Source organism: Ipomoea nil, unplaced genomic scaffold, assembly GCF_001879475.1.
Source record: "Ipomoea nil cultivar Tokyo-kokei standard unplaced genomic scaffold, Asagao_1.1 scaffold2818, whole genome shotgun sequence".
NCBI lineage: Eukaryota > Viridiplantae > Streptophyta > Magnoliopsida > Solanales > Convolvulaceae > Ipomoea > Ipomoea nil.
The window spans coordinates 1,247,008-1,319,096 of NW_017619246.1; the positions used below are offsets into that span (position 1 = coordinate 1,247,008).

Sequence of the window (72,089 nt, forward strand, 5' to 3'; positions counted from 1 at the left end):
TTGTTAATTTCGTGTATTTGGAAGCATGATGAATTTACGGTGAACATTCTATATTAATTGCTTAATTTTACCAATTGAATTAAGTTCTATCTTTTGATTTATAAAACTAATTGTGTTGAAATCTGGCCAACTTTATTTATGTTCTTAAGCTTTTTTCGTTCTGATTATTATTTGTTATTTTGATTCTTATTGAATTACTCAATTAGCTTTCTAAATTTCAATTATTTTGCAATTGATTCTTAATTAGCTTTGAACCTTAAAATTATTTAATTAGTTATTTTAATTTATTCAATCTCTGGCTAATTCATTTTGAGGTTATTCAATTATTGTTCTTGTCGTTATTTTCTACTGGTGATTTAATTTAGTTAATCCATTCTGATTATCAATTATGTTTCCTTGACTTCAGATTATTATTAAGTGTTCTCAATTCAATTTAATTTCACTGCAATTCAAACTTTATTTTCTTTCTTTCCACTCTTTTAAGTAATTAAATTGCATTGTAACAATTCTCTGTGGGATCGACCCTTGCTTTTGCACCTTATTACTACACTGACTCGTGCACTTGCGAGGACATTATATTTAAAATTGTCCATCAGTAGGGGTGGGGATAACAGATATTTCTTTAACTCCTCGAACTATGCTTGACATTCAGGGGTCCATTCGAACCCCTCTCTTCTTTTGATCACTTCGAAGAATGGTAGAGAGCGCTCTGCCGATTTGGAGAGGAAACGGCTAAGGGCTGCCAGTCGTCCCGTCAGTTTTTGGATTTCCAGTAGGTTGGTGGGCGGTTGCATATCCAGTATGGCTTTTATTTTCTCGGGGTTTGGTTCTATCCCTCTCTGTGTGACCATGTATCCTAGGAATTTTCCCCCACGGACAGCGAATGCACATTTCTTTGGATTCAATCTCAGCTTGTATCTTTCCATGAGTTGGAAGCATGCTCTAAGGTCTCGAGAGTGCTCGGGGGCTTCTTTGCTTTTTACCAACAGGTCTTCGACATAAGCCTCCATGCTTTTCCCAAGCAAGCTGTGAAATATTTTGGAGACCATCCTTGTAAATGTTGCTCCCACATTTTTCAGGCCGAACGGCATCACCTTATAGCAATAGACTCCATCAGGTGTCAGGAATGCAGTTTTTTCTTCGTCATGCTCTTCCATAAATATTTGGTGATAGCCCCGAAAGGCGTCCATGAAGCTAAGTAGTGCGCAACCGGCAGTTTGGTCTACCAGTTGGTCTATTCGTGGTAAGGGGAAGGGATCCTTAGGACACGCCTTGTTGAGGTCAGTATAATCGACACACATTCTCCATGCTGGGGGCTTGGGTACTAGCACAACGTTAGCCACCCAAGCGGGATAGGTGACTTCTCTGAGGTGTCCGATCTCTAGTAGGGTGGAAACTTCTTTTTTTACGAATTCTCTTCGGTCTGCTGCTAGGTGCCTCTTCCGTTGCATGACTGGTCGAGTGGCCGGATTGACAGATAAGCGGTGGGTGATGACCGACCGGTCAATTCCGGGCATGTCTTCGGGTCCCCAAGCGAATAGGATTTTGTACTCTTTCAGTGTCTGTAAGATACTCAGTCGGACCTCTTCTGTTAATCCTTTGCCTATCTTGATCGTTCTATCTGGTCTGGAGTCATCCAAAGCTACTTCTTCTAAATCGGCTGCGGGTTCCGGCCTTTCCTTAATCTCCTCTCCTTTGGTTTTCTCGGTGATAGTTTGGACCTGCAGGTCGTGTTTCCCAATTTGTCGGCAAGAGAGGAGGTAGCATGATCGGGCCACATGGCGATCGCATTTAGCGATCCCCACTCCTTCTGGTGTTCGGAATTTTAAGCACAGATGCTCGAGCGACACCACATCCCCCAGGTCCTCTAAACCTGGACGCCCTAGAATTACGTTGTGCGCGGAATTGATGTTAACAACCACGAACTCCATGTCTAGGGAACGGACCCTTGGGTATTCTCCTATTTCCACGGACAAGGTGAGGCACCCCTCAGCCTCTACGCTATCTCCGGTGAACCCAGCAAGTGGCGTCCGCACTAGGTGTAGTTGTTCTCGGGACAGTCCCAGCTTGTTAAATGTCTCGAGGTACATGACATTGACACTGCTGCCAGTGTCTACAAATACTCTCCGGACGATGGTCCCATTGATGTCCACGGTGATGACAAGGGCATCGCGGTGTGGCGTTGGGCCGTCCGGGAGGTCTTCATCAGAGAAGGTGATGACGTCCCTCCGGCCTTTCTTGATGGGGGGTCTATGTTGCACTGCGCCTACATATAATTGTCTAGCCCAACGTTTCCTCTCGCGAGAGCTGTCTCCAACCGCAGGCCCGCCACAAATCATGTGGATCACACGCTTGTGTTTCCAGTTTCGATCGTCTTGCTCTTCTGGATTCCCCTCTTGTTGGTTGGGTGTTTTCTGTTGGGGCCTATCCCTAAGTTCGCCGGGAGGGTTCCAGGCTGGTGCCCATGGAAGTTTTCGCCATTGGTTGGGGCGAGTAGTCGATTGTCTTTTCTGGATAAGCTCCTCGATTTCTTTTTGCAGGGTAGTACATTCTTCGGTAGAATGTCCCGTGGACCTGTGATATCGGCAGTATCTGGCTCTTCCCGCGGCCGGCCGTTCCTCCGCCTTTGTGGTTGGTGGCGGTAGGTTCTCTGTAGGTCGGGGTGGTTGGACCTCGTGCACGTGCCTTGCCCCGAGGGTGGGGACTGCTCTGTGTCGAGGGGGAGGTGGCCCCCGGATGACGTTAGATCTTTCTTCCCGTTTAGACGGTCGGTCCGAGAGACGCGTTCTCGTCTCGTCACGGGGTCGTTTCGCTTCTCGCCTTATTTTTTGTTGCAAAGCTTCTTCTGTTTCCGCGTATTTGTTGGCCCTATGGACGGCCTGTGCATACGTGTCGGGGGTCTCCCTTCGTAGACTAGTGAACAGATCCCCTGACCGGAGGGCTTCCATGAATAAAGTGAGGGCCGTTCGGTCGTCCAGATCTTCTACAGCCTGTACTTCCTTCTGCCATCTTTTTAGGAACTCTTTTAGTGTCTCAGTTTCTCCTTGTTGTATGGCAGTCAGGGTCATGAAGTGCTTCTTTGTTTTCATGCTTCCTGCGAAGTAGGTTAGGAATTGTTCGGCTAGGGTTTCGAAGCGATCGATGGACCCTGGTGTTAGAGATAGGAACCAACGCTGCGCTGCCCCGCCCAGCGTTGAGAAAAAGGCGCGATAGTACATGGGGTCCTCCGCCCCTATTACCATCATCTTTGCCTGGAAACCGACTAAGTGATCGCTGGGGTCCCCTGTTCCATCGTAAGTAGGCATTGTCGGACACTTGAAGTCTCTTGGCGCGCGATATTCTTGGATTTTCATAGAGAATGGACTGGCAGACAAGAGAGATCGAGCGGTTGGTCGATCTCCCCTACCCTCAACCTTCCTTTGGAGGTCTCTCACCTCCCTGGCGAGTTCTGCCATCTCTCGATCTCGATTCCCCTGACCAAGTTCTGGAGTCTCTCCGCTACCCTCCATCATGTCTTGCAGAATTCTTCTTCGATCGGGATCCCCTTCCCTTGCCCCTCCCGTGTGAGGACCGGTTGCCTGGGTGACCTCCGCCCCTCGCTGGGGGTTGAGCCTGACTCTTTGTTGCGGGCTTTCTACCGGGGGGTTTCCGAGTTCAGGCTGTGGAGCGGTTTCCCGTTGGTTCAGGGGCCCTAAGCGGTCTAGGACGGAGATTGCACGACGGGGTCCCTGGGGTGGAGCCAATCTCTGTGTTCTTTCAGGGGGCAAGTTCGTGTTGGGCAGTCGGCCGCCGGCGATCTGGGTGGTATAGTTTATCCGGGAGGGTTCTGGGGATCCTGCCCTTGCAGCCTGGCCATGATGTAGGGCCGCTAAGTAGTGTGCGGCGGCCTCTACTATCTCGGGGGTGAGTTCCACTGGCTGGATCCGTGGGACACCAACGGCCGATGGGCGTGCGTTCGAACGAACCTCTTCCTCTTCTCGGTGACCTCCCCGGTCGGCCTCCCTCTCCAGGGAAATATGCTGATCGTTCGGTACCTGCGAGGGGGGGGGGGGGCTGAGGGTTTCTCTCAAATCTCTGACTGGTCTAGTGACTGCCTGGTTAGTTCGAGTATTTCGTCGTGTAGTTACCATGCTTTCAGGGTTTTGAGGAACGAACGATAACTTTTCGTATCGATCCCCACGGACGGCGCCAATGTTGGTTTTATGACTTTTGGGCAGTCAACGGCAGGCCAACACTACCGTTAGAGTAACGAGGATATAGGAAAATATAGGAGAAATATATGGCGGAAATATAGGAATGTTGTATTGATGAGTATTGCTCGTGAATTGCTGAGAGAGTTGTCCCCCTCTCCTCTGTGCGAGAGGTCTATTTATACATATTTTGGGCCTTGAGCCCTACAAGGAATAAGAATTCTAGACTACCTCATATTGGGAGTCTTAATTACATAATAAAACCTAGTTCTATTATACTAGAAATAATGAGTCCAATTATAATTATATTGAGAATAATAAGCCCAATCCTTAACAAATTCTTGGGTTGCTTTGTGTCGTGTCTTTCTTGGGCTTCCTTGATCTAGTTGATTTCTTGGGCCGGTCCGTGTGGGTCCAGGCCTAGTATGCTATCCATCAAGTGGGTATATCATTTATGCTCAAGAATAACTTTAAGAGTATGAGTAATGGTTTGATTAGTGGGAGTGATCATTTAAAAGATCAATAAGATGCCCCATTTGATTAGTGGGAATGATCATTTGGAAAGATCATTAAAGATGTCCCACTTCAAGATTGCTCCACTTCAAGGATAAGACACATTGCCTTGTTATTATAAAATCAATAATTCAATTTGTTTAACTACAAGTTGTGCAACATATTTCTGAAAAGGTTGTATTAATAGTTTTTTATTATAACAATGGCATTAAGTTTATGGTGAACTATCACGAGTTAGATTCTTTAGCATTTATTGGAGTCTTTCGTCTCATCAAATTGATCCTGGGCCATTAAGATTTAAAAGGTTCAAGATTCAATGTTGAGAGACACAAAGCATGCGAAGACTCATGATGTTGGTTCATATAGATGAATCTTGAGGACTTTTTTGATACAATATTTTGTTATTTCACAAAATTACATTAAAAAGTCCTCGTTATTGCTCTATGGCATGATTGCATGAAAGTTGGGCTTCCCTTTTGTTTTGGAGATTATTTATAAGGTGTATGTTTAAAGTTCTGTTTGTGTGCTTAGACTCAAGAATTTGTTATCTAAGTCGTTGGAATATAGACTACTCAATTACTGTCGTTTGCTAAGATTAATGAGAGTAGGAGTGATAGACGTGTCGACTCTGAAAACTTAGCTTTCAACGATAGTATTAAAGATAATGAGTTAGTCATGAAACATATTAGCATTATGCTAATAGTTGTGGATCCTACTTAAGGCATGCTTATAAAAATTTTTGGGATCATACGGGGTACATGGAACTTATTATGTGACTATATTGTACGTACATTTATTTTGTCACTTCTATGTAATAATTTGGATGGTTTCTCATATGGTTATGCGCATATTTATTTGAGAAACATCCCTAAGGTTGGACCAAGAATAAACGTAGGGTTTATTCATAAAGGACCTGAGTTGGGAATCAAAATGCATGTGATGCATAGATGGTATTACTCACACTTTAATTTAGAGGACATACCACTATGATTCATGTTTTTTTTATCTTCAACAAAGGTTGTGCCAATACTTGCATCAAGTGGAAAATTGTAACATTTTCCATTAATATTTGTACAAATGAAGTTGTGCAAGTTTATTATGCCAAATTTAGCCATTGCGGCAATAATTAGTTTTTGATAACTAATTATAATCAAGAATTAACATAAAGTTTATTCATTAAGTTTTATACCACATAAGGTACTTAGAGAATAAGTTACATTGTAATCATAAGTGGATACTACTCTAAATTAAGAGGAACTATCTCTATGGTTCATGTTTTTTGCTTCTTTGAGTTAATACTTGCACCAAGTGGGAGAATGTAACATTTTCCATTATGTCACCATTAAGTGGTGCAAGTTTATAGGCCATTTATGGCCATAATGTTGGAAGTAACGGTTTCCGTTACTTAACCTATAATGATGGCACGTAGGTTATATATATGTATGGTCCTCCCACTGCTCCTGTGACTTTGAGACTACACCATCTAGTTGAACAGGAGACCAAGTGGTAGACAAAACACCAGGGTTCCTTACGATTCTTGAAGCAATGCTACAGAGATGATAACTATGGCTGGAGGTGCTTGATACTATGCTTCTGCTATTGAGGTTATTACATGAAACATGTCTATTTCATTTGTATATTTCTAACAGTATGTACATTTTTTATTACAAAAGAAGGGGGATACCCACATATACTATATGTGCCTAGACCAAGGCTCAAACCTTAGACCTCCCACATAAGGGAGCAACTAGGGGTGTGCAAACTTCGGAGAATTTTCGGTTAACCGACAAAGTTCGGTTAACCATTTTTTAACCGAACTTTTTCGGTTCGGTTAATGGTTAAAGGAATTTCAAAACTTTGGTTAACGGTTAATTTGGTTCGAAAGGTCGGTTAACCAAATTAACCGAACGGTTAACCGAAATTTTTAATATATATATAAATAAATAAATATAAATAGTAAGTGCGTAATACTAATATCAAAATATAATGGACTATGGATATTTAGACTTTGAATTTTTGATTGAAGATTTGAAGTTAGGGATGCATTTACTATGATATGTATTGTATTTTAATTTGATTTATTATTTTAGGTGATTTTTAGAATTTTAAATTTTAGCTTTAAAAAGTTTGGTTAATCGGTTAATCGACTGATTAACCGAAAAAAAAATTCGGTTCGGTTAATTCGATAACACAAACTTCGGTTCGGTTAACGGTTAAAGGTTTAAAAAGTTCGGTTAATTCGGTTTGGTTAAAACGGTTCGGTTAACCGTTAATCAGTTACCGGAAAAAAAAAATCGATTCGGTTAATTCGGTAACACAAACTTCGGTTCGGTTAACGGTTAAAGGTTTAAAAAGTTCGGTTAATTCGGTTCGGTTAACCAAACGGTTAACCGATTAAACACCCCTAGGAGCAACCAGATACCAATGGACCACAAACCACTTGGTATGGTGTATGTGCATTAGACCTTAAAAAATGGGATTGTTATTTTATTCATTTCTCTTATAAATTCCGTGGAGAAAGTAAAATACTTTTAAAGTGAAATTTGATAAATGTATTATGATTTATGAGAAAAATTAAAATTCTTGTTACATGTTTTAATTTTATTCGAAGAAGAAGAAGAAAAAAAAAGTGATATATAATTATAGTAAAAAAAAAAGTATATATAATTGTTATAATTATTATACTTATGGTCATTAAAATGTAAAGACTCTTCATTAGCTTTTCATTGATTACATTATTTATGTTATGTAGTTGAATGGTTGTATGAACCATTATATAAATGGGTGAAAGCTAAATGATACAAAACACACTTACATGGTTGTAGTGCTCCATTGTGTTCTTCTCTTTCTCCCTTTTTATTGCTTTATTCTACACACATATACACATACATACAAACATCGGGCTATTACCGTGCAGACACCGCGAGACAACTAACGAGTTGATAGACCAAAATGTAACACGATATCAGCACGAATCGCCAACATATCCCTTGGTGAACGGTATGCTCAGACCTGTTACAGTACATGTTTTTATACTAGACAAGCATGTTCATAGAATTCATATAATACATGATTGATATGATACACATTGATTATGAAATTTGAAATATGAATTACACATTGGTTCGTATATACATAAGTTTGTGTAAATTCCTGAATATGTATTTCCAATTCTATATTCTACGAATTGAAAGAAATGTATGAACACGGTATATGCCCGATTGTCTTCCTAATATATCATATTATATTGTCTAGATAAGAATGATATTGCATATGTACGTATAGTTTGTATATGTATTTGCAAATTTTAGAATATGATTTTTCCAATTTTTTTTGCTTATGCTAATGAAATGTATGGCAAAATTGGGTGTTATATTTTGTTTTACTGCAAAATTGACATCTTATTTGGATAATAGCCATAGTTCCTGGAAAGAAGAACATTTTGCTTATTAGTTTAATTTGATTGGTTGTGGTATGACATACACTCTAATGATTAAAAGAAAAGAACCCACTGTTTTTGTATTATATATATATATATATATATATATATATATATATATATATATATATATATGCATGTGAATTCACTGGTTATTTTTCTCTTGCATATATGTGATAATATATTAAGAATATATATATTATCAAATTTTTGTGTCTGATTAGGCAATGAATGAATGACTAATTTTTTATTAAGTTTGTTAAAGTTTTTTTGGAAGCTTAAGAGTCATTAAGACTTTAAAGCTTATTTTGATGACTTGGGAGCATCGATGGTGCATTGGAGAGTGAAGCACCACTCGTTGCCTGTAGCACGAGTTGATGCCATAAACACGAGTCGATGCTTGCCGTATTGATTCGGTGTTTGCCGCGTCGGTTCCTGTTGCATCACTTTCGGTCTTTGTGTGTATTCGGAAGATGAGTTTATTTTTCAGATTTTATCTTTCAATTTCATCTCTTGAAGTTTGCTTTGCATCTAGAGATTCTTTTTTTTAATCCCTTATTTTGCTATGAACATGTGAAGTTATGAATATATATAAGAACATATGATATATGTTTTGTAGATCATGTCTTCTATCGCCAAAAGAGAATTTAATGAGCTCGGCGGCGACTTTTTGACTTGGGCTCTAGACATAGAGTTTCATCTCGTGTCTAAAGAACTAAGCCAAATCATTGTTTCCGAGTCACAGTGTAATAACGCCCAGAAAGCGCAGGCTCTAATTTTCTTACGTCACCACTTGAACCACGACCTGAAAAATGAATACTTGACTGAAAAGGACCCTTTTGCATTATGAAAGTCCCTGAGGGACTGTTTTGACCAGCAGTCATCGATTGTCCTCCCTCAAGCCCAATTTGACTGGCTTCACCTGAGGTTTTAGGACTATAAGTCAGTTATTGACTACAACTTGACCCTTCATAAGATAGTCTCGCAACCAAAGCTCTGCAAACAAGAATATTCAGAGACAGACTTAATTGAAAAGACTCTGTCTACCTTTCATGCGAGTAACCTTGTACTCCAGCAGCAATACAGGGCAAAGAATTATGAAAAGCATTCTGATCTGATATCCGCACTTCTTGTGGCTGAGAAGCACAACCAGTTGTTGATGAAAAACCATAATGCACGACCTGTTGGTTCTGCCCCCGCGCCTGAAGCACATCATATTGCCCAGGGAAGCAATTCTAGAAGGGGTCGAGGAAGGGTCGTGGTAGAGCTCACGGTCGAAACAATCGAAGTGGTAAAGGCAAAGGCAATAATGATTATCGGGCCCAAGATAAGAAACAGAGTGATCAAGGTTCATCAAGGTCACAAACCTGTTATCGGTGTGGATGTACGGGACACTAGTCTTGTACGTGTCGCACACTAAAGCATCTGGTTGAAGCTTACAAAATGATGCAAAAGAAAAATGATAAGCAACCGTCAGGAAAGGAATCTCATCACACCAACACTGATTTTCCTGAAGCAAATAGAGTGATGAATGATGATGATGACGTTATAAAATATGAGCTTGAAGACTTTGGTGATCAAGAATGATCTGTTTTATGTTCTTGGTTTATGAACCTATTTTTTCTTCGTATCGTTTCTTTTGGATTATGAACCTATATTTTTCATATCATTTTTATGACTTGTTATCTATGTCACTCTATTTTATCATGGTTAATGGTTCACCTACTCTTTTTTTAACCTTCACATGCTGTTTTTGTGCCAAGGCATTGGTTAATTAGTAACGAACATCCACTGTTTGAGAAGTAACCCCGAAGATCTTATAACATTGCAAAGTTGTTGTTCGCACAATGGAGCATGAACCAACATTGTGCTTGGTGGATAGTGCAACCACGCATACTATCCTAACGGATATGAGGTTTTTTCGTACCTTAAACAAATCAAGTAGTAATATTACTACCATTTCTAATGATCAGGTGCAAATAGTGGGCTCCAGAAGAGCATCTATCATCCTCCCTAAGGGCACAAAGCTACTGATTGAAAATGCTTTGTTATACCCTCAATTAAAGGAACCTTGCTGAGTTTCAAAGATATTCATTTGAATGGTTTCCATATTGAAACTAAGACTTAGAACAATGAGGAGTTCTTAATCATGACTCAGTTGATCACTAGTCAAAAACGAGAGGTCGAAGAACTTGCCTCCTTATCTTCGGGTTATATTATACCTATATACAACCCAATGATTCATTTGTTGCACTAATCATGAAACTAAAAAATCCACATTCTTTTCAAATGTGGCATGACCGTCTGGTCATCCTGGGCAGAATATGATGGGTCGGATCATATCTAATTCTGCTGGACATAACCTGTCCAGATCTCAGGTACTTTCGCCAAATATGTTTACATGTGTGGCTTGTGCGAAAGGGAAATATATTGTACGCCCGTCGCATACTAAGGTTGACATGAATCGCCTATATTTTTGCAGAGATTGCAGGGCGACATTTGTGGACCTATTAGTCCACCTACTAGACCATTTAAATATTTTATGGTCCTTATTGATGCTTCCACTCGTTGGACTCATGTTAGTCTGTTGTCCACGAGAACAAAGTTTTCGCTAAATTTGTTGCGAAAATTATTGAGTTGAATGCCCAATTCCCAGATTATCCCATTAAATCAATAAGAAGGGATAATGCTGGAGAATTCACGTCGACGGCTTTCAATGATTATTGTATGGCCTTGGGCATCAAAGTGGAGCATCTTGTACCTTATGTCCATACTCATAATGGCTTGGCTGAGTCTCTGATTAAGCGTATTAAATTAATCGCTAAACCATTACTACAGAAGTCCAGTTTACCAGTCTCATGTTGGGGACATGCAGTATTACATGTTGCAGCTTTAATACAAATCCGACCCAGTGCATATCATGATTATTCCCCCTTGCAACTACTACGTGGTGTAGAACCTAACATTTCCCATCTGCGTGTATTTGAGTGTGCAATTTATACCCCCATATCACCTACAAACCGTATGTGACAACCCAAAATTTAATTTTATAAATTCGGTTTTAAGAAATTCTAAAATAGCCATTTTTCACTCTACCAAAATTTTTGTGACCCGAAAACAGTGTTGGAATTAATTATTTTGAGTTATATTTTAAATGAATTCAACACCGAGACTTATTTTAATTCTAAATCCTAAATTTTTTGGTACATTGCGTACCAAGTTTTTGACCCAAAAGTCAATCTGAGTGAAACCAGGAGAAATCTGAGAAACCTAAATCAAGTGTTTATTTAGAAATTGTTTTTTTGGAAAATCTATTTTGGCCCCCAAACTATTTAAAAACTATCTTCCTAGACTTGGTCCATGTAGCATGGTGGACCACAAACCTCCACTTCTTTGTCTGATACATTTTAAAAGCCAACCAAACTATCATTTTGCCCTTCACAAATCATTGTTGATTCTCCTAGGGTTTGGACACCACTATAAAATGAATAGTTATCAGACCTTTGCCTCTTGATTCCATCCTTGTCTTCTCACCAATAGCTCTGCAAGAACACAAAGGAAAGCACAGTAAGTTTCTAAGCCTAATCTCATCCATTCATCCTCTTCCCTTCTAGCTTCCATTTCTTAGCTTTCATCTCTGAGATTCTAGTTCTTAAGGTTGGTTTTGTGGCTTGTTTGAGGTGTTTAGGTGGTGAAGGGGGTAGTGGATGACTTGGGAAGAAGGAGGAATCTCAACAAGAAGAAGAAACAACAAAGGTATAACCCATGAACTCCCACATCTTATTTATGACTCTGTGAAGTCAAGATGCTAGTGAAAATTCTTAGAAATGCTAGACTATTGATGTTGTTGAGCTATTAAGTGATCTATTGTTGATCTATGATTGTGTTGTTGAGAATTTGGGAGTGTTGGATTGCTCAAGAATTGTTGTAGGTGAAGAAGAATCCTCTCTGGTGCACATTGTCTGTGCACCAGACAAGCTCACAGAGCTAGCCAACGGCCCTAGGTAGGGACCGTTGGCTAGTCCCGTGAAGGGCCGGCTCTTGGGCACGGTTCTTGGCTAAATCCGTGCTTGGCGGGGCTCCTCAAGCCCCGCTAGGCCAAATCAGTGCAGTGGTCGGGCCCTCTGTGGCTTAGCTACGTGTCTTTTTCGGTCCGGAAGTCACGGGCCCTTGAGGCTAGGACACTCGGGTCGTTACGTCGCACTAGTAGAATTTGACTTCGTTGAATTTGGAGTTGAAATGAGTAATTTATAGTAGAAATTGTATAGAGAATTTCTTTGAAGTATACTGTAATTTTTTTACAGTGAAGAAGGATTTTGAATTGTTTGAGCTTAGCCATTTGATTGAAAAGCATGATCATTATTTGTTAAGTTTTTCTTGAATAGCATGTCTAAATATTCATTGTGAGTTATTGAGAATTTGTCAAGAATATGAATATTTGGTTTGTACAGTACATGAGCTTATTTAATTATAGTGAAGTGAATTACTAAAGCATAAAATATAAGTTGAGTTTATGAAGTGTATTTCAAGTTTAAAGAGCATAATCATTATTTGTTAAATGTTTGCTAAGAAGATTACCGAGAATTGAATTATGAGCATGAGTTTGTACATTGCCTGTTTGACTTATAGTCAAAGAGAATTGAGATATTCTTTATAGTAAAAGAGCTTGTTTAGTATATCATGAATTAAAGTGCATTAGCGGCTCTAAGTAAGTCTAAGTATTCTTTTAAAAACCTATATCTATTTTGGGAAAATCATTATCTAGTTGCACTGAGAAGTTGCATGATACTTGATTTTCAATTTGTGAGAAAAGAGAAGTTGTTGAGGAGCTATGTGCATAAGTTTGCATAAGTAAGTTATTGCATGAGAATGAAATGCATGAGTTATATCTATATGTATCTAGTGTGAGTAATCCGAGGTTTTGGATGCCCGTTAGGACTATCTCCTTTTGGAAGAAAAGAGAAAGTAAAGAAAGAAACAGACATTGAGATCCGATGTGAAGTAACGAGGTCGATATTCCCGAGTTACTGGGTAGGATACTACTCGTCGGGCTTGGAATCCCGGTCAGGGGGTGTGCACACTGACAAGTACGATACCTGATTCCATAGAGTTTGAGAAAAGAGCAAAAAGAATGGTTCTGTGGTTGAGAAGAGTATTAGGCCAGCTAGATTATAGTGTATATGTATATCTATCTATACTTATACTAAAGCATCATGTTCATTTTATTGCATGATTATAAGAGTTGCATGATTTACATGAAAGTATGAGAAGAAGCATGTCTTTATACTGTCGTTTATTCATTATATGATAGCATGAGACTGTTTATTAAGATAAATGATAGCATGAGATTGCTTATTGAGACACATGATAATATGAGATTGCTTGTTGAGTATTTAGTATCTCTTTACCCATCAGTTGAGCATGATTAGTGTATTTCACCATGATAAGTTATATATGTGAAAGCATGAGATTGTTGATGAGTTAAATAATTGAGAAGTATGCCTATTTGATAATTAGGTTGCAAGCATATAGAACTACTGTTGAGTATGTTTGAATGTTGTTTAAAGTGATTGAGAATACTTGATCTAAGTGTGAAACAAATGTATTCAAAAAGTATATGCTATAGTACTTTACAGGGTTGAGTAGCGTTATACTTAGCTTCGTGCTCACGGGTTATTTTCTACTTGCTTGTTTGTTAACCCCTTTCAGGTGAGCCCAGTTCTTGAGAGCGATCGAGTTAGACTAGATTAGCTTAGAGTGCTTGTTGTAGTCTAAACTCTTTTTCAGTTATGTTTATTGAGATTTGGTTGTAGAACTGTTTAGATGTTTTGATGGTGTTGGACACTGGGGTTTGTTCCCTAAGATTGTTTAAAGTTAGTTAAGATTGACTTTGTTTAGATCTTTTCCTTTCCTGTGCAATCACTGTGTGTGGTGATTGTGGCGGTGAAACCTCTTAAAGTTTGATTAGTAAGTTTATTATGCTTGTTTAGTATCCATTTCTAAGTTAAGTATTGTTAATAAGGTTTAAGAAAAGTGGGGTGTTACACTATACCTCCATGGGCCCGCAGCGAAAACTAGGTATATATGTTGGTTATGAATCTCCTTCCCTCATTAAATACCTAGAGCCCATGACAAGAGATCAGTTTACCGCAAGGTACGCTGACTGCATTTTTTATGAAGATCATTTCCCGGCATTAGGGGAAGATAAAAGACCTTATTTATTGAAATGTTGGGGTAATCTCATGGGATGAAAAGGATCTTCAGTATTTAGACCCACGTACTAGTCAAACTGAACTAGAAGTTCAGAAAATTATTAATTTGCAAAATTTAGCAAATAACCTGTAAGATGCTTTTACAGATAACAGAGGAGTGACTAGATCCCATATCCCTGCTGTGAATGCTCCTTCGAGAGTTGAAGTCCCCGAGGGACCAAGTATGCACACTGACACTCCCCATCGCCATAAGTGCGGGTGACCACTTGGTGCAAAAGATTTAAATCCACGGAAGACGAGAATTGGTAAAATATCTCAGTCACTCTAGAGAAATGTTAACCGTCCTGAAAACGACCGTCCCGAAGACGGAGAACCCAATAAAACTGCATGTGCTCTAAATAATATGAACACTGGGGATGCGGAACATCCAGATAAGAATATTTTGGGAAATGACAATGATCTGGTTGATGTCAATATAGAAACTGCCATAAATTTTGTTGATACAGGAGAAGCATATAACAGAGATTTAATAGTCGCCAACGACACTTTTGCCTATGCAGTTGCCTGTAATATTCTACAAAATAATCTGGATCCAGAACCAAAGTCAATAACTGAGTGCGGGAAGCGCTCTGACTGGTTGAAGTGGAAACATGCAATTGAGGCAGAGCTCAACTCGCTTAATCAAAGAAATGTTTTTGGTCCCACCGTACTTACCCCAAAAGATGTGATCCCAGTAGGATCTAAGTGGTTATTTGTACGGAAGAGGAATGAAAACAATGAGGTGGTTAGATATAAAGCGAGATTGGTAGCTCAGGGGTTCACGCAGAGACCTGGAATTGATTTTGATCAAACATACTCTCCTGTTATTGATGGCTTTTCATTCCGCGATTTAATATCACTGGCAGTAAACATGAAATTAGATATGCAGTTGATGGATGTAGTGACAGCTTACCTTTATGGGTCACTAGATGCTGATATATACATGAAAACACCCGAGGGTATTCAAAATTTCAATATGAGGGAGAAAGATCGAAACATGTATCACATCAAACTTCAAAGGTCATTATATGGCTTGAAGCAATATGGGAGAATGTGGTATAACCATTTGAGTGAATTCCTCCTGAAGAAGGGATATGTTAAAAATGATATTTTCTCTTGTATATTCATTAAGAAGTCATCTAATGGTTTCTGTATTATATCTGTCTATGTCGATGACATGAACATTATTGAGACAAAGGAAAACCTTATAGAAGCATGTTCATGCTTAAAGACAGAATTTGAAATGAAAGATTTGGGAAAAACCAAGTTTTGTCTCGGCCTGCAGATCGAGCATCTCCCCAATGGAATTTTCATTCACCAAGCTAACTATTTTAATAAATTATTTGAGAAATTCTATATGGATAAATCTCATCCCCTTAGCACTCCAATGGTAGTCTGGTCCCTTGAAGCGGAAAGGGTCCCATTTAGACCTAAGGAGGATAATGAGGACGTACTAGGACCTGAAGTTCCTTATAAGTGGTATTGGAGCCTTGCTTTATCTGGCTAATTGCACTAGACCGGATATTGCTTTCTCAGTGAATTTACTTGCTAGATTTAGTGCATCTCCAACCAGAGGGCATTGGAGTGGAATAAAGCATATCTTTAGATATCTCCAAGGGACAAAAGACCTTGGTCTTTATTTTGAAAACAACCAGGACATTACTTTGACAGGGTATTCAGACGCTGGTTATATGTCTGACCCTCATACTGCTAAATTGCAAACTGGTTATATTTTCCTTTGTGGAGGTACAACTACATCTTGGAGGTCCATTAAACAGACCTTAGTTTCTACCTCATCTAATCACTCAGAGATAATTGCTTTATATGAAACCGCATGCGAATGCGTATGGTTGAGATCACTGATACAGCATATCCATCGCTCATGCGGAACAATGAGCAATGTTGATTCCCCGACTGTCCTATATGAGGACAATGCAGCATGTGTTGCACAGATGAGTAATAGGTACATTAAAGGATACCTTACTAAACATATCGCTCCTAAATTCTTTTACCCACATGAACTCCAGAAGAGTGGTGAGATACTACTCATTGAAAATGTTCGCTCTAGTGAAAATCTGGCAGATTTGTTCACTAAGTGCCTGCCTACATCCATCTTTGAAAAGTACGTTTATAAAATTGGGATGCGAAAGCTAGGAAGACTGTTGTCTTCAGGGGTAGCGATAAACTCTAAAGTTTAAATCTGGAAGATGATGCCCGGAAGGCTTACGGTTGTACTCTTTTTTCCTTAGCTAAGTTTTTCTCCCACTGGGTTTTCTTAGGTTAAGGTTTTTAACGAGGCAACCGATGCAACGCATACTTTACACTACATGTACTCTTTTCCTCGACTAGATTTTTTCCACAGAGTTTTTCTAGCGAGGTTTTTAACGAGGCATGAGTATAGTCATTTAATATAATGGCTAAGGGAGAGTGTTATAATTATTATACTTATGGCCATTAAAATGTAAAGACTCTTCATTAGCTTTCCATTGATTACATTATTTATGTTATGTAGTTGAAGGGTTGTATGAATCATTATATAAATTGGTGAAAGCTAAATGATACAAAACACACTTACATGGTTGTGGTGCTCAATTGTGTTCTTCTCCTTCTCCCTTCTTGTTGCTTTATTCTACACACGTATACACATACATACAAACCCCAGGCTATTAGCGTGCAGACACCTCAAGACAACTAACGAGTTGATAGGCCAAAACGCAACGATAATAACATTATTTTTTATTCTCTACTAGCATTGTCTATGTACATTAGCCCTAACAACTAAGATCATATTTTCTTTCTCTCCTATAAAATGTGACCAAATTAATACTTTAAAAAAAAAACAATTAATAGCTTAAGATCCATCTCAGTTCCTTCTATATATATATTCTTGGCTTATTTTGTTTACTTCCCCATATACATTATGTAGATTGTGACTTCGTTTAAAATTTTTGATTTAACTTTGAACAAAGGGAAAAAAAAAAAAAAAAAAAAAAAAAAAAAAAAAAAAAAAAGACTTATGGGAAATTAAAGTTCTATTTGGTAAAATAGTTAACCTATCGGTAAATTTTTGCTTGTTTGACCATTATTAGTTGTTTGGTTTGGTTAAACAACCAATATAAGTGTTTGATTAATTTGCTTTTTGTAATAGTTTATTGCTTCAAAAGACAAATTCAAAAAGATGTTCAAAGCATCTTTTCTTATTAGCCTTTTGAGAAAGTCAATTTGCATATAATCAGCTATCAACTAATAACTAATTACCAAACATCTTTCTACAATCAGCCAATACTATCGACTAATCAAACACACTAACTCAATCAGCTAACAGCTATTTACCAAACACCCCCTAAGTGCTTTTCTTCTTCCTTTTAAATTTAACTAATGTAATCACCAAGCAATACTCATATAATATTTATATTATTATTGCTGTTAAACTTTTATGAGACAGTAGGTTAGTTGAAGATCCATTCATTATTGTGTAGACTATACCATCAAATAATGTATATTCAGTACACAAATAATATATTTTTAGTACATTAAAAATGTACATTGTATTCAGGAAAAATACATTATTTAAGTACTGAAAGTACATTATTTTGTGTAATGTACATTCAGTACCTGAATAATGTAATTTTAATATATTAAAAATGTACTTTTTTTATGGTCCACAAAATAATTTACCTTGAAGATATGGGTACAATACTACAATTGGGCTGAATTGCATCGAACAATCTATGCTAGCTGGTACCAACATAAAGGAGTACAATCATTATACCGTAGATCATACTATCATAGATCTAAAGTTCATTTTTAATATATTAAATGTTTATTTTTATGATATTAAAAATTTATTATTTGGTATACTAGGTAAAAATGAATATTTATTAGTGGTCCGTATCATAATTTGCTGAAGGAGTAGGGGATCGAGGTGCATGATTGAGCGAGGTGGCTGAGTGGCGATTATTATGGCAATAATTTTGCATCATGTGTTAATTAATATGATTCTTTCCAAAGGTTAATTAATATGATTGATTATTCCTGTGGGGAGTTGCAATAAATAAATAAATTTACTACACACCTTCTTACAAACACCTACCCAAAAACTCTTCACAACTACTCACTCTCACATACAATTAACCACTCACCAACAAATTGCTACCTGCTACACTACTTCCAATAAATTGCTATAAAAAGAAAAAATCTAGAAAATAAGTTATATTTACGTGAGAATCTACCTTATTGTGTGAACTTTGAACATAAAAATTCGTACATACTCTTTATGTTGTATCACTTAACGGTCCAAAATATGGTGTACAAAAAAAGTTAACTCAAAACGCAATGCATAACACGTGTGCATTGTGTTTGTAGTGCACTACGTGTACATTGTGTTATAGATGACATGCATCGTCCACTAATCAAGATAAATGGCACAAATTAATTCTCAGATTCACATGTTAATATAAGTTTTCTTATGAACCACTACAAGAAAAATGCACATAGACAACGGTTAATAACCGTTGTCGTAGGGGTATAATTTCTGTTGTTGAAGCCGGTGTTGTTGTAAGTCCCGCGCATAGACAACGGTTTTTTAACCATTGTCTTTTCTAGAAACAACAACGGTTTTTTAACCGTTGTCTATTAAGTGTTGTTGAAGCCGATGTTGTTGTAAGTCACGCACATAGACAACGGTTAATAACCGTTGTCTTTTCTAGAAACAACAACGATTTTTTAACCGTTGTCTATTAAGTGTTGTTGAAGCTGGTGTTGTTATATGTCACGCACATAGACAACGGTTAATAACCGTTGTCTTTTCTAGAAACGACAATGACTTTTTAACTGTTGTCTATTAGATGTTGTTGAAACAGGTGTTGTTAAAAGTCACGCACATAGACAACAGTTTATAACCGTTGTCTTTTTTAGAAACGACAACGGTTTTTTAACCGTTGTCTATTAAGTGTTGTTGAAACCGGTGTTGTTAAAAGTCACGCACATAGACAACGGTTTATAGCCGTTGTCTTTTCTAGAAACGACAACGATTTTTTAACCGTTGTCTATTAAGTGTTGTTGAAATCGGTGTTGTTAAAAGTCACGCACATAGACAACGGTTTTTAACCGTTGTCTTTTCTATAAACGACAACGGTGTTTTAACCGTTGTCTATTAAGTGTTGTTGAAAGTTGTTAAAAGTCACGAACATAGATAACGGTTTTAAACCGTTGTCGTTTCTTCCAAAGACAACGGTTTTTGACCCGTTGTCAATTCAATGTTGTTGAAACCGATGTTATTAAAAGTGATGCACATAGACAACGATTTTTAACTGTTGTCTTTTCTTTAAAAGACAACAGTTATAAACTATTGTCTATTGTGGGTTGTTGAAATCGCTGTTGTTAAAAGTCACACACATAAACTGTTGTCTTTTCTCTGTTGTCTTTTGTAGAAAAGACTACAGTTTCAAACTGTTGTCTATTGTAAAATAGACAACTTTTAACCGTTGTCTCAACTCGTTTTTAACCTGCTTAAATTTTAATCATATAAAAAAAAACAATTTATCCATTCACCATGGCCAAGTGTAGTTACATTGCACAAGCTAAGCAAGGTTCAAAATAACAAGTCTAAATACTGAGCATGACCAATTCTAATCAAATCATCATCCAAGTCATAATACTACAAAAAACAATTCCGATCCACGAACCAAGTCTAAATGATCACAACGTCAAATCATACATACTCTATATAACTTGATAGAATATCGGCCCATTCTGAACACACCAATATTGAGTTCATCTAGCAGAACCCTGTTAGAGTATACACACAATTCGAACACATGTGATAACCTAACCTCATAGCGGAAGCATAATGATCTAGCAAAACTCCAGCCATAGTTGATACTTTGTTGCATTGCATTGTTGCTTCAAGAACTCCAATAGATTAAAGTTTTGTTGTCTACCATTAATATCCTGTATGAACTAGATGGTGTAGTTGTAAAGCTGCAACAGGAGCAATGGGAGGACCATGCTTAAATAGCCTACATGCCATCATTATAGGCTAAGTAACGGAAACTGTTACTTCATTTTCAAACCACAACATAATTGGCCTATTAAACTTGCACCACTTAATAGTGTAATTATAATGAAAATGTTACATTCTCCCACTTGGTGCAAGTATTAATTCAAAGAAACAAAAAACATGAACCATAGAGATGGTTCCTCTTAATCAGAGTAGTATCTACTTATGATTACAATGTAATTTATTCTCTAAGTACCTTATGTGGTATAAAACTTAATGAATAAACCTTATGTTCATTCTTGATTATAATTAGTTATCAAAAACTAATTATTGCCGCAATTGCTAAATTTGGCCTAATAAACTTGCACAACTTTATTTGTACAATATTAATGGAAAATGTTACAATTTTCCACTTGGTGCAAGTATTGGCACAACCCTTGTTGAAGATCAAAAAAACATGAATCATAGTGGTATGTCCTCTAAATTAAAGGGTGAGTAATACCATCTATGCATCACATGCATTTTGATTCCCAACTCAGGTCCTTTATGAATAAACCCTACGTTTATTCTTGGTCCAACGTTAGGGATGTTTCTCAAATAAATATGCGCATAACCATAGGATAAACAATCCAAATTATTACATAGAAGTGACAACATAAATGTACGTACAATATAGTCACATAATAAGTTCCATGTACCATGTACGATCCCTAAAATTCTTATAAGCATGCCTTAAGTAGGGATCCGAAACTATTAGCAAAATGCTAATATATTACATGACTAACTCATTATCTTTAATATTATCGCTGACAGCTAAGTTTTCAGAGTCGACACGTCTGTCACTCCTACTCTCAATATTCTTAGCCAAAGATAATAATTGAGTAGTCCATATTCCAACGACTTAGATAATAAATTCATGAGTCTAAGTCCACAAACGGAACTTTAAACATACACCTTATAAATGATCTCCAAAAAGGAAGGAAGCCCAACTTTCATGTCTAGAGCAATAACGAGGACTTATTAATAATGTAACTTTATGAAACAACAAAATATTGTATCAACATAATCAAAAGTCTTCTAGATTCATCTATATGAACTAACATCATGAGTCTTTGCATGCTTTATGTCTCTCAACACTGAATTTTGAGCCTTTTCAATCTTAATGACCCATGATCAATTTGATGATACGAAAGACTCCAATAAATGCTAAAGAATCTAACTCGTGATAATTCACCATAAACTTAATGCCATTGTTATAATAAAACTATTTATGTTGTTACAACATTTTCATAAATATGTTGCACAACTTGTAGTTCAACAAATTGAACTATTGATTTTATAATAACAAGGCAAGGTGTCTTATCCTTGAAGTAGAGCAATCTTGAAGTGAGATATCTGTAATGATCTTTCCAAATGATCACTCCCACTGATCAAATGGGGCATCTTATTGATCTTTTAAATGATCACTCCCACTGATCAAACCATTACTTCCACTAATAAAGTTATTCTTGAGCATAAATGATATGCACACTAATGATCCTCAAGTTCAACTAATTTAACAAGGATTATAATTCCCCACCATAGTTGGACATGTTAAATATGTACATGTAACAGACACAATTTTCAACTACTTAAACAAATTAAATTGCTTTAGTTGAAATTTGGCTAGATATGTACAATTCCAATATAAGGATCCAAAAGGTATATCACGTCTAAATTCAAAATCTCTACTGTGGTTGGGATGAAAAACCAAGTAAGCCACATACAGTAACAATTTCAAGTTACTAAAGTTTTGGAGGTTAACAAAATACATGTGTTGCCAATGCAACCCATGTCACACAATATAGAATTATAACTGGCCTTAAAGTTATAAATTCTAAAATTGGTATGATAAAATTTTATATTGATCATCAATTTAAACAGGAGAATCCAGTGACATAAAACTTGCCTGTAGGCTAAAGATTTATTCAATTAGACTCAACTGAGACTTTATGATAATCAAATAGAAGAATCTAGTGACACAAAACTTGCCTGTGGGCTAAAGTTTTGTTCAATTAGAATCAACTAAAACTTTATGATAAAATTATTATCAAAGGGGATAGAAGAATCGAGTGACATAAAACTTGCCTGTGGGCTAAAGTTTTATTCAATTAGATCCATCTACAACTTTATGATAAAACTATCAAACCATGTTCCTTTTCTTAATCCCTGTGGGTAAATTAAGAAATATGATTTGATATTTTATTCTGACTATTTACATTAATATAATAAAATTCCTGTGGGTAGATTTTATTATATTTTTTGTAATTAGTCACAAAGTGATCAAAAACTTAATAATTTCAGTTATGAAATTGTATTGATCACTTGATATATGTACACAAAAGAATATTAATGTACCAAGCTATTAATCCAAATTTCATTCATGCATAATAAATACACATAAAAGAAACTAGACTAATACCACAAATGTACACATAAAAGTATTTTTGAATATGTACATATATCATAACTTTATGATAGAAAACGTCAATTTATTTATATTATAACTATATGTTAAATAAATTGACCTTCCTATCTGTAATGATAAAACTCACCGAAACTATATTCCGATGCATAATTGCATGTGGGCTAAATTATGATCATAGTTTGATGTCTTTACCCCAATTAATTATATAAACATAACAAAATTGCCTGTGGGCTAAATTTTATTATATCATATAATTAATCACAATCAATACGTCTATGACTGTATATGATCTCACAAAATTTCAATTAATCGAAGATACTGTGGCTACTACTTAATTAATCAAAATTATAAGATCACTAGATGATTTTCTTAATATCTTAGGCATCAACTTTAAAGCCTAAAAACAATTATGCCACAATATGATAAACAATTCCAAGTGTACTCCCAGGAAAGTTGGTTGGGACTAAGCCTCATTAAAAATAACCAACTCCTTAGTCAGAGTAATGTTTCAAGGGAACTAGTAGCACATTGGCCCCTTCCCGAGAAACTTTTCACCGGTTCATGTTTTCTCACACTAAAGGCATAATTGACAAGTACTCTTTTCCAAATCTTTAATAGTTCACATATGAAAAGATTTGATCTTAGGTGACCATTTTAGACGGTCTAAAGGTGCTTAAACATAATGCACTACCGTATATAATTCCACACACAAAGTTCACCCTAACAAGGAATTATTATAATTCCTAACTTATGCAATTCCAAAGGCATAATTAAATTCACATAACTAGAAAATATAATGTTATGCTAGTGAACAATTATATGTGAAATTCAATATGCTCATATCCAAATAAATTGTACATAATAGCAATTTAAAAAGAGCTATAAAATTATTATTCAAATAACAACATGAATCCAAAACTTGAAGGATTTATAAAATTTGAATAATAATTTAAAATAACCATATACTTTTCAATTATTGAAAAGTTTTAACTTGTAGGCCCAAAAATGATTCAATGCATTAACTTTATGAGAACTAGCTTTAAAATTGTAAATTCTAACCATATCAAAATCATATGATATGTTGACATTCACAAATTAAATTCTCATAAAACTAAATTGCATAATTTAAACCATAATATTATGCATTTAATTTAATTATATGCATAAAACAAACTCAAAATATGAATATAAAATCAAATATTCATACTCAATCAAAGTGGGCTTCACAATCCAAAAATCCAAAAATAATAATAATGATAACAATGTTACGACATATCGATTCCTCAGTTCAAAACTGATAATCGTTATTACTATAATTATTACATAACGGTAATAACAGAATAATCAATTTTCTTAATCGTAACCGAACAACATTTAGTATTAATAATAATAATTATTATTAAATGTCACATTATATCATCATTATTACCATAAATGTTTTGGATAAGCAAATTCATTAAGAATCTCAAAATATAATTCTTAACATCATTATTGAAATTATCATGACAAAACTGAAAAGGAAAACAATATCCAATTGCCATAAACATATGCATTTTTCAAAATTGTGATTCAAAATCACACTCCATAATTAAAAATATTACTATTGAATTATGGCAAAGTTGCAAAATTCTAGAATTGCAATGAATAACCATAATAATCATATAATATTATAACAATTAGGAGATTTAATATGGAAAAACAATTGCTAATCACCACAAACCTTTAAAATATTTTTCGGGAAAACTTTAAAACTTAATAAAATTAAAATCCGAAAACATTAATGTTGAAAAAATAATATCCAACATTTTCAACTTTAATAAACTGATATAACGGCATAAAAAGTGGTTCTTGACTAAAACTTTATGACCTTACTAATTACCATAATAATGACTGTAAATGCAAACGATTGCAACAAACGCCAAACATCTCAATATATCATCTAATCATGGCAATTAGTCACAAAGTATAGCAATTCATCTTTATTACAAATAATATATCAATACATGATTACAACATATTAGCATTATGCTAATAGTTGTGGATCCCTACTTTATTGACCCAAGATAGGTCCCAAATCTTGTTCAAAATAGGTTTAAAAGTCCCAAAGTGAATATAGGACTAAAATATGCTCAAAATTGAATGAGAAACCAAACAAGGTGTCTTAATAGGCTATAATATCCAAAATTAGCCTGAGGATCCAAAAAAGAATAAAATCGAATATAAAAATTATGAATTAATAATATGCTATATCCAATCTTAATATGCTTTTCTAAATGTACAATTATAACAAAATAATTTATGAATATACAAAGCATGCTTGGATTTTGCAATATTAACTCATAAATCATAAATAAATTGCAAACACTTCAGCAATTTAATATGATTCTCAATATTAAATTAAAATTCAAATAGCAAATTTAAAACTTAATATTTGTCCATAATTAAATAATAATTTAATTATGAATTTTAATGCCAAAATTAAGAGGAAATTAAAGGCCATTAAAATTCCAAAAATTAGCAATTACTATATATTTACCATTTGCCAAAATAATATACATGCAATATTAAATTAAATATGGTAATATTAATCCTGATATAATTACCATACTAAAATTAATATGCAATTATTAAATAAGCAAATAAATATATGGTAAATAAAAGGTAAATTGCACTGTAAAATAGGAGAGGTACCAGTCAAACCATCCGTCTTCTTCAATTCCTTAAGCAGCCAATGGAACAAACTCAGCGCCGCCCGGAGCTTGTGGAGCAGCGTTCAGAGCCATCCATCCAGCCGTCCGTCTTCTGCCAACGCATCGCCGGAAAACCAGCGCCACTGCCGACGGAGAAGCAGGCCGCCGTCGTCTTCATCGCGATGCCACCGTCGCCTGATCTCGACAGTAGCCGACCGCTACCCCATGGTGGTGTCCTCCCAGTGACAAGGCTCAAGGCGGAGAACCAAGGCCACAGCCCCACCGTCAGCAGCACCCCTCGTCGGATTCGTCACCACCGTGCCTCGCTCCAACGCCAAAAACGCCTGCCGCCGGCGACCCCAAGACGCGACGCCAACAACAACGCCCGCCGTTGCCCACGTAAAGCTCGCCGTCGTTCTTTAGAGAAAACGACGCAAATCAACCAGAGGGAATCCTTCGTCCCTCAGTCGAGACACGCCTCAACGTTCACCGTCCGCGACTCAATTCTCGGAAAAGGAAACGCAAAAACCGGTCAAAAACCGTAATGGTAAGTTGCAAATATTACAACAGATTATTTCAACAGATCAGGTTTATTATTTATGCAATTTGATTGTATATTTAATGTTTTTTAAAAGGTTCCTGCATAATTTTCATGTACAAATATCCACATATATATAAAGTTGAATCATGGAGACATGTATGCCCAGAACAATCATATTCAAATTGCATACACATTCAAACTAATCCAATATGTACGGCAGTCGTGATCCAACGATGTCCTCTAACGGTGCCACTTGGACGGCAGTTGTGATCCAACGATAACATATAATGACAGTACATAAAACAATGAAGCAAAATTCCCACAAAGGTAATAGCATTTTATATATTTTCCAAAATAATATATACATCAAATATTACCTTCTCAAACAAAATGTCATGTTATCAACCTAACTTGCATACAATTACAGGAATATATACATATGTACTTCTGCATCATAAATATATCATTCCAACTGATATTCATACTGCAAACATATTCTCGGGGGAAAAAAAGAAACAGCAGTAAAACATATATATTGCATAATATATAATTCAAATATATATCATATGCAAATTTATCAACTAGGCAGAGATTAAACAGGCTCTGATACCAAATGTTAGAGTATACACACAATTCGAACACATGTGATAACCTAACCTCATAGCGGAAGCATAATGATCTAGCAAAACTGCAGCCATAGTTGATACTTTGTTGCATTGCATTGTTGCTTCAAGAACTCCAATAGATTAAAGTTTTGTTGTCTACCATTAATCTCCTGTATGAACTAGATGGTGTAGTTGTAAAGCTGCAATGGGAGGACCATGCTTAAATAGCCTACATGCCATCATTATAGGCTAAGTAACGGAAACCGTTACTTCATTTTCAAACCACAACATAATGGCCATAATTGGCCTATTAAACTTGCACCACTTAATAGTGTAATTATAATGAAAATGTTACAAACCAATGATCCATTCTTAAGTGCCTGAAATAAACGGCAATTTATATCCTACACCACGGCGCGCGTTGCACTATGCGCCCAGATGCAAAACGACGTCGTTTTAATTATTATTTTTTTTTGAAATTTCTCTCCCCAGTGAATGACAGTAGTTTTTTCTTAAAAAAAAACTCGTTGTTCAAGAATGTACATAATGTTATACTAGAATACACATAATGTTATACATGAATGTACATAATTATATAACAAAATATACATACTCTTTTTAAAAGATAATACACATAATCTAACATAATACATAATAAACATAAACTTTTAACATAATACACATCAACTATTAACATAATACACACAAATTTTCTGATTCGAATGTACATAATTGTATAAAAAGAATGTACATAATTGTATAAAAAATACACATAACTGTATGAACCAATACACATAACGTTGTGAACAAATACACATAACGTTGTGAACAAATACACATAATCTCAGCAACTTCCTACTGCGCCTCCCAACACTACCCCAAAACGACGTCGTTTTGGGAGGCGTGCGGCGCACAGTGCTATGTGCGCCATGGTGTAGGATATAACGATTGGAAATAAACACAGTACCATTAAATTTGAATCTGGACCACAAAAGACACTAGTACAAAAAATATCAATAAAATTTAATAATTCGCGTCCAAAGTTTGAACTTTGAACGCCGAATGTGTAGCGCAGTGGCAATTTTGTAATTAAATTGCCACTCTATTCTTTTTTTTTTTTTTTTTAAATTAGTCGCGTCCAAAATTGCACACTTTGGACGCGAATAATTAAATGCTGGCAAAATTCGCGTCCAAAGTTTCGAACTTTGGACGCGAATAATAAAACGCCTCTTTAATTCGCGTCCAAAGTTGAGAAGTTTGGACGCGAAAAATCATTATAATTCCCTCCCTCCCCCAAAATCGATCAGTTCTTCATACTCCAACCCTAACCCGCAGCTCAGCCGCCCAATCCGTTCTCCATCTCCATCTCCCACTCCGTTCAATAAAACCACTCTTTGTCTCTCTCTCTCTCTCTCTCTCTCTCGATGTATACAGGGCCGCCTGCATGAATTGTATGTGTTTTGTTTGATTGATAGATTTGTAGTGGATTACGCCGCCGTATGTGTTTACGCAAGAATGGCGAAGCCTCGAAAGGGAAAGAGCGAAGAGCAAAAGGGAGAGAACACCGAAGCTGTAATTCACCATCAGAAGCTCTGCCTTTCAATCGACATGGAGAAGCGTCGAATTTACGGGTCTGTATGTTTTGTTTTTGTTTTTATCCTTTTTTTTCTTTCGATTAATTTCTCTAGAAAGGTCGGGGAGGTTTAGTTTACTTTTGTTCCCATTTCGGCTAATTCGACTTCAGAAGGGTTTAAATCTCTGCTTAAATCACTTTGGAATGTATAATTCGGCAGGTTCTGTTTCTTTGTTTGATTGAATTAGAGAAGAATAACTGTAGTCTAGACTCACAGCAATATAATTTGATGGTGGTTTATATTTTTCTGTATCCCAATTGAAGTATTACCGAACTTGTATAGTTGTATATCACACTGCAGGGATAGAATTGAAAGATGAACAAACTATTTTAGTTGCTCTGTGAACATTACAGTGCTTCCAGATGTAGAACATTTCTACATATCTCAAAATTAAAAAGCTAATTTCAGGATACATTCTTTTAGTTTTAGATAAATCTTGCCAAATATAATGTTGGCATCAGTAGTCAGTACATGCTACCTGTGGCTGTGAATGTTTCTAAAGCTTGCCAGATTGATTAGACAAAATTGGTGATAGTTAGATCTGGCTAAATCTGGTAAAATCTCATGTTTATAGTGGATTAATTCTCTGTCCCTCATGAGGGAGGGCAGCAGCAGTTGGTTGCCTCACTGGATATCCTATTCATTTTAAGCTTTACTCTGGTGACTTATCAATATCATCATGTAACAACCTTCACTTCTTACTTATTAAATGTTTGCTTATATTTTCTTTGAAATAGGATGGGAAGGGATATTGCATATGATTGCTGGTCTTGTGACTTGCTATGTGCTGCATCATCGCCAGATTTGTACAGAATAAATTTAGAGCAAGTATATATATATATATATATATATATATATATATATATATATATATATATATATATATATATATATATATTTTATTTCCTTTCTCGTTGATATCTTTGTATCTTTCATCATGTCTTGAATTCACAAAACATTATTTTTTTTGGTGGTCTTTTATTCATATTTTTGTATATATTATGTATATATAATGTCAATATTTGGCTCGTTTAGTCTATGGTGATTCAATATGTTTTAGTATATTAATAGCTTTTGGGTTTATCACCTTGCTTATTTCATCTTCAGGTTTTAAAATTTTATATATATATTTTTTGCAGGGACGCTTCCTTACCTCTTTAAGCACACAGTCCCCAGCACTAAATGTTGTTTCTCGAAGGTTATTTGTCTTCCTCTAAAAATGGTCATTTTTAAATAAATCATTCAAATTCTGATATTTTTCCATCAATATGCTTGGTTTTTCAGTAAGATCCATGGGCTAATTGCTTGTGGAGGTGATGATGGTGCTGTAGAATGCTTTGACTTGAGAGCAAGATCTTCAGTTGGCAGGATAAATGCTGCTGCAGCTGCTGGTGATCTTGACCAGGTTGTTTCCCATACCAATAACATAAAAATGCTACTATTACTTTTTATTTATCCAATATAAAGCAGTCAGAACTCAGAAGGGAAGCAAGTGGTATTTTTTTTTTTTATAATAATAATAATAATAATAATAATAATAATAATAATAATAATAACTAAAGGGTTGTAAAATACCATTATGCATAAACTGCAGGAGGTCACTGCAATAGAGTTTGATGGGGATGGAGGTTACCTCATGGCAGCTGGAAGTAGTGATGGAAAGGTAAGCTAAATGAACTATAAGGAAGTTGTGATGCACTTAAAAGAGTATTTGATTTTCCATTCCATACTTCGCATATGCATGATTTCTAATGCCTGAGTAATGAGAAGCTGTAATTCATTATAATAGAAGAGATCTTTTCTTAGCTTCTTGGTCCAAATAGAATTTTCCTTGAGCAGTGGGGTGCAAGATATGCTGTACTTCATCTTCTTTGGAGTCAAATAGTAGTTTGAGCCTGGTTCTCTCTTCATTTTGTTACTCCGTATATGAGGCTTTAGAAATATTTCTTCTAGATGTATTTTTGTTCTTTCAGGAACTGCCCCGATCTGTAGCAACATGTCCTTTTGGTTTTGTATGTTCTTATCTTCTGGTTATTGTATATGTAGTTTCATTTGGTTTCTTCTGGACTGTCTATCAAAGTGTGTTTATACCAGTTGACACCTAATAATTCACCTTTGGGATGCTTGATTTATCTATGACTTTATTCTTTATGCTGGTCCATAAGTTTTAGCACTTCTTACCAAGTGACACACTATTTCTTGGAGTGCAGGTTTTGATTTATGACCTGCGTTCTTCACATCCAATGTGTGTAAAGGATCACATGTAGGTTGCTCATCAAGCTTATAATGTGTTTCACAACTTGTGCTGATTTATTTATTACTTATGGTTCTGTGCATAATTTGTAGGTATGGGAGCCCAATACTTAATATTAAGTGGCACAAGACACTTAACACCGAGCAACCAAAGTTAATAACTGCTAACAACCACATTGTTAGGGTCTGGGACCCCAATACAGTAAGAAAATTTGTCATTTTTCTCTATTCTTTTTCGTTTTAGCTTCTTGTAGGTTTTGATGCCCTGAACTTTTGAGTGTTCTCTTAATTTGCATTATTTTGCTGATTTCTGAAGCTATGGGCTCCAGAAATTCTGATGAATATTTACTTTTGTTATTGACTCCTAGTGTATGAGAATTAGCTTTTGTGACACTGAAATTGATGTTTGAAAGCAATATTATGTTAAGACTGGCTTTAGTTGGTTTATTGGAGTGTAGTTAGCTTTTATCACAAATTATTTGGTGAGCATACATGTAATCATATTACAGTACAATACAATGATGTTCAAATCAAATTGTAGTCTTGACAATGATGGTGATGGCCAGAACCCATGATTTAATATGAGTGAGCATTTAGCTCATACGCCTTCCCTAACTTTTACCATTATGGAAATAGTGTTATGTTAAGATGTGAAGTAGAAAAATAGCGTTGGAAAAAGGTGGAAATTGATTAGACAAAATTGGTGATAGTTAGATCTGGCTAAATCTGGTAAAATCTCATGTTTTTTAAATTTGTTTATTCTATGTTTTTCCCATACTGGTTTTTCTATTTGTTTCGTTTGCACTTTAGATGGTATATTCTGATTATTCTCTTAATGTTTGATATCATTTTCTACCTTCTATATCTTCAGAAGCTGCAAAGGCAGAGGAATTTCCTTTAACTTCTTTGCTTTATGGCCATCATAGAAATAAAGTTATGTCTTAATTTATGATTGAAAATCAAATTTTCATTAATTTTTTGTTAACATTTAGAATTTGTAGTTTATTTGTAGTAAAATGTTATTAGAATTGAAATTTTAGATTGGTGTGTTTTAGTTGATAGAATTGGTGTATAGTATACATCTTAAATTGATTAATGTATTGATTAATGTTGAAATATATTATTTGGAGAATTGGTGTATAGTATACATCTTAAATTGATTAATGTTGAGATATATTATTTGGTAGTTATGCTGGGATGTACAGGAAAATATTGGTAGATTTATAAAAAAATGTTTATTTTTTAAATTTTTTTTACTATACGCGTCCAAAGTTAAGAAACTTTGGACGCGTATAGTATTTTTTAAAAAAATAAATAAACACTATACGCGTCCAAAGTTCACGAACTTTGGACGCGAATTATCATTTTTCGCGTCCAAAGTTCTTCAACTTTGGACGCGAATAATCATTTTGCGCGTCCAAAGCTACTTTGGACGCTGATTGTTTATACAACCAGCGTCCTCGCCATCTGCGTCCCAGCTACTTTGGACGCGAATTAGCCTTAACTTTGGACGCGAATGACTGTTTCTGTACTAGTGAGACAAATACAAGATGCCATGCAAGGGGAAAGAAACTCATTTATAAACTCATTTATATAACTGTACAAGCTACCATAGCACGTAGCACCCGCAATGCATACCTCCTAGTCCAGGCCTAAGCTAGAGGAATGTAAAGGTTTATCTTTCCACAGTCCATCACCAAATTATACTCCATAATTACTGTCTTAATTTATGGAATTGAACCAACAGAACGCTATAGACGTAATGATAAATCAGATTGAATATCAATATACATATTTAGTACAGCGATTAACCCCATCCAAGCTTGAAATGAGCAAAAACACAATTTCTGCAAAATAGATCCTCTTAAAATAGATTAAATAATGGAAAGACGAATAACCTGATAGAGATGAGTTTACAGTGGGAAAACAAAACCTGAACCGCGGCAAGAAGGAAAGCTTGGTGAGTTCATGAGAAGCAGAGAGAGTGTAGAGTGTAGACCAAAGATTTAGGTGCCGGTATGCGAAAAGATGAGAAGAGCGAGAAAGGGCAGAGAGGAGCGGAGAACCGAAGCCGTAGCACCACCGTCCTCGTCGGAGTCGTCGCCCATGAACCAGTCGCCACCATCAACACCATCAGTAGCCACCCCACGGTGTTGCAATCGGTATAGTTTGTATGCGGTGGAGCTGGAGGAGCGACGATGAGGATTTGGTTATTTGAGGGGGGGGGGGGGGTTGGGTTATTTGGATTTTCAGATTAGGTCGAAGCTAAGGGAAAAAAAAATTGATCAGGTATTCGAAAATAATTGAGAGGGAATTTATATTTTGAAAGGAAAAGAGATTATTTTTTATAGATACGAGAGACTTTTTTTTTTGGGGGAGGGAAGGAGATTTTTACAAAGTGTGATAGTCTTGAAAGTCAAATTTTAAAGAAGAGTGAATTTTATTTTTGATCTTAGATTTATAGGTAACAGTCTATTTGTAATCCTTTTTTATCAAAATATTTAATTTTGGTCCTAGTATTATTTCGACATGATTAATTTTGGTCCTCTATCAATAAAATCGTTGAAATTAAATTAAATTGAATGTCATTTTGATATTTTTAATACAAAGTGCGTTGACCAATTATATTTTTTATGTTTATTTTTATGAAAAAAAAAATCATAATTGAAGAGCGAAATGTCATGTATTTAACGAAATTTAAACAATTTTTTTTATAAAAGACCAAAATTGGTTATGTCACAATAATATTATGATCAAAAAGGAATATTTTGATAAAAAAAAAAAAATTAAAAGTGAACTGTCACCTATATTGGGACCGGATCCATCATAACTCAGGTATATAGGTACAGAACGGGAGCTAATAAAATAATAGTTTTATTACCTGGGGCACTAGACCCAAAATAGTAACAGGTATATAGGTACAGAACAGAGGTAAGAAAATAGTAACTTTATTATCCGGGGCCAATCGTTATGATAGCGCTACTAATAGGAATCGAACCCCAAGTGACTAGGTTGAGGCCGGGTATAGACTAGAGACCACTAGACTAGGGTGCCTGTAGGCCGGGTATATTCATGGTTTTATAGGGACCGGGTCCACCATAAACCGGGCGATATAGATATAGAACAGGGTAAGAAAATATTAGCTTTATTATCCGGATCGCTAGACCCAAAATAGTACCGGGTATATAGGTACAAAACGCGAGATTCATAGATTTTTATACTGTAGATTCATAAATTCTATACTGTATATTTATAAAATCTTTACTCTAGATTCATAATTTCTAAATCGTAGATTCATAATTTAAATACAGTAGATTCAAAATTTGAACATAGAGTTCTGTAATTGTGAATACAGAGTTCAATCATTATGAATATGAATTCCAAAAATTATGAATATATAGTTCGGTAATTATGAACATAGAACAGTGTGCACCATGCATGGTGCACACGATTGCACAACATAATTTGCCCTTTATTACAAAGATCGCGGCAAAAGAAATGGGCTATAGCTAACTGTACGACATTAACTACTCTTTCATGAATTGAAAATAAAACTTTAATGAATTGACATTGAAATTTTGGTGAATAATTTTATATTTAAATATGAACGAAAATAGAACTATTAAATTAACTTTTGAATTGTATTATTTCTTTGTTAAATTTTTATGCATTATATTTGGACAAAAAAATTTAATTACATTTTTATTTTTGTTATAGATTTTCTAAACATCTATTTTCATCTCGTAACAAAAATAATGAATGTCCAAATTATAGGTAAAAGATAAGGTGTAACACTTTAATAAACAAGAGTTGGTGTGGTTTGGTGGGTTTAGCTTTGTTTGTTATGTTAGAGGTCTTGGGTTCTATCTTTAATCTATATTTTATACAATCATTGTCTTGGTTTTCAGAGGCAACACATAACCAAACTCGTTATATCTTAGATGTTGCGCTTAAGTACATAAGTGTTGGTGTGGTTTGGTAGGTTTAGCTTAGTTTGTTATGTTAGATTATGTTAGAAGTTTTGGGTTCTATTTTTCCTAGAGGCATCCTTAACCTATTTTATAAAATCGTTGTCTTGGTTTGCACTTTGGTATATAAGGGTTTGTGTTGCTTAGTTGGTTAAACCTTATTTGTTATGTTTGAGGTCATAGGTTCAACTTTTGTTTTTAATATCCTTGATTTTATTTTATACAACTGTTGTCTTTTATAAAATAATGATGATGCGATAACCGTTGTCTTTGTAGTGTTGTGTATTCAAATACGCTTAAAAGACAACATACCAAAGACAACGGTTAAATAAAACTGTTGTCTTAAACAAATAAAGAACGCGCAACGACAACGGTTTTATAAAACCGTTGTCGTTGTAGTGTTGTGTATTCAAGTGCTATTAAAGACAACACATAAATGACAACGGTTAAATAAAACCGTTGTCTTTTATAAAATAATAATGCGCAAAGACAACGGTTTTAAAAAACCGTTGTCTTTATAGTGTTGTATATTCTAGTGCGCTTAAAGACAACACACCAACGACAACGGTTAAATAAAACCGTTGTCTTTTTTTTTAAAAAAAAAGAGCGCACAAAGACAACGGTTTTAAACAAGCGTTGTCTTTCTAGTGTTGTGTATTCTAGTGCGCTTAAAGACAACACACCAACAACAACGGTTAAAAAAACTGTTGTCTTTTTTAAAAAAACGCACATGACAACGGTTTTAAAAAACCGTTGTCGTTGTGGTGTTGTCTTTTCACAAAATGCACAAAGACAACACACTTATAACAATGGTTAAGTAAAAACCGTTGTCTTTGACAAAAGTGTGTCATCAAAGACAACGATTTTGGACCAAACTGTTGTCTTTCTAGTGTTGTCTATGTGCATTTTTCTTATAGTGAACCTAGATCTATATAGAAAATAGTAAAGGGGTGTTTGGTTGGATGGAAAACATTTTCCATGGAAAATGTTTTCCTAAAAGTGAAGGAAAATGATGTTTTATGTTGTTTGGTTGGATGGAAAACATTTTCCATTAGAAAAGGTTTTCCTTAAAGAATGAGGAAAACAAATTCCTAGCTCATCCTAGGTATTTTGTTTTCCATGAAAAACTAATATGACAATTTTACCCTCATCATTCTTCATTAATTATTATTATTATTATTATTATTATTATTGTTGTTGTTGTTGTTGTTGTTGTTGTTGTTGTTGTGTAGGGTTATATTTGTCATTATACTCATTATTCTTTACAATTCCAAACTCAACCAAACAATGGAATTCATATTTCCAGTAATTTTTTTTTCTACCAACCAAATAATAGAATCTATTTTCTTGAAATTTATTTTTCATAGAATTTCAATTCCATTTCCCTTCAAATATTTTCTAGCGCGGTAAAAGTTAACTTCATTTAGCTGAAAAAGAAGTACAATTCTCACCGATTTAAGTTTCATGTAAAAAATTGTCTGTTCAATTAATCCACACATATGCATTACCCACTATGTTTCCCTAGTTTGTGTTGGGTCTGGCATGGAAAACCATTAAACTTTAATAATAATTTTTATAAAATCTTATCAAATTAATCTCAGCCACATAACTCGGATGACGTCCACCGTCACCCATGGACAAACACGTGGTGGTTAACCATTAAAAACATATATGCATGTCAATGGGTAAATGATTTTCAATTCTTGTCTCTTGATTTAAAAAAAAAAAAAAAATTCTAAAAGTTCATATTTAATATAGTATTTCCAAATTCTAAGGACATCTCCGATCAACACTGTAAAATAGTAAAATGTCAAAATATTTGGCGCAACAGATCTCCAATGAGCTGATGATGATGGCGCTGCAGTGTTCATCTATACCAAATATGTTTTTAATGTACCCATTTTGCCGCTATTTTTATTTGTTAATTTCTTTTATAACTTTTATTTTGCTTTTATAGATTTGTATACTTTATTAAATACTTAAACATAAATTATATATTATTAAAAATAAATTATACCATTTCAAAAATCTCATTAAGACCATTAAAACAAAACTAATATTAAAAATATAGATTAATTAAAAATGAAACAACATAAAACATAATTTTAACAAAATTAAAGCAAATTAAATCTAAAATTACTTTAATTATAATTATATTTTATATTAAAATATTTAAAGTTTTAATATAAACTTTTAATTTATGAGAATATAAATTATTTTAGTCAAGAAATAAAATTTGGTGTATTGGGTTAAAAATGAAAAAAAAAAAAATAGTGTAAGAATATGCTGAGAATATTAATTTTGGTGTAAAATTTGGTGTAAAATTTAGTATTTGGGGTTGGAGATAATCTAAGACCTCTCTAACTAAGGGAGTCATTATGCTGTGCATCCGTGTGCACCATGCATGGTGCACACGGATGCAAAAACGACGTCGTTTTGACGTCGATTTAAAAAAAAAAATCAGAATTGCATAACTACACATCCAAAATTTCATAACTATACATCCAGAATTGCATAACTATACATCCAGAATTGCATAACTACACATCAATAACTTCATTACTATATATCCAGAATTACATAACTATACATCCATAACTTCATAACTATAAATCCAGAATTGCATAACTTCATAACTATACATTCAGAATTGCATAACTACACATCCATAATTTCATAACTATAAATCCAGAATTGCATAACTATACATCCATAATTTCATAACTATACATTCAGAAATTATGCACAACATAATGTTGTTGACGGGAACCGAAACTGATTTTTTTTTTTAAGTTGGACGTGCGTTTTTAGTCAAAACGACGTCGTTTTTGCATCCGTGTGCACCAGATGCACAGCATAATTTGCCCTAACTAAGGCCAATTGTTATGCCATGGATCCGGGTCCACCTTGCAGGTCCAAAACGACGCAGCTTTGCGCGTTTGGAATAACGGTGCTATAAGTGGCACCGTTTCCTCAACCAATGATGTGTGTGTGTGTGTGTTTGTGTGTGTGTATTGTGAATATAGAGTTCAAAAATTGTGAATACAGAGTTCTGTAATTGTGAATATTGAGTTTTGTAATTTTGTATATGTTAGAGATCTAAAATTGTGAATATAGAGTTAAAAAAATTGTGAATATAGAGTTAAAAAAAATTGTGACTATAGAGGAACGAATTCTGAAGACAAACGTCAAGGAAGGAAGCAATTTTTTTTTTGTTTTTTTTTTTAAAAAATTCAGACGGTGCCGTTTTGAAGCAAAATGACGCCATTTTGGATCTGAGTCCACCTTGCAAGGTGGACCCAGGTCCACAACATAATTTGCCCAATTGTTATACCCTGCACCACGGTGCACATAGCAATGTGCGCCCCGCGCCTCCCAAAACGAAGCCATTTTGTTAAGTTGTGTAGGAAGTCGACGCGACAAAGTGTATGTGTATTCTGTTATATAATTATGTACATTATGTTATACAATTATGTACATTCTGGAATACAATTATGTACATTGTTTTATACAATTATGTACAATTTTTTATACAATTATGTACATCCAAACACGCGATTTTTTTAACAGTTAAAAGTTTATGTATATTCTGTTATACAATTATGTACATTCTCTTATACAATTATATACATTTTATTATTATACAATTATATACATTTTTAAAATATAGAATTTTTTTTTTTTGTAATGAAATTAACAGCAAAAAATAAAAATGAAATTTTTTTTTTAAAAAAAAGTGCAAAACGACATCATTTTGTACTAGGGCACACAATGCAATGTGCGCTCTGGTGCATGATATAAATTGCCTAATTTGCCAGCTGAGGCCTAGGTCTAACCTAGTATATGGGCCTAGGTGACGTTTGGCCCATCTTGTGACCCCATAGGCCTAATGCCGAACTTTGCAATTGTTATATGAATAGTTATGCTGTGAAAATGTGTTCACCATGCGCAAAGTGAACACATGAATAGATCCATAATTTCTATACAATAAATTCATAATTTTTTTAAAAAAACGTAGATTCATAATTTTGTTTTTCATTTGTTTGTTGTTAATGAGATAGATCCATAATTTCTAAGTTGTAGATTCATAATTTCTATACTGTAGATTCATAATTTTTATACTATAGATTCATAATTTTTGTACTATAGATTCATAATTTCTGTACTATAGATTCATAATTTCTGTACTGTATATTCATAATTTCTATACTCTAGATTCATAATTTCTATACTGTAGATTCATAATTTATGTACTGTATATTCATAATTTCTGTACTGCAGATTCATAATTTCTATACTGTATATTCATAATTTCTATACTCTAGATTCATAATTTCTATACTATAGATTCATAATTTCTGTACTGTAGATTCATAATTTTTGTACTGTAGATTCATAATTTCTGTACTGTAGATTCATAATTTTTGTACTGTAGATTCATAATTTCTATATTATAGATTCATCATTTTTGTACTGTAGATTCATAATATTTGTAACAACAAATGAAAAAAAACAAAATTATGAATCTACGTTTTCAAAAATAAAAATAAAAATTATGAATCTACTGTATAGAAATTATGGATCTACCCTTGTGTTGAACACGTTTCCACAGCATAATTTGCGTTGTTATATTGTAACCTTACAATCATTATTATGTGGACCATGGTCCACACAAGATGTTACACCATATTTTGTATACTATAAAATAATGTACATTTAGTTCACAAATAATATACTTTTTTAATATATTAAAAATGTATTTTGTTTTCAGAGAAAATACATTATTTAAAAGCTTTTGATCGAAAAGATAATCAATTATAATATATTATGTAAAGTAAAATTTCTACATGAAAAATACCAATAGCATTATTACTCTTACAATGTGTAATTATTTGAAAATATATTGGGGTGTTTGGTAAATAGCTGTTAGTTGTTAGCTGATCAAGTTAATGCGTTTGATTAGTTGATAGCATTAACTGATTGTAGAAAGATGTTTGGTAAGTTAATTGTTAGCTGATAGCTGATTACATGCAAAATGACATTCTTAAAAAGCTTATCGAAAAAGTTGCTTTGAACAACTTTTTGAATTTTGGCATTTTAACGAAAAGTTAATTTATCAAACATTTATATTGAATGTCTAATCAAGTCAAACGACTAATAATAATAATCAAATAAGTCAAAATTGACTAATAAGCTAATTATATTAGCAAACATGTAGAGAAAAAAATACATGTTAGACATTGATAGAGGTAAAACTAAAGAAACTTAAGTAAACAAATAAATGTGATTCCTCAAATGTTGGTCAGTTCCATTAGGTAGAGCGATCAAATTTATAACATCAGAAAGTTTTAGGAAAGATATTTCTTCACTTACAAAATGAATTCAAATTAACCCAGAAGTACGCGACCATATTATCAAATAATGTACATTCAATACATAAATAATGTACTTTTAATATATTAAAAATGTACATTGTATTTAGAGAAACTATATTATTTGAGTACTGAAAGTATATTATTTTAAAATATTATGATTTATTATTTTAAAATATTAGAATTATTTTATATAATGTACATTCAATACACGAATAATTTACTTTTAGTATATTTAAAATATACTTTTTTGTTATGGTTCACACAGTACTGTGCCAGTACGTGATGATACCAAATAGTCAAATACTATAAACACACAAAAAGAATGACTCTGTTTAGTATAACTTATTTTAGAGATTATAGAATATTTTAATCTACAAATAAGCTATAGTTTTGTTTGGTAAAATAAGAAGAGTTAAAAAAAATAGTTTATTTTGAAACGCTATTCCAAGTAGCGTTTCAACATAAGATACATGCTTTTAACATTTTTTTTATCCTTATTAATTTTCAAAAATAACACTATTTATCCTTCTATTTTTGGGTCAGATCACGAGGTGTCCGACTAATCCCTGTTCACACCGGGCAGGCCCAATCCCGTTTGCACCAGCCCAGCCCAATTAAAGGACAAAGTGCTGGTCATATTGATTTTTCATACGAGAGGGGGTTTGGGAGCTCCAGACCTCTCTTAAGGGACGAGAGTGCACATACACTCATGCTAACCAAGCTGGTTACCATTTATCCTTCTTCAATATAAACCCTAATATCTAAATTTTTTATAAACATTCTTTTCCTCTCAATTCTTTAACGGAAGTGTATTTTTTATAAACAATATTGCTACTTTACTATGGGATGCTAGATCATAAACATGATATATATATATATATATATATATATATATATATATATATATATATATATATATATATATATATATATATATAAAATTAGGTTCAAATGCGGTTGGTGCGCCCATGTACGATTGTGCGGTTAAATTTGAGTCATTGATCTTGCTTAAATCAACGTCCAGATTACCAAAATAAAAAAAAAAAATGCGGTGGCAATTTGATAATTTTTGCATCTAGGTCAAATTTAAGGTGCATGGTTTTTCTTTTTTAAGGCGCGTTATTTTTGTGCTTAAGGTGCGTTCTTTTCCTTCTTAAGGTGCGATATTTGTATGCTTAATTAAGGTGCGTCAGTTATCTGAAACTTAAGATGAGCCATTTTAAAACCTTAGGTGCGTGGTTTGTGTTCTTAAGGTGCTTTGTTGTGTGCTTAAGGTGCGTGATTTGTGTACTTAAGATAAATGGTTTGTGTTCTTAAGGTGCTTTGTCTGTGTGCTTAAGGTGCGTGATTTGTGTATTTAAGATGCATAATTTTAATGTTTGAGATGCGTCAACCGCATAATCGCATGGGAAGCTTATACTCGCACCTGAACCCTTCCCCACACACACAACTTTGAATATATAAATTTATAAAAATATCATTCTATATCTTTTTATACTTAATATCTTATTCAACAGTTAATTTTACAAAATACTTTAAATTCAATCAATTAGCTGATTTTCAAATTTTAACTTTCAACATTCAATTAGCTTTTCGGCTAGTGTAATAGCGTGCCAAATAAAAATGTAGTTTCCCAGAGTCCAATTACTATATAAAATCTTGGAAAGTGAGGGCTAGACCATCTAGCTTTGCTCAACGCATATCTGCACTAGAGGACGAAGCACGAACTTCAAAACAACGTCCACATGGGTAGCTCAATTGGTCATAGAGGTGAAACTTTGGAATAATGTCCAGGGATCGAGTCTCACCAGCGACAGTGTGGGAGCAACCTCTTAAAGTGAGGGGGTTTCTTGTGCGCAGTGAGCACTGGTCTAGCCTCTACTATTCATGTTCTGTTGAGTCACCATGATTTACATCCTCCCAAATGCTTTGTCGGGTCGATGTGTGGGGGCCCTTAGGATTGGGGTTCAGCCTTTGGAATATTTTTACAAATAAATAGAAAAATGTTCCAAAAAATAAAGAGTTGTAATCATTTAATACGATAAGTCAAGATCTTAACTTCACCAAAATTAGCTTTAAATTAAAAATTTGAGGTTGATGATAGATCACTGAAATCTATTGACGGTTTTATACAAAATCTTATCAAGCACTAGGTAACATTTTCCTACGTGGTGCACATATAAATGGACATCTTCACTCTGGACACTTTTTAACACCTCAATGAAAACACCAAATGATACAATAGTCAAGTCGAGACCCTAGCTAAATCCATCATAAAAGCTAGGGGTGACCAAGGATCCGCCAAATTCGCACCCATGCATGCAATCTGCATCTACTTAAAATGGATGGAATGCGGATCCACTTAGTGAAAATTCGCCACTAGTAAATTATATGTGTATGTGGCTTCTCAAAATTCTTTATATCTGTAGAAGAATATTTGCTATATCAATTATGTGTATATTTAGTTATATTATTTCCAAACTATTAGTATATTCTTTAGGTAAATATCTTTATTTTATTTATTCTTACCTTTTCTATTTATTTTACCGTTAACATCATCTTGTATATATGCTATGTACTCCTCAATTCACTGCAAGCAAATATACATACTTAATATATTATTCTCACTCCATGTATTCATGCGTACATAACAAAGCTTACATGGTATCAGAAGGTTTCAATTGCTCAATGCTTCTTCATCTTTGATGCTTTTCTTTTGGCTCTTCATTACAGTATCCAAAATATGGCTACAATAACACCTACAGACCCTCTCCATGCATCCACTAATCCAGACGAATCCACCATGAACACTGGTCAAGGTTCTACCATTCAGCGACAATCCTTTATCGTTCCTTTCGATGCCGAAAATCCATATTACCTCCACTCTTCTGATGGTACGGGCACCACGCTCGTTGGCAATGTTCTCACCGGCATTGATAACTACAATTCTTGGGCACGAGCGATGACAATGGCCCTTAAAGGGCGCAATAAATTTTGTTTTGTTGACGGATCCTTTCCCATGCCAGATGTTGCACATCCCGATCACGCTCGTTGGCATCGGGTGAACAACATGGTGATGTCATGGATCCTCAATTCAATACACTCGTCCCTGGCTAACACAGTCCTATATGCCACCGACGCTGCCTCTGCTTGGAAAGATTTACAGGAACGATTTTCTACCGCGAATGGACCTCGCATCTATGAAATTGAAAAGCGCATAGCCACTTTTTCCCAACGTGATGCATCCATAGCAGACTACCATAATCATTTGAGTGCACTTTGGGACGAATTAAACCTGTTGGATCCTCCACCCAAATGTTCGTGCTCTGCTCGCCAGGAATACACTGCACAAGTGGAGCGTCACCGACTGATGCAATTTCTCATGGGCCTTCGAGACACTTTTGCTCAACCACGGAGTCAACTATTGCTTAATGGTACACTTCCTACTGTTAAAAATGCTTACTCATTGTTGTTGCAAGATGAATCACAACGTGTACAGAGCGAAAGTTACGGACATGTAGTGGATCATTCGGCTCTTTAGGCTACCCGAATTGACATTGATGCACCAGCCCCGTTGCAATCTCATACATCCTCTACGCCTCAGTTTACTGCTGCTGCCAACCAATCTTCTACAAACAAGGCACATGCATCATCCTCCACATATCGTCCAGGTAACAATCGACCACGACCCCGGTGTACTCATTGTGGGATACTTGGTCATACACAACAATTTTGCTACAAACTTCATGGGTATCCTCCCGGGCACAAATTCTATAAAAAAAAGGAAATACTAATACCTAACATGTAACGCCGCAGTCACCCTTGTCCATTCCTTCCGACTCACTTCAACAATTACTCCGATTGCTACAAGAGGTAAAGGAGCCAAAGGCAAATCTCGTTGGTAAGTCCATAGCTTTAACATCAATTTTCAATATTTCAAATGAATGGGTTATTGAAACAGGTGCTACTGATCATGTTTGTTTTAATCTCTTTATTTTTACTGAATTGCCTAAATATAATAATATTGTCAAAAATATATCTGTTCCTACTGGTAATGCAATTCCTGTATGTGGTATTGGACAGGCTCGTATATCCCCAAATATTAATCTTACTGATGTTTTATATGTCCCTACATTTAAATTTAACTTACTATCTGTGCAAAAATTAGCAAAAGATTCAAATTGCACTGTCATTTTCTTTCCTAATTATTGTGTGTTTCAGGACCTTTCCACGAAGATGGAGATTGGTCGGGGCCATGAACGCAATGGCTTATATTTCTTTAGTGATACACCGCAATCCACTGCATTAACCACCGTCACTCCTAATACATGTCATTCTCGTTTTGGCCACCCATCTCATTCAGTTTTTAAATATTTAATTTCTACATTAGGTTGTTCTGATTTTAAAGATCCTTGTGATATTTGTCATATGTCCAAACAGAAGTCATACTTCAACTAATGCTTGTTTTGATTTAATTCATGTTGACATTTGGGGTAAGTATTCTATTCCTACCCGGACTGGACATCATTATTTTTTAACTATCGTTGATGATTATTCTAGAGCTACTTGGATTTTTATGATGAAATACAATTCTGATGTTTTTTTGTTGCTTGTTCATTTCTTAGCATATGTTAAGAATCATTTTAATACATGTGTTAAAACATTTCGATCTGACAATGGTTCTGAGTTCACAAAAATTGATTTTCAAAATATCTTACTTCAATATGGAATTTTGCAACAATCCAGTTGTCCTAGCACACCCCAACAAAATGGGGTTGTTGAACGCAAGCACCGTCATCTTCTTAATGTGGCACGTGCTCTGCGCTTTCAAGCAGGACTACCCCTAAAATTTTGGGGCGATTGTGTTTTAACTGCTACTTATCTTATCAATCGTACCCCTACCCCAATCTTGCAAAATAAAACTCCTTTTGAAGTCCTGTTTGGACATTCCCCTGATTTTACTACCTTACGTGCTTTTGGTTGCCTATGTTATGCATCTACCATACAAAATCACCCTAATAAGTTTGATCCTAGAGCAAAGCGTTGCATTTTCCTTGGCTATCCTCAAGGTCAAAAAGCCTATAAACTATATGACCTTAACTCTCATAAAGTTTTTGTGAGTCGAGATGTTGTTTTTTATGAGAATATTTTTCCTTTTAAAGATGAACCTGCTTTAGCTACGCAATCAACTTTCAACCCCATATTGCCGCTACATATACCATCCATTGAAGAACAAAACACACCAATTACTGTACACCTTGATAAACACACTACCCCTACCACAGATATACCAGCTGTTCCAGAAACACCTTTGCCTGAAAGCAATCATTCCATAACTAACTCACCCATAAATGAACAACCATGCTCCAATTCTCCACCACTATCACCAACCCCCGTTCGACGATCTCAAAGGCAACATAAAACTCCCAGTTACCTTTCTAGCTACATATGCAACGTGTCTACAACACCAAAATATCCCATTTCTTTTTGTCTTGACTCTAGAGCATACAATCCTAGTCACATTTGCTTTATCAATAATATCACCAAAGAATCTGAGCCATCCTCTTTCTCTGCTGCACAAACTGACCCTAAGTGGAAAAGAGCTATGCAAGACGAAATAAATTCTCTAGAAGCAAACAATACTTGGTCTTTGACAACTCTTCCGCCTGGTAAGTCCGCTATTGGATGTCGATGGGTTTACCGTATCAAATACAAACCTGATGGTTCTGTTGAGCGATACAAAGCCCGCTTGGTAGCAAAAGGATACTCTCAACTAGAAGGATTTGATTTCACTGATGTCTTTGCTCCTGTAACAAAGCTTGTCACAGTCCGTACAGTTCTTAGCATCGCAGCCGTACGAGGATGGGCTACTCATCAACTTGACGTCTCTAATGCCTTCCTTCATGGAACACTTCATGAAGAAGTATACATGCAAGTCCCTCCAGGTTTTAGGCGAAATGGGGAGAATCGGGTTTGTCGTCTCCACAAATCTCTTTACGGGCTCAAACAAGCATCACGATCATGGTTCATGACTTTTTCCACATCCCTCACCAACGCCGGTTTTGTACAATCTAAAGCAGATCATTCCATGTTCACTTACAAACGTGGAAATTTTCTAACTATTTTGCTTGTTTATGTTGATGATATTGTTATAACAGGTAATGATCCGACCATCATTACTATCCTCAAACAGTACATAGCGAACCAATTTCAACTCAAGTACTTGGGATCATTGAAGTACTTCCTTGGAATAGAAGTTGCACGTTCCTCTGCTGGAATTTTTTTGAATCAAAGGAAATATGCCCTTGAAATTCTCTCAAATATGGGAATCTTGGCTTGTAAACCCGCCCCAACTCCTATAGAGGTTAGTCATCAACTCACTCCTAACACAGGTGAACTTCTTGCAGACCCATCCACATATAGACGACTCGTTGGTCGCCTTCTCTACCTCACAGTCACTCGGCCAGACATCACTTATGCAGTTAATCTCTTTTCGCAATTCATATCTGCACCACGTGATGTGCATTGGCAAGCCGCGCTTAGGGTTGTACGTTATCTCAAAAAATCACCAGATCTTGGCATTCTGTTATCTACACATAGCTCTTTAAAGTTACATGTCTACTGTGATGCCGATTGGGCTTCATGTCCAACCACACGACGCTCAACTACGGGATATTGCACTTTTCTAGGAACAAGTCCCCTATCTTGGCGAACAAAGAAGCAAACAACAGTATCACGATCCTCTGCTGAAGCTGAATACCGTGCCATGGCCAATGCAGCCAGTGAACTCACTTGGCTTCAATTACTCCTCTCAGAATTAGATATACCAGATCATCATGCACAATTGCATTGTGACAATCAAGCGTCTCTCCACATTGCCAATAACCCCGTCTTTCATGAAAGGACAAAACATGTGGAAATCGACTGTCATTTTGTACGAGAAAAAATCAATAATGGCACACTACGCACTGTTTTTGTTCCATCCAATCAACAACTAGCCGACATATTTACAAAGAGTCTCCTTCCTCAACCATTCGACGCCATCACTTCCAAGCTCATGTACCACCCTTGAGCTTGAGGGGGAGTGTAGAAGAATATTTGCTATATCAATTATGTGTATATTTAGTTATATTATTTCCAAACTATTAGTATATTCTTTAGGTAAATATCTTTATTTTATTTATTCTTACCTTTTCTATTTATTTTACCGTTAACATCATCTTGTATATATGCTATGTACTCCTCAATTCACTGCAAGCAAATATACATACTTAATATATTATTCTCACTCCTCCATGTATTCATGCGTACATAACAAAGCTTACAATATCCAATATGCTAGTGTTATACACATACACACAGAGTATAGACTAAAGCCTAGTAGCTCACTATTGAGGGTCTTATGACCAATGTACTTCAAATCTAAAGTTATAATCATTTTCAATAACACACTATGTTGAAGATAAATGAAGATTTGTAATTTAAATTTGTTTGAGTTTTAAATTAATTATGTTTAATTTTAAAATTGAATATATATCTTGTGTTTTTTTTTTTAAATTGGACTTTTGATAATTTGTGATTTTAATTTTTGAAAACTTGAAATATTATATTATAATATATTTTATATTTAAACTTAAAATCCTCCGATCCCTCCTATCCGTATTCAATATGCCAAATTCGTCACTAGCGGAGCAGATTAGATTGGATCGTCCACACCCTTAGTGGATGTGAATGTGGAATGCAGATGTGATTTTTTAAATTCACCTTTAGCGAATTAGATGCTGATTCATCTCAAATTTTCAAATTCGCTCAAATATATTTCGCACTCACCCCTAATAAAAACTAACTCGATATATTAGAGGTTTGACCCTAATTTAAGAATCACTCCTTAATCTCTTGTGCAATTGATATAAGATTGTATTATAATCCTCTAGAAATCGTTGCAAATTTATAGATGATCATCAACCCATTTTTACGCACCCCACTCATAAAAATTTATAAAATTTCCATTTTATCACAAATATTAAAATAGTTAAATTCGATTTGACTCGAAATTTTTTTAAAATGTACTTCTATATACTTGCATACAATAATCAAACATGCAAAACAATTTGTAATAGAAAACATGCGCAAATATATCACTAACACGTTATCACATTTTCCTACTCCTAAATTGGCCACTAATCATATTCAATGTTTTTAATTCTTTTATTTTTGAGTACTACTGACTCTATTACAATGTATTATATGTCTATACTTTCTCAACCTATTGAAGTACAAAGAGTCAATGCATATATTATCTGTCCATATTTTCCGAAACTATTAAAGCACAAAGAGTCAATGCCTCCACTAGAATTCAAATTTGTGACCTCCCATTTAGAAAAGTCATAGAGGTGACATTGAGTTACAAGCTACTTGACCAATCCTTTTAATTCTAAGCAAAAAAAATTTAATTATATATAGATTGAATCGAACATAATTCGTAATAAAATTAAAACCTTTTTTTTAATGAAAAATTTAAAACTTGAAAAGGACAAAGGTATTGGAGTGTGGGTTTAGGGGTTTCTACCTACACTTAAAATATTAATTTATATAGTTTACACCATCACACACTACCCCCTTTGACCCCCCCCCCCCTCCCCCCACACCCCAAAAAAAAAAGGAGCAAATATTAACACATTTAGTTTGGATTATAAAAACCTACAAATTTTAATAATTACTTATAAAAATTCATTGGGAAATTAAATATCTATAAATTTAAATGATTCTCTATAGATTGTTTTATAGGTAAATTTAATTTTTCTTATAGTGACAACAACTATAGGGCCATCGAGAAGCATGCCTAGAGAGAAGCTAATATTTAAGGACTACGAGGATTGAACTTCTCTTGTCAAGTTTGCAAGTGTTTGAAAAGTCTCCAGAAAGAATACAATCACTTTAATTTTAGTTGCTGATTGTAAGGGAACGACATGATCAGAGTTTATTAAAATTAAATTTTATAATAAAAAATTGTAACTTTCCATACAATTATAATAATATTAAACTAAATTAAAACCTACCTGGTATAACTTTCGAGGAAGGTTCATATTCTAGGTAGGGTAGGTAGCTTGATGCATACACAATTGCATGTTCACTGCAATGGGAAAGTGACTGGGAAAAGTTTGAGATATTTCCCTACATTACAATAACATTAATTTCTTTCAGTATCATAACTTCGCTTTCACAGGCACTTTTTCTTGCCAAGAAAAATTAACTGCTCAAATTGCCAATATTATCTGCTAGGCAGCACTGATCAACTGCAGATAAAAAAAAGAAGAAAAAGGCCAACTAAGCTGTACTTTTCCACAGCTTCATTTATAATGGTAACTCTTTTTACTCACGTCCACCTAGCTCTATGTATTTTTTTTCTTCCAAAAACAACATAAATATCAATATTGTAACAGCGATGATAATACTATAATATCAAATAGTTGTGTGCTTGAAAGTAGAGCATCCTCAATAATTGTAGTTTTTGAGGAGTTTTTACAATGTGACTAGGAAAGAGAAGATGAGATGAAAGGAAAAAAAAAAAAACAAAAACAAAAACAAAATCTGAAAAAAAAAACAAAATTAAAAAAAAAAAAAGCAAAGAATTATGCGCCCAGGCGCGAGGTTTGCGCCTCATGCGAGGCAGCTTTGTTTTTTTTTTTTTCTTAGTGAGACCCACAAATCTAACAAAAACCAAACTCCTCCAGAAAGACCAAACATACTCTCTCTTATTCCCCTCTCTCCTCCACATAAGCATTGTCTCCTCAAAACCACCCCCAAAAATCACTATTGTGGTTGCCTAAGGAATAAGAGCTAGGACATTCTCAATAGTGGTAGGATTTTGAGGAGATTTTGCAGGTGTGATAAGGAAAGAGACATGGGTGAAAAGGAAAAAAAAATTTTAAAAAAATAAAAAATAAAAAACAAAATCAAAAACTAAAAAACCTTCAAAAATCCCTCAAAAACCCTAAAATTCTGACAAAATCCCTTAAATAACCTAACAACCCCAACCATCTCTCTCATCTCTCCTCTCTCCTCCAACACATCAACTTTTTCTTAAAATATGTGCAAAATCCCCCCAATGGGGATCCCCATTAGTGCAATTTGCATAATTTTTTAGACTAACAAAGGTGATGTGGAGGAGAGAAGTGGAAGAAAAAGAAAATGTGAGTTCTTCCTGCAAGGAGTGTGTTTGTTTGTAGGTCCCACGGCACAGACCAAGAGCAGGAGAACATGTAGGGTTGCGCGTCTCGTGCACAATGGCGCCCAGTCGTGCACGTGCCCGCTGGCACGTCAGTGTGTTTGGTTTTCTTTTTTATTCTGCATAAGAAACTATTTATTTTATTTTATTTTCTTCTTCTTCTCTTTCCCTCTTCCCTCTCTTACTTGGTATCTCAAAAACCACTCCAAAAACGACCTCACTATTGATGATGCTCTAAAAAGGGATGAACTTGCTATCTGATGTGGTTGCAAGTACTATATATGCTAAGTAGTTTTTTGAAACATTTTTTTTTTACTTCCTTCATTATTATTATTATTATTATTATTATTATTATTATTATTATTATTATTATTATTATATTTTTTATTTTATAGTAATTTTAAATGTTAATAATATTATTATATTATATTTTGAAAATGTGTAGAAATTTCAGGAATATAGAGAAAATAATATTGAATTGTAAATATTATAGTATAGTAGTAGTAGGGTCAATTTTTAGATTTTGGTGGCCCCGTTCAGGTAAATAAATGAGGCCCTACCAAAATCACAATCTTTAAAATCAATACCGTATTTTGGAATAATAATAATAATAATAATAATAATAATAATAAGAAGAAGAAGAAGAAGAAGAAGAAGAAGAAGAAGAAGAAGAAGGTGGTAAAATGTTGATTTGCGAAAAGAAAAAAAAAACATATTATTATGGAATAATAATAATAGTAATAATAATAATAGTGTGCGCAAACTCGCAATGCAACAATGATTAAAAAAGGGGTAAGTCGCAATGCAAAAATGATTAAAAAAAAAAGGTAAGATAAGAACCAACTCTAAAGTTTCAATCCTCTAACCTTCAAGTTGAAATACAATAAGTACACACATGCATGTTTCTACCATTCCTTCATGAAACTTTTTTAGTTTAATTGAAAACGTTTAATTTTTATTTCTAAACTAGCTAGGTAAAAATTAAATATTGGACCCTCTAAAATTTGGGGGCCCTGTGCGGTAGCCCAGCTTACACAGCCTAAAATCCGGCCCTGAGTAGTAGTGTCGGCTTTGCAAGTGAGAGTCTTAGAAAATTGTAGGAGTCAACGTAGTAGTGCAATTGGTAGGGGTATTAGTAGGCGGGGATAGGGTAGGTACATAGATGATGTTAGAGGTAATTTGATAAATAGGCATATATTGTAACGTTCTATCCGTTACTATTATTATAACATTAGGATAAGTTATGATAATATTAAGTATTTTATATGTGGTGCAACACTAATAACCTAATAGCTAGACTACCATTAAGATTAGGAATCTGGTTAGGGTTTAGGAGACCTAAAAATATACAACCACAATGATGGCCAGTGGTTATATAAGGTCACTAGTCCTCTCACTGCTCACATTACATATCTCATACACCATCTAGAAAGAGTTGAGTAAAGTGAGAGACAAAATACTCGTTATCTCTGCAGCAATCCAGATCGCTCAACTGTATCAACACTACAAGAAAAATGCACATAGACAACGGTTAATAACCGTTGTCGTAGGGGTATAATTTCTGTTGTTGAAGCCGGTGTTGTTGTAAGTCTCGCGCATAGACAACGGTTTTTTAACCGTTGTCTTTTCTAGAAACAACAACGGTTTTTTAACTGTTGTCTATTAAGTGTTGTTGAAGCCGGTGTTGTTGTAAGTCACGCACATAGACAACGGTTAATAACCGTTGTCTTTTCTAGAAACAACAACGGTTTTTTAACCGTTGTCTATTAAGTGTTGTTGAAGCCGGTGTTGTTGTATGTCACGCACATAGACAACGGTTAATAACCGTTGTCTTTTCTAGAAACAACAACGGTTTTTCAACCGTTGTCTATTAAGTGTTGTTGAAACTGGTGTTGTTGTAAGTCACGCACATAGACAACGGTTATTAACCGTTGTCTTTTCTAGAAACAACAACGGTTTTTTAACCGTTGTCTTTTCTAGAAACTACAATGGTTTTTAAACTGTTGTCTATTAAGTGTTGTTAAAACCGGTGTTGTTAAAAGTCACGAACATAGACAACGGTTTTAAACCGTTGTCGTTTCTTCCAAAGACAACGGTTTTTGACCCGTTGTCAATTCAATGTTGTTGAAACCGGTGTTGTTAAATGGGAAAATACAAAAACTATAATTAACCATTTCCAAAGTAGGGGGCGACGTGGAGGGCCTTAGTCCAAACAATAAAAAGTTAGGTAAAATAAAATACGGCAATGAAATATTAACAAGGCACTTCAAGAATAAAATTGGACAGTTTCATACTTTTATATTAAAGGGGAAAAAGCCACAGAATTAACATTTCGGAGTTTAGTGCAGCAGGCAGAAATGTAAAGGCAAAAATGAATTTGAGCACCAGTGGCACCCTATCATACCATTCTGATGTAGTCTAAAACCTTGAGCTTTTACACTATTAAAGCTATTGTCTTTCTAGTGTTGTCTATGTGCATTTTTCTTGTAGTGCAAGAACTATGGCTGGAGGTTAGTCGGTCATGTATCACACAATAATATGCATGTGATATATATTTAGTCTAACAGTTGGTATCAGTCGCCATAAATAATCTCTGTCTGGTTCTTTTTAATTGCATATAATTTTTTTGAATATGTTGTATACTTTGTATAATTGAGATACATATTTAAATATTTGTATCCAATTGTAAATCTGGGTTGCTGGAAATTAAGTTTATTCCGCATTAAGAAACAAAAAAATATTAAATTGGATAATTAATTTTTTGTTTGGCCTCTTCGCCAAAAATTTCTTTTTGGCCTTTGCGCCGCTGCTAGACTGAACGTAGGGAAGATGATGAATGAAGATGGATGATTATTTGGTCTGGCCCAATTGGGTCAGACCTGGGCTCCTATTAAAAATAATAATAATTAAATCTGGGTCTGTTTTGGTTTTGGGCCGAACCTGAATTGATATTTAGACTACATCAATTCATTCAGTTTAATATCTTTGTCATATATGGACTTCTTCTAAATTAATTATCCAATTGAAATTTTTTTTATTAAGTCTATTATTAAATTATTATTCAACTTTGAATAATTATTCAGTTTTAATTTTTCAGTTGAATTTTAATTTAATAATGTTTTTCAGTTTAAATTGCATTAAGTGTTGCAATTTAATTGTGGAGTATTTGTGAGTAATGTGCATAATCCGAGCATGCTATTTATCTCTTTATTGCAATAATTATTTGACTGTTATAACTATGCCGGTAGAAAAACATTTTCATTAAGAAAAATTTAGAGCCTTTTAGGTCTGAATTATATGCTATGCATGATGTAGTGCCTTTTAGGTGAATTAGTGCCTTTTTGATTAGATTATGCATATTATTACTCACTCTTCAGTTATTACTCCATTCGTGCTCTTATAGAGTTCCTAAAGCACATAAAGTACATAAACAATTCGTAGTTTACCCTATTCAAAGCCTTATCCATAGGTGAAACTACACTCTATAGATCTCTCAAACGATTTTACTTCAAAAATGAGAACACATGAATTAGGGAAGTTTCTTGGGGAGGAATACTAGTTCTATGGCCCTGGCTTAAAAGCCTTGTTGCTACTAGTCCCATTGCGACACTACTCTGTCTAAGGAGTTTGTTTTTAACCGAGCTTCGTCTCGACCAACTTTCCTAGGAGTATACCTAAGGATTGTCTATCATATTTTGGTTTAATCTGTTTGTTTATTAGGTTTTCTTGCTAATGTGATTATGTTGTTTGGTCAATTAAAGAGTAGCCACAACATCTTTAATTTACCAAAATTACATATTAAGTTTTACTCACATAAAGTTAAAGCAAGAATAATGTAGTTAATTTTGCGTGATATGGCAAAATTTAGCCCACAGACAATTTTGTTATATTTGTAGGGTTAATTAGGATGAAATACCATACTATGATCATAATTTGCCCACAGGGATTATGTATCGGCATATAGTTTTGGTAGTTTTGTCATTAAGGGTGGAAAAATTAAAATCGCACCCATTCCGTTTCCACCATTCAGTTTTGATAAATTCATTATGCGTAAAAATTTAGCCCACAGACAATTTTTATGGCATCCGAATTTATTTTTTTCGCATAATTTTACATTGGTAATATTATGTACTTCAGTATCTCTCTCTAATTTTGTGCCTCGAAAATTCTAACCAAGCATTAATTATTATTCTTTACAGCAACTCTTCCTGTCACCCAAACACAAATTAATGTCCCTATCCTTAACTACGATAATCACAAGGAGTGGAAATATGCTATTCTCCTGCAATTAAGATTATTAGAGTTGGATTACGCTGTTCTCAATGAGGAACCCCCTGAGGTTACTGAAGAAAGCACTGGCGAAGCCAAGCAGCTTCGCGCACGATGGGTGAAATCTAATGAATTATGTGTGCTCTTCATTAAGTCAAGAATTTCCACAAAAAATCATTTTAACTTTGAGGACATTAGGAAAGCTAAGCTCTTGCTCAAAGCTATCGATGATAACTTCATTGAATCAAAGAAAGTTTTGGCAATAACTCTAATAATGAAGTTTAGAAATTTGAGTCTTTCCATTGTAAGGGAACGCGGAAACACATCATGCAACTCAGGGACATTGCGGCTCAATTGAAGAAGTTGAAAATTATTCTTCCAGATGCCTTTGTGGTGCATTTTGCACTAAATACCCTATCTCAGGACTATAATGCATTTAAAATTTCCTATAATACACATAAGGAAGAATAGTCTATCAATCAATTGATTACCATGTGTACTCAAGAGGAAACACAGCTTATAACTAAGCTTGGGGAAAGTGCTTTTATGGCCACAACAAGGCCTAAAAGAAAGTCTGGAAAGCCTAAGGGACTTACCATGGCTGCTAAGGTGAAACTAAACCCTAAAGCAGACATTAAGAAGATACAAAAGTGTTTCTTTTGCAAAAAGAAGGGACACATGAAGAAAGATTGTATCAAGTTTCAGAAATGGATGTCCCAAAAAGGTAACATTTCATCTTCTTTTGTTTGATTCGAATCTAACATGTCAGAAGTTAATACTAATTCCTGGTGGTTGACTCTGGTTCAACAATCCACATTGCAAACTCTTTGCAGGATATGACAAAACTGAGACAGCCGTCGGGAACTGAGTGTAGCATCTTCTCTGAAAACAAGATTGCATCACCAATAGAAGCTGTCGAAGTTTGCAATTTAGTTTTGGACAATGATTTTGTATTGACGTTAGAAAAGACATTTTATGTTCCTAGTTTTTTCTAGGAACTTAGTTTCAGTATCTAGACTTGTACCCTTTGGATATTCTTTTGAATTTAATGCCAATGATTTCAAGTTATTTCATTATTCTACTTGTGTTGGTACTGGTAAATTGTCTGATGGTCTTTTCCGTCTAAAATTAAAGAATGATTCAGTTTACAATTCTTTACATGTTCAAAACGGCACCAAACGGTGCAGTATTAACGACAATTCCTCAATGTTGTGGCATTGGAGATTAGGTCATATCTCCCTTGAACGTATTAAAAGGTTGGTAAAGGATGGAGTACTTTCTACTCTAGACTATACTGACTTTGAGACTTGCGTTGACTGCATTAAGGGTAAGAAGATAAACAAGTCAAAGAAAGGTGCCAATAGAAGTTCAACGTTGTTGGAAATTATTCATACTGACATATGTTGTCCTGACATGACAATACTTGGTCATAAATATTTCATCACCTTCATTGATGACTTCTCAAGATTTTCCTATGTGTATTTACTTCATCATAAATATGAAGCATTGGATGCCTTTAAATCATTTAAAGCTGAAGTTGAAAACCAATGTAACAGGAAAATACACATAGTTATGTCTGATAGGGTAGTGAATATTGTGGTAGATATACTGAGAATGGACAGGCACCTGGTCCCTTTGCTAAGTTTCTTCAAGAGCATGGGATTGTTGCCCAATACACCATGTCTGGTTCTCCAGACCAAAATGGTGTAGCTGAAAGAAGAAACCGGACCCTTCTGGATATGGTGCGGAGTATGCTTAGCAACTCTAAGCTTCCTAAGTTGTTGTGCGATGAAGCACTTAAGACGGCAACGTATATATTAAACCGTGTTCCAACCAAGGCTGTCCCTAAGACACCGTTTGACTTATTCAAAGGTTGGAAACCGAGTTTGCAACATATGCGTGTTTGGGAATGTCCGTCTAAGGTGAGGATATATAACCCACACGAGAAGAAACTTGACCCAAGGACGATTAGTGTTTTCTTTATTGGATATGCACAATCTTCTAAGGGTTATAGGTTCTATTGTCCATCTCATACTACTAGGATAGTGGAATCAAGGAATGCTAAATTTCTTGAAGATGACTTGATTAGTGGGAGTGATCGGTTTAAGGACTTAGTTCCTTCTTTCGGTCATATTGACTCTCAACCTTCTACGTCATCTTGTGGGGTTGTACTTATCCCCAGTGCTCCTTTAGATATACCACCTACCGTTGAGATTCCACAAACTGTTGAGGATCAGTCTTTGGAAGAACCAGTTCAGGACTTACAGCAACCGCCTGAACTAGATTTCGAACCAATGGTTGAACCAACTCAGGATATACAGCAAAATTCTGAGCCGATGCAGACTAAACCAATTCAAGAACTGCTACCAGTTCCTGAAGAGGCAGTTGCCCCGCAGCCTGTACAAGGCGATGAGGGTCCAACCTTAAGACGGTCTTTCGGATAAGGCGATCAGCAGTTCCTAGTTATTATGTTTCGTATCTACAAGAATTGACATAGGGGCTGAAAATGATCCTGAAACATTCTCTCAAGCCACAAATTGTGCACAGTCTGACTTATGGTTGGAAGCCATGAAGGATGAAATGAATTCCATGAAGGACAATGGAGTTTGGGATCTTGTTGAGTTACCTAATGGGGCCAAGGCCATTGGCTGTAAATGGGTTTTTAAGACTAAAACAAACTCATTAGGAAACATTGAGAGATACAAGGCCCAACTTATTGCCAAGGGATTTACTCAAAAAGAAGGAATCGATTACAAGGAGACCTTTTCTCCTGTATCAAAGAAAGATTCACATCGGATCATTCTGGCATTAGTTGCACATTTTAATCTTGAGTTACAACAAATGGATGTGAAAACCGCTTTCCTAAATGGTGATCTAGAAGAGGAGGTTTATATGAAACAACCTGAAGGTTTCTCTTCTAGGGGTGGTGAGCATTTGGTATGTAAGCTTAAGAAATCCATATACGGTTTAAAATCCATCATTTGGTTTTGTTGGGGTAATTTCTTCATTTGGTTTTGTTGAAAATCCATAAGATAATTGCATATACCAGAAAGTGAGTGGGAGTAAAATTTGCTTTCTTGTTTTATATGTGGATGACATCTTACTTGGCACCAATGATAAGGGGATGCTTCGTGATGTGAAACAATTTCTTTCTAAGAACTTTGATATGAAGGATATAGGTGATGCTTCTTATGTTATTGACATTAAAATTCGTAGAGATAGGTCCCGACGTATACTAGGTTTATCTCAAGAAACCTATATAAACAAAGTTTTAGAGAGATTTCATATGCAAAATTGTTCACTAAACGCTGCTCCCATATCTTAGGGGGGATAAATTCAGTTTGGACCAATGTCCGAAAAATGATTTGGAGAAAGAATCCATGGAGAACATCCCTTATGCTGCAGCAGTTGGATGTCTTGGATATATTCAAGTCTGTACGAGGCCGGATATTGTTTTTGCAGTTGGAATGCTAGGGTGTTACCAACACAATCCGGGGTTGGACCATTGGAGAGCTGTAAAGAAGGTTCTAAGGTATCTCAAAGGAACCAAAGGTTACAAGCTTGGGTTTAAGCAGACGGACAATTTAGATCTTGTCGGTTATTCAGACGCGGACTTCGCTGGCTGTGTTGATTCTCAAAAATCAACTTCAGCGTGCGTCTTCATTATGGCCAGTGGGGCTATCTCATGGAGAAGTGTTAAACAGTCCTTAATAGCTACTTTTACCATGGAAGCCGAGTTCGTTTCTTGTTTCGAGGCTACTTCACAGGGTGTTTCGCTATCTAAAGAATTTTATCTCTGGGCTTAGAATTATGGATTCTATATCTAAGCCATTGAAAGTCTACTGTGACAACTCAGCTGCAGTCTTCCTAGCTAAGAACGACAAAAGTGGAAGTCAAACTAAGCACATCGACATCAAGTTCTTAGCAATTAGGGTGCGTGTCAAAATTAAAGTTGTATTCATTGAACACATTCATATTGAGTTGATGTTAGCAGATTCCTTAACTAAAGGCATGCCACCATTTAGGTTCAAGGATCTGATTCAGAAAATGGGACTTTCGCCCAATTTGTAATTTGTATATATACATTTAGTTTTAATAAAATTCTTTGGCATTCAGATATTTTCTTAATTAAGTGTGTACACCTTCATTTGTTTTATATTGATGAGAAAATGTACTTCAGGGACTTGGAATAAACATAGGATTTATTTCGTTGGGTTTTGTTTCCTAATTAAGTGCTCAATGGCAGTTCGCATTTGAACATAATGGATACTACTCGTGCTAATGAGAACATATCATTGTGGTTGGTGTTTTTATGTTGTTGAGTGGTAGTGCTTGCACCAAGTGGGAGAATGTAACGTTTTATCCCTTACTATTATTATAACATTAGGATAAGTTATGATAATATTAAGTATTTGATATGTGGTGCAACACTAATAACCTAATAGCTAGACTACCATTATGATTAGGAATCCGGTTAGGGTTTAGGAGACCTAAAAACATACAACCACAATGATGGCCAGTGGTTATATAAGGTCACTAGTCCTCTCACTGCTCACATTACATACCTCATACACCATCTAGAGAGAGTTGAGTAAAGTGAGAGACAAAACACTCGTTATCTCTGCAGCAGTCCGGATCGCTCAACCGTATCAAGAACTATGGCTGGAGGTTAGTCGGTCCTGCATCACACAATAATATGCATGTGCTATATATTTAGTCTAACATATATAAGTATGCCTAAGGAAACTAAGATAGTAATGGTAATGGATAAGTAGTCCTGGTGATAGATACGTTGTGTATATATAAGTAAGTACGTGAATATATCCAATGGTTCAATATGTATTATTTGAGTGAAGGGATCAATATTCGAACTTTAGCATCGATAGTGTAGAGATGAAGGTCAAAGTGGTAGATTTCTAGTGCGTATCGATATTCGGCCCTGTTTATTAAGCCATTGAGTCACCAAATCATTCTATCAAATGATTTATCGGGTCAGGGCGTGAAGACTCTTTGAGATTAGAGATTCAATCTTTTGGGAGAAGTACGTGAATACAGAGATTAGAGATAGATAGTTTGGTGAATTACATTGAAAGTTCTTCAAGTAAAGGTGAAGTTATATTTTATGTTCAAAAGTTTTGAACAATATATAAAAACTATTTTCTTAAAAACCTTTTATTAATAAGTAAAAAAGAAAACTCTAATCTTCAATTCATTTCTTCCAAAATTCTTCACTTAACTAACCTTGATTTTCCGAGCTATTGTAGTGTTGAATGGGGCAAAAGCGTGAGAATTTGCAGAGATACGGAGAAAAGCAAAGAATTTTGGAAGTACTAAAGAGCGTGAGAAGAGGAAGATCCAAACAATACATATTTGGGTGTGTTGTATCATGTATGCATGAGAGAGAACTTTATGCCCGCACGGATTTAGTTCAATGGTTCAGTGGATAGCATTTGGGAGAAGAGATTAATGTTTGAATTCAGTGACGGCAGTGTGGGAATTATATGTCAAAGTGGGCAGATTCCTTGTGCGCACCGGCATTTGACCCTCTCCGCTGAACCATTGAGTCACCATGATTTACATCCTCTTAAATGTTTTGTGGGGTCGGGGTGTGGGAGCCATTATGGTTGGAGATTCAACCTGTTGGGAGAAGATGAGAGAGACCTTAATGTTATTTGTATTCTAAAAGTTCAATCAATTAGTGTGTCTTAAATGTGATTTATTAATAATATAACTAGTTTTTTTTTTTATGCGCATTGCGTGAATGAGATAATGTCCAATAATTATTTTTAAATAAGTACTTCAAAGTATATCAATGCGATATTATATAGGAGATGTTCTTGCATAGGTAATTGAATGTTCAATTTGTTTTAAATATATAAATGCAAGATAATATATGAGAGTGATTATAATTGTCACTAAAATAAATGTTTGCAACTTTGTAATAATGCTAGACTAAATACTTAGTCTAAAAGCGATAGTCTAAATAAATACTACTTTTTGTTTAAATTTCTCTAAGTCTTCTTAATTCTCTTTTGGATAGCATTATCATTGTCTTCATCTTTAGTACATGTCATGTCCTCTCTTTTGTTTTATTGATAGTATGTCATGTGCAATTGGGTTACTGGTAGTAGCATAGAGGGCATCATCATGCAATGAGATTATGGTGTTGGAAGTTTTAGATTTTTCTTGATGTGTATATGATTGAGATCTTAGTTGGACTATGAACTATTTATCTCACAAGTGCATATTGATATTTGGTAGTGATAGTTTTTCCCTACATGTTTTATGTGCTGTGAGATGTGTGTCATAGATTATCATGTGAAAGTATTGAACAAAATATTAATATTTATTATATTTCTATAAAATATTTAGTAAATAAATATATAACATATTTTGTATTATAACTTTGATATATAATTATAAGATAATGCAAAAAGAAGACAATAGGCAATGTGGAGAATATAATTAATTAATGAATTTGAATTGAAGGTAAGAAATATTTGAATTATAGAAAATAAATATTTTTTTTGAATGTGTAGAAAATAAATATAATATAACTAATGAAATGGGAAAATGGCACTTTTTCCCCATAAATTATATATTTATAGCACTTTTTCCCCCTCAATTATTTATGTAAGCACATTAGCCCCCTTAATTATTTTAAAAGTGGTTGTTTTTTCCCCAAATATTTTAATTGACATATCTACCCTTAAAGCAAACATTTTATTTATTTTACTTCTCCAACAAATTATTGCGTATCTGTAGCGATTACCACAATTCGGTTCGAACTGAACCAGACGCTATAGCAATCGAATTAAAAGTTTTCAGTTATGATTCAGATCTAGAACCCAATATTTGGATTTCAATTTATTAAATTTAAGAATAAAAGAAAACTGGATCGTGAACCGTGAACCGGCGGTTTCGGATCCAGTTCGCGATTTTGAACCGTCTTTATTTTAAAATTTTATATTTTATTTTAAAATAGTCTAAATTCAACAATAAATGTATTTTATTTTTTCAGTTCGGAACATGAACCGGCCATTCCAGTTCGCGATTTTAATAAACTCTAAATATCGCGTTTTGATTATAAATTGTAATTGGAATATTTTGGTTTGGTTGCTATAGTATCTGTTTGGTTTGAACCAAATTATAGTAATAATTTGTTGGAGAATATTAAAAATAAATGAAATATTAATTTTAAATATTTATTTCAAGGGTAAATATGTCCATTTAACATTTCAGGGGAAAAAATAGCCACTTAAATAATTCAGGGGGAAAAAGTGCTATAAGTATATAACTTAGGAGGAAAAAGTGTCATTTTCCCTAATGAAATTATATCTCTTTTTAAATTTTTTTATAATGAATACTTTTTTTTTTTTTTTGAATAATGACATTATAGACATCTAATTCTAAATTAATTAAATGCATATGTATTATTTTTGTTGTAGCTATCAATTTATTTAATTTAATAAGAGTAATAAAGTGGCATACATACTTTTCATCAACAACATTAAAGTCATTGATTTTTTTAATTTACATTCGTTGTTGAGACAAATTGTTTTGGGAGTTTGTCAATGAAAATTGCTACAATTGCTGTCAATAGATGATGATAATAAATAATTCAAAATATATTATTACAATAGATATTGTTATAATATGATATAATAAAAATTAACTTGCAAATTTTTTTAGAAGCTTTCATACATTGATAAAATTATAAGAATGATGTGTAAACTTGTTCAATTTGAGCTAGTAGGATGTAACATTGTCAACTCTTTGGAAAATTGTCCTATCGTTTTAAAGTCTAGTTGTAATTGTATTTTTGATCAACAACTTTGTAATTAGGTCGCACAGGTCTGACAATGATGTAAAAACAATTTTGTCCGATAAAAAAAATAATAGTATAATATTTGTAAAGTAATGTACAATTGTACTGTAATAAAAAGACATACACAAAATATTAATACCATAATGACCTAAATCATTCCAATAATGCAAAAAACATAATTGAAATATTGATTTTTGTTCTAAATAATCAAGCTAAGATTAATTAAATGGGAAAAAAAGACTTAACCTAATTTTTTTTTTAAATGCAAGAAAATGATTTTCAAAGTTCATGATTTATAATCTTTGATGCTCAACTTTGAATGTTTTGTATTTAGTCGGGCTAATTATTCGACCAAAATTTATGATAAATTTTATATTGTATTTATTTTTTAATACTCTGTATATTTTAACATATTCGTAGTATATATTTAACAATTATGCCAACTCTGATTGAGATGATGTTCGAACCTAAGACCTTTCTTACATAAACTAATGAGTAAGTTAAGAATAATAAATAGTTCTTTCCAAAAAGTTGAATCCCAAGCCTAAGGCAATCGTTATGTTATGCATCCGTATGCACCGTGCATGGTGCATACGGATGCAAAAACTACATCGTTTTGACGTCAAACTTTTAAAAAAATAATTAAAAAAATCAGAATTGCATAACTACACATCCATAATTTCATAACTATACATCCAGAATTACATGACTACACATCCATAATTTCATAACTATAAATCCAGAATTGCATAACTACACATCCATAACTTCATAACTATACATCCAGAATTGCATAACTATACATCCAGAATTGCATAACTATACATCCATAACTTCATAACTATAAAATCCAGAAGTGCATAACTACACCATGCATAATTACACATTCATAATTTCATAACTATAAATCCAGAATTGCATACCTACCATCCATAATTTCATAACTAAAAATTCAGAATGAATGAACTAAAAAAATAAACAACATAATGTTGTTGCTGGGAATCGAAACTAATTTTTTTTTAAGTAGGACGCGCGTTTTGATGCAAAACGACGTCGTTTTTGCATCCGTATGCACCATGCATGGTGCATACGGATGCACAACATAATTTGCCACCCTAAGGGCCCCATACACCCCGGCCAGACAGAGCATCTGGGAGGATGTAAATCATGGTAACTCAACCGAACATGAACCACAGAGGCTAGACCTTTGCTTACTGCGCACAAGGAGCCCCCGTCACTTTGAGTGGTTGCTCCCACACTGCCGCTAAATAGTTAATGGAATATTCTGTTACTAAAGTTTATACTAACGGAATCTAAGGTTATTTAAGGGAAGAAAATAATATAATAGAGGGTAAATAAGGAAAATCATAAAAAATACTAAAATTAAAATAATATGAACCATTCATTTCAAGAAACAATTACATTAACATTTTTTTGTTCCCGTTAAGGGGCTAATATTATTGGCTCTTATTAAATTTATATAGATATTATTATTATTATGTTTTGGATCAAATGATTACAATTCACCGTAATAATTTAACAATTTGATATGGTTGATAAGTGAACTATTAATATAATTGTAAAGTGAGAGACAATTTTGGTCAAAGATGAATTAATTTCATAAAGATAAAATATTGAGTGTTACGTTGTAGCGCACCATGCTAATTCTTCCTTGCCAAATTACGTACTCTTCTTTGATAGTTGGCCATATACGCTGTCCGATCTCCAGGCGCTACAGCTGCCTCACGGTACGGTGCTTTGCAGCACAGACGCGGGTTCTACGGCGCCCAACACTCCCCTACTTTTGGCTTCTATATACGCAGCTTGGATGGCGTTTTTGTTGTAGCGGCTAATGGCCCCCTCTCTTGTCCGTATGATCTCCTATTGGCCGAGGCTATGGCAATAGGTGAGGCTCTATCGTGGCTGCAGGATCACAATTATCAAAACGTCCTCATGTTATCGGACTGTGCTGTTCTCGTTGCTAGTTTCCGGGATGCCAGTTCTTATCGTTCGTATCTTGGCATTGTTTTAGATTCCTATTTACGTTTAATTAATTTGTTTTCTGCTTGCTCTATTAAGTTTGTACGCAGAGGCACCAATATGGTCACCCATGCATTAGCTAAGCACGTTGGTGCGGTTCAGACACGTTCAGTCTGGAGGGAAGCTCTACCTCTTTTTATTCCTGTTGATTTAAGTTAATATATGAAGTTTTTGGTTTTCAAAAAAAAAGGTTGCAACCCTTGCTTCTTGCTAATTAATTTACTTGGTGTTGTTTTGCCTAAATTGATATAATTTGATGGTTTGATTTCTTCCTCCCTTTAACAAATAATAATAATAGTAATAATAATAATAATAATAATAATAATAATTCCCCACACATATATTACACTTTAAACTCAATCAAATATCTTAAACCTCTTCAAAACAGTTTGTTTTAAAGAGCATCATCAAAACTATAATGCTAGTTGTATTCTGAAAAGGAGTATATACCCAAAATGGTTCCTCGACTATAGTTAAATTCACAAATTGGTCTTCGATTTTCAATTTCAACCAATTAAGTCCTTAACTTTGTAATTTTAACATAATTTGGTCCTATTTCTATTTGACCGTTTGTTGACTATGATTTTTGAGGATATATATGTAATTTCATGGTCCATCGTCGGTTTTTTAAGGTTCCAGTTGCATTTCCATACCGCACAGTTACGTTCAAATCCACTGTCGAAAGCAATCTACCAAATCCGGTTGCCTTTCTTCATCCTCCCTTTGGATTCAATGTAGTTGAGTTCGTACCGGAGCGAAGAAGACAACGTGTTTCTGAACCGGTGCAACGTCATCCTGGAGGCCTCCACGTGCTCCGACGAGAGCTGAAGGTTCTTCTGGAGATCGTCGATCACGATCAACAAACGGTCAAATAGATGGAGGACCAAATCATGTCAAAATTGCAAAGTTAAGGACTTAATTGGTTAAAATTGAAAGTCGAGGACCAATTTGTGAATTTAGTTATAGTCGAGGGACCATTTTGGGTATTTACTCTCTGAAAAGTGTATACTTTTATCACAGGAATAAAGGTCAAATAAGCCATTGAACTGCATAGAAAAATGCAATTGAGCCACTCAACTTAAAAATACTGCAATTGACTCCTTAAATCAACCAATTTCATGCAATCTTACCAATTTACCGGTTAAGTCATTTAATAAGCAGTTACCTTGCCATCTGTAGGCCTATGTGGCTTTTTTATTTGTTATTTAACAGATATATTCATCAGCGATAAAGAATAGCATTCAAACCCAACATTCACGGCGAGGGTGATGGTTGACGGCGACAGACACATGAGCTACAACGTTGACGGGAAAGTTGGATTGCAGCGTCGGATTCTTCTCTGTCAAAGAAAAGAAAGAAAAAACTCTCTAGAAAATGCAAGCATATATCAATTAATGGCGGTAAAAGCTTTGATGATGGAGATCGATAAAGCAAATAGCAGAGACTGTGATATCAGCAGCTATGAGCTTAAGGAGTTAGCAACTTCACTCAGTGGCAGTTTGTTCCCAGAGTTTCAAAAGCGAAAAAAAAAATTATTTTAAACCCAGAAAACAAAGATTAGCGTTGAATATGGCGTGAGGATTTACAACGATTATGAGGCAACATGGTTTTTCCTTCTCCAGTAATGGCGAAGAAAAGAAAAAACAATGAACAGGAATATGGCTGTTGGATGAAACTGAGACAAAAAACAAACAGAATATATAGAAGGCTATGGTATGATTTCCATCAAAAATTAAATGTAGACATCAAAAAATGAGGCCAAAGCCCAATCCGGGCAATCCCTACCGTTATAGTGCTATGTTACTCTTTGCAATTTTGTAGCTATATTTTCCTTCTCGCTGGAGTTTAGATGAGTTCCATGTCTTTGGAAGCTAGATATGGGTGTTTGCGATGTAAGGAGGGAGAAGAAAGGGGTAAAAATGTAATTATACACTCTAATTTCCATGTAGGAATTGAATTTATATGGCCATGTCATATGTTTACCTTCATTACCGGATGGCAACTTGCCATTTGAAAAAATTGCAAGATTTTTGAATATTCAATGGCCTAATTGTAGATTTTTTAAGTTGGGTGACTCAATTGCATTCTTATGTATAATTTAATGGCGTATTTGACCCTTATTCCTTTGTCACATGACTAGTTTATATTGATAGTCTATTTTCAAATAGTCATTCATTAAATCAATAATCAACCAACATGTTAAATTGTAAAGACTAAAATTAGAGTAAATGCAATTCAATCAACAGGTTGCGACCCTTGCTTTCTGTTGATTTAGTTGGTGGCGTTGTTTCATCATCCCTTTATTAACCAAAAAAACAATATAATTCCCCACATACACATGTTACTTTTTCAACTCAATCAAATATCATAAAATTAAATAAACTCTGCAAATGGTCCTTTTTTTTTTCAAAGAACATCATGAAAAATATAACGCTACTTATATTCTCAAAGATACATATATACTTTTGTCACACGACCAATTTATATCCGGGGCTGGCCCTGAGGGCGGGCAAGATGGGCACCCTCCCTGGGCCCAACATTGGGAGGGGCCCTTGGTTTTATTATTTTTTATTTTTTAATTTTTAATTTTTATTTTTTTTTGATGAAGTTAAAAAGAAAAAAAATATTTGCATATGCAAAGATTCCATGACTTCAAAATTGTTTATTAATTTTAAATTCGCTTAACAATTACAGTTATGTGATATACTTATCTCAATTAATAGATATATATTAACGAACATTAAATTAATTTATAATTGAACTTCATATAGGGCCCAAAGTTTGAATGAGCACTACTCCAAAACTAATTTAAAATGTTTTTATTTTTAAATAATATATATATATATATATATATATATATATATATATATATATATATATATATAAACACACACACACACACACACAAACACAACGCTACTTATGTTCTCAAAAATACATATATACTTTTGTTACACGACCAACTTATATAGTTATATCAATTGTCAAGGAATAAAACAAATAAAACACTCAGCTCATTAATAAAATTAAGAGTAAATTCTATTTTTAGTCATCGACTATTGTAGTATTGCCATAGTTCTATTCTTTTAATTTGGTCATATTATATCCATGACTTTTTAGTTTGAATTGGTCAACTATAAGGAATCTAAGCTAGTTACTTGATAAAATCATAAGGCAGGTGAATTATTTCACCTATAGCGCATTTCAGATATATAGCAGCTAATCAATACGATAAATCGTAAAGAATAAAATAAGAGTAAAGTTGTAAATCAAACGTCGTTGTCTTCACATATTCTCCATTAATGCACTAAGGATTAGGGAAACTTCTTCTCCCAAGGATTAGGGAAACTGAGGGTAAGCTTGCATGCAATTGTGCAAACACATCCTATCACTTTTTTCCTTCTTTTTTTGTGGAAAGAAAAGAAAAGAAAAGTTGTTTGATATATATGGTTCGTAGTCAAAGACGTAGGAAGCTTCACAAAGAATGAACAGACCAATAAAGAAGAAAGTTTTTCCTTATTTACGCTGTTTATGATTTCTGGTGATGTGTATAGTAGTGACGTTGATGTGGGTGGAAAATAAAATAAAATACAGTGAATATTTGCACACAAAAAGAATGATCAATTAAAAATCTGTTTAGAATTATATTATTTATATTTTAATTTTTTATATTATTTGAAAGCTTTAAAATACATTAAAATAAGGAAAAAGAAAGTTGACTTTTTTTGGAGTATTATTACTCATCTGTTCATATATACTTTCTCAACCTACTGAAGTATAAAGAACACAAAGAATTAAATGTCCCCATTGGATTTTTGTGATCTCAAAGTCATAGCTATCCCGGTTGATTACAAGTCTTTGGCTAAAAAAAAATTTGACTTGTAAGTTGTAACAAGACATGTAGGGTGAAAGAGAGTGACTATTGTCACAAACAAGAAAAGAAGAAGAAAGTGTTATAAATTTTCAATTGACATTAATAATTACGATCGAGAAAATTGAGAAAAATTCTCTTGGAAAGTTCATGGAAGCTTAGAAGTGCACTATCCTTGTAATAGGATGATATCAATATAGTCAAAACTTAGGGTGTGTTTGGTTCGCACATGAGAATCGGAATCGAAATGGGTATCAAATACTTGGTAATGGTAATAGGTTTTGGTAAAAGTATTTTGCATGTTTGGTAGTAGGGTGGAATGTGAATGATTAGACTAAGGATGAATAATGTGATGAAACCCTTACAAAATAAGGGAATAAGTTTTTTCATTAGTGGGGTATTCCAAACCCATAGTAGTGTTTTAAAAACCAGTCAACCAAACAACAACAATCACTTTCATACCTGAGTGTTAAACCTGCCAACCAAACACACCCTAATATGCTTGTCAAATATCATAAGATTTCTAGTAAAAATATCAAAAAACAAAGGTCTACAATTCTTTAATTTACCTTTATTTTCTCCTATTTCCAATTATTCAAATGTAAGTACATGTATTCTTTTTTTGAATGCTACTTATTCTATTACATTGTAGTATTTGTTTATAACTACTTTCTCAACCTATTGTAGTACATGTATTCTTTGTTTGTTTGTTTGTTTTTTTTTTTTTTTTTTTTTCTTCAGGAAAAGGGAAAATAGAATTAAATAGAACAAATCGACTTGAAAATATAAGAGGGAGGGAAGGAGTTCCAAACCTCCTGACTCCAGATTCGACTGATAGCTCGATCATGACGAATAAAAATGCTACTAATCAAATAAATTAAAGACATACAATCTTTAAAAACCATACTATAAGCGGAATCATTAGCCATGTGTTTAAACTTTAACTAGCCAGATTTCTTCGTTATTTATTTCTTTTAAAACATGAAGGATTTGTCTGATTAGTCAATAATATACCTTAACATTCTCGTTTTCATAGGTACTAAAGACAAATGTATGGTATAATCAAGAGATCAAAGTTGCGAAATTAAAGTACACACATGATTGAATCAAATATATATACTTTATACGGTGCAGCGGTAGATATATAGGTTAAAAAAATCGATTAATTAAAAAATCCATTTGAATTATATTATTTATTTTCATCTTCATAAAAAAAATAATTATATTATTTATAATTTAATTTTTTAGAATTTTTTGAAAGCTTTAAAATACATTTTAAATAAGAAAAGAAAAGTTGATTTGTAATTTGTAACAAGACATGTAGGGTGAAAGAGAGTGACTATTGTCACAAACAACAAAAGAAGGAGAAAGTGTTTAGAAATTTTAAATTGACATTAATAATTACTAGAAATGAGAAAAGTCCTCCTTGAAAGTTCATGGAAGCTTAGAAGTGCACTATTCTTATAATAGGTTGATATCGAAATAGTCAAAACTCTATATACCTATCAAATGTCATAAGATTTCTTATAGAAATATTAATAATAATAATAATAATAATAATAATAATAATAATAATAATAATAATAATAATAATAATAATAATAATAATAATAATAATAATAATAATAAGTCTATAATTCTGTCTTTCATTTCTCTTATATTTTATTTTCCAAATAGACGTACATGTATGTTTTTGCTTTCTTTGTTTCATTTTTTAAGGAAAAAGGAGAAATAGAATTAAATAGAACAAATCAAATCGAAAATACGTACAAGACGAATGGAAGAAGTTCCAAACCTTCAAACCAGGGTGAGAGCCTGTACGTGGCTAGAGCATTATCCACAAATTCACTGATTTCTTAATATGACGAAAAAAAAAATGTTACCAATCAAATAAACTACAGACATATAATCATTCAAAATTACACCAACATAAGAGGAATTATTAGCTATACATTGAGTTAATGTTACATGTGGTCCTCTGAGTATTATGATTTTGTAATGTTTAGTCCTAAACTTTCAAATTGACCATTCGTAGTCCTTCGATTTTCAAATTGTTACCATATGTGGTCCAAGTTAACCACCGATGGTCCTTTCACTTTCAAAATTTAACCAGTCGTAGTCATTTGGAAGGATCATGGGTGGTTTAAATTTTATAGTTGAAGGACCATGTGTGGTTAACTTGGACCATAGATGGTAGCAATTTGAAAGTAGAAGGAACACGGGTGGTCAATTTGAAAGTTTAGGACTAAACGTGGCAAAATCACTATACTCTAAGCACCCTAAATGGTATTAACTCGCTATAAGTTTAAATAAACATACCTTAATATTCTCGTTTTTGTAAGTATTAAAGACAAACGTATGGTATAATCAAGAAATTAAAGTTGTGAAATTAAAGGACACACATAATTAAATCACATATATACTTAATAAGGTGCAGAGGTAGATAGGTTTTGGTGTTGGTACGTACTATACTATCTCTTAAAAAGGCAATAGTGGTCCATTGGTTTATTTCTTACATAGAGATGATCCACTTCGATTATTACACAAGAACCAAAGCAATGCCATAACTGAACAAAATTGTACTTGTGTTTCATACATATGTATTGTTTTAACATATGATCTTGGTCCCATGTTTTCTTTTAAATAATATTCCAAGAATTCGAGGGGAAAAAATGACAAAAGAGTAAGTAGCTAGTATATCTTTGTTTGGGTGTTCATTTCAATGAAAGATAGTGATCAGAACTTCAAGAAAATAGTACAAAGCATATATGTACATATATTATATATGTGATTGCCCCGAGAGGGTATAATAGGAATTGAACCCTGCACTCTGCGATTGATAGCGGGATATGAGATATCCCGCGGACCCTATGCTTTCTTGGTGAATATGAACATGTGCTGTCTAAGTTATGAATATTAGTAAATTAAGACCTAATTTTGGAAGGTAATAATTAAGAGGGATGATATGATCAGAGCCAGTCATCAAGTTCTGGTGGGGCATAGTTGAGGACCATCGTGAGCCACTCATCCTCATCTTCATCATTGGAATCCTGTCCATCGTAGCCGTCCATTCTCATCATCTCCTCCTTGCCGCCACCCTGCATGTTGTCGACGTCGATGCCGCACTGTTTTTCTTTTCCCTTTCCCTCCTCCGCGTGCGGCGGCCCGTTTGCACCGCCGCCGCCGCTTACTTCCGCCGGAAAACCCACCGCCCCGAGACCTGAAAACACCCCTTTGACTCCACCGGCGCCGCCCCCTCCACCGCTCATCTCAATGCCAGCCATCACCGTTGAGCCCGAACCGGAAAATGCCGGCCCGCAGCTCTCTCCGACCACGAAACCGGCCGACGAGGGAAAAGAACCGGGAACCGACGGTCCATTTATCTCTTTCAACAGCTCATGCATTACCTTCTCAACCATCTCCTCCTCCACCTCAGGCAGAATCTCATCGTCGGCGTCACATATGGCGTAAAACGAGCTGATATCACCGGAAGCGCCGGCCACGACATTCGTTTCCGGCGAGTTTCCGGCCATCTTTTTGCTTAACAGAGAAGAGACGACAGTAGAGATCGAGAGACAGAAAAGTGAGAAAGCGCATAATATAAATTGGAACGCCGGTACGTTAGTATTAATAGTTGGACTGCCAGCGTGGCTGAAATTGACACGTAAGAAGAAGGCGTGGGCGTGTTGACGTGGCGTATCTTTTCTGAGTAACTGCGAGTCACGTGACCTTTGGCACAAACAAACAAAGGTTTCGGTGCATATACGTTTGTTTATGGAAACAAATAGAAAGGGATATTTTCACTTTGACCCATTTTCACCCTCAACAGCTAGCTTTTTCCTTTTTAAGAGAGGTTGCAAGTTTGAATCCCCTCTCATATGGAAAAACTAATTTGACAATATTTTGCTTTTTATAATTGGGTTGGC

At 34.5% G+C, this 72,089-nt stretch overlaps 4 protein-coding genes across 4 annotated transcripts; 3 read left to right on the forward strand and 1 right to left on the reverse strand.

Annotated features, from left to right (window-relative positions):
• Positions 1-635: 635 nt before the first annotated feature.
• Positions 636-4,130, reverse strand: LOC109158413. Its single transcript, XM_019306322.1, has one exon. It carries the CDS (start codon positions 4,128-4,130, stop codon positions 636-638), a length of 3,495 nt encoding a protein of 1,164 aa, XP_019161867.1.
• An 11,954-nt stretch (positions 4,131-16,084) lies between these two features.
• Positions 16,085-16,591, forward strand: LOC109158414. Its single transcript, XM_019306323.1, has one exon. The coding sequence runs from the start codon at positions 16,085-16,087 to the stop codon at positions 16,589-16,591; it is 507 nt and encodes a 168-aa protein (XP_019161868.1).
• Positions 16,592-28,965: 12,374 nt separating this feature from the next.
• On the forward strand, positions 28,966-31,500 carry LOC109158433 (nucleolar protein 10-like). Its single transcript, XM_019306346.1, has 7 exons — positions 28,966-29,159; positions 29,471-29,529; positions 29,616-29,736; positions 29,926-29,994; positions 30,542-30,594; positions 30,678-30,786; positions 31,456-31,500. Exons 1-7 carry the CDS (start codon positions 29,070-29,072, stop codon positions 31,483-31,485), a joined length of 531 nt encoding a protein of 176 aa, XP_019161891.1. The 5' UTR covers positions 28,966-29,069; the 3' UTR covers positions 31,486-31,500.
• An 11,170-nt stretch (positions 31,501-42,670) lies between these two features.
• LOC109158415 lies at positions 42,671-43,468 on the forward strand. The gene has a single exon (XM_019306325.1). The coding sequence runs from the start codon at positions 42,671-42,673 to the stop codon at positions 43,466-43,468; it is 798 nt and encodes a 265-aa protein (XP_019161870.1).
• Positions 43,469-72,089: the final 28,621 nt, after the last annotated feature.

Bases quoted from the DNA above. Each gene is read 5' to 3' on its own strand.
- LOC109158413 (XM_019306322.1), bottom strand. From the start codon at position 4,130: ATGGTAACTACACGACGAAATACTCGAACTAACCAGGCAGTCACTAGA.
- LOC109158414 (XM_019306323.1), top strand. From the start codon at position 16,085: ATGTCTGACCCTCATACTGCTAAATTGCAAACTGGTTATATTTTCCTT.
- LOC109158433 (XM_019306346.1), top strand. From the start codon at position 29,070: ATGGGAAGGGATATTGCATATGATTGCTGGTCTTGTGACTTGCTATGT. The intron at 29,160-29,470 runs GTATATATATAT...TATTTTTTGCAG, and splicing joins ACAGAATAAATTTAGAGCAA to GGACGCTTCCTTACCTCTTT. The intron at 29,530-29,615 runs GTTATTTGTCTT...TTGGTTTTTCAG, and splicing joins CTAAATGTTGTTTCTCGAAG to TAAGATCCATGGGCTAATTG.
- LOC109158415 (XM_019306325.1), top strand. From the start codon at position 42,671: ATGGCTACAATAACACCTACAGACCCTCTCCATGCATCCACTAATCCA.